At 38.3% G+C, this 72,089-nt stretch overlaps 4 protein-coding genes and 3 pseudogenes across 4 annotated transcripts; 1 reads left to right on the top strand and 6 right to left on the bottom strand.

Moving 5' to 3' along the window:
• The first annotated feature begins 3,241 nt into the window (after positions 1-3,241).
• On the top strand, positions 3,242-4,197 carry LOC112579346 (annotated as a pseudogene).
• A 6,126-nt stretch (positions 4,198-10,323) lies between these two features.
• On the bottom strand, positions 10,324-11,498 carry LOC112579463 (annotated as a pseudogene).
• Positions 11,499-20,232: 8,734 nt separating this feature from the next.
• On the bottom strand, positions 20,233-21,170 carry LOC102409273 (annotated as a pseudogene).
• A 10,084-nt stretch (positions 21,171-31,254) lies between these two features.
• Positions 31,255-33,538, bottom strand: LOC112577738 (olfactory receptor 52J3). Its single transcript, XM_025266503.3, has 2 exons — positions 33,409-33,538; positions 31,255-32,831 (listed from the first exon to the last, which is right to left on the bottom strand). Exon 2 carries the CDS (start codon positions 32,794-32,796, stop codon positions 31,861-31,863), a length of 936 nt encoding a protein of 311 aa, XP_025122288.2. The 5' UTR covers positions 32,797-32,831; positions 33,409-33,538; the 3' UTR covers positions 31,255-31,860.
• Positions 33,539-50,221: 16,683 nt separating this feature from the next.
• On the bottom strand, positions 50,222-51,491 carry LOC123329636 (olfactory receptor 52J3-like). The gene has a single exon (XM_044929015.2). It carries the CDS (start codon positions 50,975-50,977, stop codon positions 50,222-50,224), a length of 756 nt encoding a protein of 251 aa, XP_044784950.2. The 5' UTR covers positions 50,978-51,491.
• Positions 51,492-60,551: 9,060 nt separating this feature from the next.
• On the bottom strand, positions 60,552-62,127 carry LOC102406705 (olfactory receptor 51G2-like). Its single transcript, XM_006078641.4, has one exon. It carries the CDS (start codon positions 61,491-61,493, stop codon positions 60,552-60,554), a length of 942 nt encoding a protein of 313 aa, XP_006078703.1. The 5' UTR covers positions 61,494-62,127.
• Positions 62,128-69,581: 7,454 nt separating this feature from the next.
• LOC102407023 (olfactory receptor 51L1-like) lies at positions 69,582-70,697 on the bottom strand. The gene has a single exon (XM_006078642.4). It carries the CDS (start codon positions 70,695-70,697, stop codon positions 69,753-69,755), a length of 945 nt encoding a protein of 314 aa, XP_006078704.4. The 3' UTR covers positions 69,582-69,752.
• Positions 70,698-72,089: the final 1,392 nt, after the last annotated feature.

Raw genomic sequence — 72,089 nt, 5'->3', positions numbered from 1 at the left:
GAGACACGAGTACCCCAATGTTCATCGCAGCACTGTTTATAATAGCCAGGACATGGAAGCAACCTAGATGTCCATCAGCAGATGAATGGATAAGAAAGCTGTGGTACATATACACAATGGAGTATTATTCAGCCATTAAAAAGAATACATTTGAATCAGTTCTAATGAGGTGGATGAAACTGGAGCCTATTATACAGAGTGAAGTAAGCCAGAAAGAAAAACACCAATACAGTATACTAACGCATATATATGGAATTTAGAAAGATGGTAACAATAACCCTGTGTACGAGACAGCAAAAGAGACACTGATGTATAGAACAGTCTTATGGACTCTGTGGGAGAGAGAGAGGGTGGGAAGATTTGGGAGAATGGCATTGAAACATGTAAAATATCATGTATGAAACGAATTGCCAGTCCAGGTTCGATGCACGATACTGGATGCTTGGGGCTGGTGCACTGGGACGACCCAGAGGGATGGAATGGGGAGGGAGGAGGGAAGAGGGTTCAGGATGGGGAACACATGTATACCTGTGGCGGATTCATTTTGATATTTGGCAAATCTAATACAGTTATGTAAAGTTTAAAAATAAAATAAAAAAAAAAATTAACTTTAAATCCAAGGGAGTCAAGGAGAAAATATCAGGGTGTTCTCATGGTAACATCAAATGGATAGAATACCTATGGGCAGGAATGAAAGTTTAAGATGGTTTAAACATAAGATTCAGAGAAGGCAATGGCACCCCACTCCAGTACTCTTGCCTGGAAAATCCCATGGACGGAGGAGCCTGGTAGGCTGCAGTCCATGAGGTCGCTAAGAGTCGGACAAGACTGAGCGACTTCCCTTTCACTTTTCACTTTCATGCATTGGAGAAGGAAATGGCAACCCACTCCAGTGTTCTTGCCTGGAGAATCCCAAAGATTAAAGGAGGGAGGAGAAGGGGGTGGCAGAGAATGAGATGGTTGGATGGCATCACCGACTCAACGGACATGAGTTTAAGTAAACTCTGGGAGTTGGTGATGGACAGGGAGGCCTGGTGTGCTGCAGTCCATGGGGTTGCAGAGAGTCGGACATGACTGAGAAACTGAACTGACTGACTGAAGCAAAACTATTTAATGTCCACAGGAACATTAAAGTTTATACAGATGACAAGTCAGATCTTACTCCTTTCTGTATATTCCTTGTTTCTACTCTAATTTGTGTGTGTGTGTGTGTGTGTGTGTGTATTCCTTGTCTATATGTGTCTTCCACTTGGTTTAATCATACCACTTTCTGGCTACTTCTGTGATATTTACCTTCTGTACCACCATAGGGTATGATTATATATGTCCAGGGAGATATAATTTTCACTTAAATTATTATCAATCAAATAATATAGTATTATTTGATTATTATATAATACTATATTATATAATATAATTATAATACTGTATTATTTGAAATAATATAGTATTATAGGAATAATATAGTATTATTCCTTCCTTCTTAGAAAAGCCAGAGAAGTAGCTTATTTTTACCCTTTAGCCATCAAATCTACCCTTTAGTACTCAAAGTAAACTTTCATTAGCTTTTAAACTGTTGCATATTTGTATACTGGAAAAGAAAGGAAAATGTTTTTGATTTTTTGCTTATATTCATCCATGGATTCACAGAACAACTCGCCTCCATAAATGAATTCTACTTTCACTCCTCCTGCCATTCATTGCCATACCCTTTGAAAGTACTTACAAGTCTGTCATAATGACATAACCCCAGGGAAATAGCCTTTATTTCTGTCACAACTGCCACAGAGTGCCTCCTTCTGCTAACTTTGCTTCTCTTCAGGTTTACCATTCATACTCAACTGCTTCTTCCATATCATGTTTATTACACTGTTTTTTCCCCTCTTTATATCAGCACCTAGATAATATCCTGACTTACTTACTGAAAATATGGTTGTAATTAGTATTGCTGCCATGGAATCTTCAAATAATCAGAAGAGCAACTTTTCACTACAAAATACTTAAACACATGAATGCATAGATTCTTTGGAACTCTCCTATCAAATGTTATAAGCAAGCTGCATGAAGATGTAAAGAAAGATATAGGGAACCTTGAAAATGATCGAATTGTCATGTGCCTAATTTAACAATATTCCTAATTTTTTGTCTCTCTCATTTTTGATTGGCATTTTGACATATAGTTTAAAATTGTAACTGACTCAGCTGTAAATGAGAAATACTAACATATTTTATTCAGGTAGATGTTGTGAGTTTTAAAAATGCATATTTGTATAATATGTGTGGAATATTATGTGTTTGTGTGCAGTAAAACATAGATAAGGCATAGCTTTTATTTGTATTTTTCTTCCATTTTCTTTCACTAGTTTTCTTTCTAGCTTAATCTCCCAGATATTCCTTTGAAAACATTTTAAACTTCTCATAAATCTTTTAAACACATTGAATTTTAGACAACTTACATGTAAAATGTGCTCTTCTTCAAAGGTGTTTTTTAAAAATATTAAGTGTAATTTTTGCAAAGAGTCTTACAAATAGTAGGAGCACCTCAATAATTGGTAGTTGATGTTGCTGTTTTCACTATTATCCCTACCTTATTTTATAATATTCATGACTAAATACTAATGAATGAATTAATTTAATTTTTAAAGTAATTTCTAATATTTTGTTATAAATTTTTATGAATCCACATGCTTTTTGAAATGTTATTATCCATCCTGTGTATTAAGCCTTGTGTTGCCATTCAATCAAGTGGAATTCATGTCCATAACTGTATTTAGTGGAGAAGGCAATAGCACCCCACTCCATTACTCTTGCCTGGAAAATCCCATGGATGGAGGAGCCTGGTAGGCTGCAGTCCATGGGGATGCTAAGTTGGACATGACTGAGCAACTTCACTTTCACCTTTCACTTTCATGCATTGGAGAAGGAAATGGCAACCCACTCCAGTGTTCTTGTCTGGAGAATCCCAGGGACAGGGGAGCCTGATGGACTGCCGTCTATGGAGTCGCACAGAGTCAGACACGACTGAAGTGACTTAGCATAGCATAACTGTATTTAGAGATTGCAGAATTTTTAAATGGTCAAAATGAGGGTTGTCTGTTGGTGATGACTGTAATAATGAAAGAAGGTAGCTAATGAAGTATTCTTATACTACCTTTAGGTCGTCAAAGCTACAGAAAACTATCTGGTGGCCTTTAGACTGTGTGAGTATACAGTTCTGAAGACATATGTATTGTCCAGCAGGATGTCCCTTCCCAATGATACCCAGTTTCACCCTTCCTTCTTCTTGTTGCTGGGAATCCCAGGACTGGAAACACTCCACATCTGGGTTGGCTTCCCCTTTTGTGCTGTGTACCTGACAGCACTGATAGGGAACTTCATTATCCTATTTGTGATCCAGGCTGAGAGCAGTCTACACCAGCCTATGTTCTACTTCCTGGCCATGTTGGCTACCATTGACTTGGGTCTCTCCACAGCTACCATCCCTAAGATGCTTGGGATCTTCTGGTTTTGTCTCAAGGAGATCCTCTTTGAAGCATGTCTCTCCCAGATGTTTTCATTCACAGCTTCACACTTATGGAGTCAGCAGTCCTCTTGGCAGTGGCTTATGACCGCTATGTAGCCATCTGCAACCCCCTCCAATATAGCAGAATCCTCACCAACAGGGTTGTTTCTGAGATTGGCCTTGCTGTTTTAGGGAGGGCATTTATTTTTGTGATTCCGTTTGTATTTCTCATTTTGCGATTACCATTCTGTGGGAGTTATGTCATCCCTCATACATATTGTGAACACATGGGTCTTGCTCGCCTATCTTGTGCCAGTATCAAGATCAATATTATTTATGGCTTATGTGCAATTTGTAATCTAGCGTTTGACATCATAGCCGTTGCCCTTTCTTATGTTCAGATACTCCGTGCTGTTTTTCGTCTTCCTTCCCATGAAGCCAGACTCAAGTCCCTTAGCACCTGTGGTTCTCATGTTTTTGTGATTCTTGCTTTCTATACACCAGCTCTCTTTTCCTTCATGACACATCGCTTTGGAAAAAATGTTCCCCGCTATATCCATATACTCCTGGCCAATCTTTATGTCATAGTACTGCCAGTGCTCAACCCTGTCATATATGGAGTCAGAACTAAGCAGATCTATGACCATGTAAAGAAAAGATTAAAACTGAAACAAAGAAAAAAGAATGACATCTAACTCTTATGAGGCTAAATATGCAATTTCATGAAATGTAGAAAAATACTTTTTTCATAAAAATTATGCTAAATATGCATCTATATTGGGTCTCTTTTGTAAATATTTAACTTCCATGAAATTAAAAGATGCTTGTTTCTTGGAAGAAAAGCTATGACCAACCTAGACAACATACTAAAAAGCAGAGAAGTTACTTTGCCTATAAAGGTCCATCTAGTCAAAGCTATGGTTTTTCCAGGAATCATGTATGGATGAGAGAGCTGGACTATAAAGAAAGCTGAGCACAGAAGAATTGATGCTTTTGAACTGTGGTGTTGGAGAGGACTCTTGAAAGTCCCTTGTACAGGGAGGAGATCAAACCAGTCAATGCTAAAGGAAATCAGTCCTGAATATTCACTGGAAGGACTGATGCTGAAGCTGAAGCTCCAATACTTTGGCCACCTGATGTGAAGAACTGACTCTTTGGAAAAGACTCTGATGCTGGGAAGATTGAGGGCAGGAGGAGAAGGAGATGACAGAGGATAAGATGGTTGGATGGCATCACTGACTCAATGAACATGCGTTTGAGTAAGCTCCGGGAGTTGGTGATGGACAGGGAAGCCTGGCATGCTACAGTCCATGGAGTCACAAAGAATTGGACACCACTGAGTGACTGAACTAAACTGAACTGAATTGCATTTAATTTCCATCAGCTCTTCAGACTACTTATCAGCATTCAGTGCTGCATATTCTTTGTCCCTTGTAGTTGCATCAAGTAGATTATATCATTTTTCTTTATTTTTCTCAATATCTGGTTGATATGTTTATGTCAGAAGTTTTTAATGTATCCATTTTTGGTGGGTCATTTGGTGTTTTACTGAGCTTCTTTCTTCTCTCAATATAATTATAATCACTTTGCATGTCTATTTTCATAACTACTGGGAATAAAATGGTGACTGTGTCACTTTCTATGACTGTGGAACTTGCAGAGTTTAAAATTAGTCATAAAAACTCATTTAGTCATCCTTTTTCTTTCAGCCTTTTAATATCCTGATAATTGTTTCATTTTTCACATATGAAACAATTTATATTTAAACCAGTCTGGCAATTTTAGTATCTTAAGTATGCTACTATTTCAAGCACATTTGACACAATTACAGCTATTTGTTTTGTTAAATTATTATCTTATGTTTGCCATTATTACTTCAACCTGAACTATAAATCTTTCACAACAAAACTTTTGCTCTCTGAATTATGTTTATTACTATCGTAAGTCTCATTTGCATTTATTTTATAAATAACTTTAAAATTACTTTAGCCATTGCCCTACAAATGCCCAAACAACTTATCAAATCTTAATATAAATGAACAATCTTATCACTTTCTGTTTAGTAAATGATTTTAGAAAAAATTAGTCCATGTATGTGCTTTCTGACATATACTATTGTTGGTTTAAGTTACTTCTTATAAAATTTAAAACTCATATACATATAAGTATGTAGGACAGTAAATTTCCATTTAAATGTTCCCAATATCTACTGTTTCTACTGGTATGTGTTCCTTCTTACATAAACTTAGGTCTTATTTCCTTTATGCAGTTCTGTTGGTGGTGAGTTTTTGTTTTTCTTTGCTAAAAATAATTTTACCCCACTTTATTTTTAAGGCTATCTGGAGGATATCAAATTCTAAATTAACTCAGGCTATCCAGCTTTATGAAAGTATGCTTGACAAATAAAAATTGTCTGTATTTAGCTTATACAATGCGATTTTAATATGTATGCATGTGATGATATTATATATGTACACATTGTGAATGATTACCAAAGTCAAGTTAATTAGCACATTCATCAATTTGTATTGATGTTGTTCAGTCGCTCAGTCATGTCCATCTCTTTGTGACCTCATGGACTGCAGCACTACAGGTGTCCCTGTCCTTCACTGTCTCCTGGAGTTTGCTCAAACTCATGTCCATTAAGTCTTTAATGCCATCCAACCACTTCATCCTCTGTTGCCTCTTCTCCTCCTGCCCTCAATATTTCCCAGCATCAGGGTCTTTTCCTGTGATTCAGCTCTTTGCATCAGGTAGCCAAAGCATTGGAGCTTCAGCTTCAACATTAGTTCTTCCAATGAATATTCAGGGATGATTCCTTTAGGAATGACTGGTTTGATCTTCTTGAAGTCCAAGGGAGTCTTCACTAGCACCACAGTTTGAAACATCAATTCTTCAGTGCCTAGCCTTTTTCTTTATGTTCCACTTCTCACATCTGTACATGATTGTTGAAAAAACCATAGCTTTGATTATATGAACCTTTGTCAGCAAAGTGATGTCTCTGCTTTTTAATATGCTATCTATCCAGATTAATCATAGCTTTTCTTCTAAGGAGCAAGTGTCTTTTCATTTCATGGTTGCAGTCACCATCCTAAGTGATTTTGGAGCCCAGGAAAATCAAGTCTCTTACTATTTCCATTGTTTCCCCTTCTATTTGCCAAGAAATAATGGGAGTAGGTGCCATGATCTTCATTTTTCTGAATGTTGAGTTTTAAGCCAACTTTAAGCGTCTTTCACCTTCATCAAGAGGCTCTGTTTTTCCTCTTTCACTTTCTGCCATTAGGGTGGTGTTGATATCTGAGGTTGTTGATACTTCTCCCAGCAATCTTGATTCCAGCTTGAGCTTCATCCAGACTGGCATTTCACATGATGTACTCTGCATATAGGTTAAATAAGCAGGATGACAATAGACAGGCTTGATGAACTCCTTCACCAATTTTAAACTAGTTCATTGTTCCATGTCTAGTTCTAACTGTTATTTCTTGACCTGCACACAGGTTTCTCTGGAGGCAGGTAAGGTGGTCTGGTATTCCCATCTCTTTAAGAATTTTCCACAGTTTGTTGTGATCTACATAATCAAAGACTTTAGTGTAGTCAATGAAGCAGAAATAGATGTTTTTTCTGGAATTCTTTTGCTTTTTCTGTGATCCAGTGGATGTTGGCAATTTGATCTCTGATTCCTCTGCCTTTTCTAAATCTAGCTTCAACATCTCCAAGTTCTCAGTTCCGGTACTGTTGAAGCCCGGCTTGAAGAATTTTCAGCATTACTTTGCTAGCATGTGAAATGAGATAAATTGTATAAGAAATATTTTAATGAGATGGATATGTATTTAATTTTAAACATACAGAATTTCTAGTATTTATAGAAGTGAATTTTTCATTTACTTGACTGCTTTCCTTTACTTATACTTCCTATGTCTAATTACTCTACTAACCCAATTAGTCAACTACTCATTAAAACCAATAAGAAAAAAGTTGTTTGTACTTTGAGTGCAAATGAAATGGAGAACTAAATTAGGCTAGGAAGAGGTGGGTAAGGCAGAGAGAGAGAACTATAGTAAGACATATTGAAAAAGGCTGAAGAAATTTTTCACACTCTTCATGGCGTTCTCAAGGCAAGAAGTGGTTTGCCATTGCCTCAGCATTCAAAAAAGTAAAATTATGGCATCTGGTCCCAGTACTGCATGGCAAATAGATAGGGAAACACTAGAAACAGTGACAGACTTTATTTTGGGGGGCTCTAAAATCACTGCAGATGGTGACTGGAGTTATGAAAGTAAGACACTTGCTCCTTGGAAGAAAAACTATGACCAACCTAGACAGCATATTAAAAAGCAGAGACATTATTCTGCCAACAAAGGTCCATCTAGTAAAAGCTATTGTTTTTCCAGTAGTCATGTATGGATGTGAGAGTTGGACCATAAAGAAGACTGGGCGCCGAAGAATTGAACTGTGTTCAATTCTTTTGAACTGTGTTGTTGGCAGAGACTCTTGACAGTCCCTTGTACAGGGAGGAGATCAAACCAATCAATACTAAAAGAAATAAGTCCTGAATATTCTTTGGAAGGACTGATGTTGAAGCTGAAATTCCAATACATTGGCCACCTGATGTGAAGAACTGACTCATTGAAAGAGATCCTGATGCTGGGAAAGATTGAAGGCAAGAGAGAAGGAGACAACAGAGGATGAGATGGTTGGATGGCATCACCGACTCAATGGACATGAGTTTGAGCAAGCCCCGGGAGCTGGTGATGGACAGGGAAGCCTGGTGTGCTGCAGTCCATGGGGTCACAAAGAGTTGGACAAGACTCAGTGACTGAACTGAACTGACTGACAGAAATTTGGAGGATAGAGGAAAAGAGTAAAGATGAGCATCAGAAGAAGGAAGAGGAGAAAGAAAAGAAGAAAGAGAATAAATAGTGAGCTAGACTGAAGTAAAGCAAAATCTGTTTTTTTTCAAATTCTGACATTGGGGACAATGAAATTGTTTATAGCTTCCACAATTAATTCAAAACACCTCTTAAAATTTCATCCTTGTACCTAGAAAAAATTTTGCTTTTCCAATCAGAAATTTTAGTTTCATAAAAAGAACCAGGAAGTGAAAATGATGTATAAAGGTTTTTTTCAAACTTCTCAACCCAGAATTTATGTCCCAATCATCATGATGCTGAAAGACTTCAGAAATATGTGACTCTGTGTTTAAATCAAGTACCTGACCTCAGAAAGATGAGTGATCAAACCTACTTACCATATGATTATTAGGGCAACTAGTTTAAAAAGAAATTGCAAGGTCAGTTGACCCAAGGATGAGCAGTATTTTTGCTCAGTCACTTTAGTCATGTCCAACTCTTTGTGACTTATGGACTGTAGCCCACCAGGCTCCTCTGTCCATGGGATTCTCCAGGCAAGATTACTGGAGTGGGTCTCTATGCCCTCCTTCAGGGGATCTTTCCAACCCAGGAATTGAACCTATATCTCTGATGTCTCCTGCATGATAGGCAGTTTCTTTATGAACTTAGCCACCTGGGAATCCCATTAGCACACTAAGACCCCCTAAAACTTGTTCTTTCATTAGCTCATGGTATCATAATATGGAGAAGCAAGCCTACAGAGCTGTCTCCTGACTACCTTCATAAGGCATGCAAACTGGTCTGTTATCAACTGCACATGCCTCCTGAATGCATGGTTTCTCCAGCTCTGCCGAGCCCCTTAAACTGCTGCTGTAAGCGACATATGCAGTAAGCAAGGGCACCAGTATAAAGACAAACACTAACTGAATAATGTCGGAGCAGCATGTCACATACTCCCATCAAGTACAGGATATGAAGTGAAGAACAGCACCAGGAGAAATCATGTCCTACAGCATGGCTGGTAGGCACTGCGAGTGGGTTGTGCAATAGTGTCCTATGCACTAGCAGGAAGCCAAGAGATGCACTCCATACCATGCTTCTACCAAGAAATGGGAAGAATGGGGTCTGACAGGAAAATATTCTATCCCTAAATAAAAGCAGAGCATAGTTCATGGACTCTGAATGCACATTTATGGCATAAACGAATTTTAATTCTCTGTTTTCATAAAACAAAAATCTCAAGTCTTCATGATTGAGTTTCACATTAACTGGCAGTATCATTATTGAGCTTCAAATCCCAGCTAATAATCATAACCTTGTAGTTAAGTTAGTGTTTGGGAAACAGCATGCTCTTGCAGAATGTCAAAACTTTTGGGGTATAAATAGTTGTGAGTATAACTAGCTTTCATCTTTGATTCCTTAACCCTTTGTTCTTAGAGTCTTTGTATTCAGGGCTGGGTTAAGAATTTTAGAAGATCCAAATACTAAAGTGATTAGGATGACAACCCCATATGTAATTTAAAAGAAAATTTATTTTTTCAAGAGGTCATAAAACTCACTTGAATACTGAAATTAAAATAACTTTTTCTAGGGAAAAAAAAAAGAGGTCAAGAGAAAAAGGAAGAGGAGAGGAAAAGGAATACCTGGTACCCATAGTGAAAATAGAAAAATATCTTCTGTTATTTGACCTAGTCACAAAAGACATGACATATATCTTGGAAATCATGAACATATCTCTCTTGTCCATCTTCCAATAATCATATAGAATGTTCACTCACTCACACTATTTAGAATTCAAAGGTTATTCTCTCACTCCCTAAATAGATGAGATCCACATTTGAAAGACATCCTTTCCAGTAAGTAATCATGGCTGCACCTATTTGCCATTTTCAAGGCCTCTCTTCATTTCTCAGATGTATACATGTTAACATTTAATCTTTTGGACCAAAACTGGAGGTATTCATTTGCTATTTATTTTGGGATGAATATTCTGAGCACTCTTTCATGAATCTGCTTGGTCCTAACTCCATAGATGACAGGGTTAAGCATTGGTGGAATAACCACATAGAGATTGGCCAGAAGAATATGGATGTAGCAGGGAACATTTCAGCTGAACCAATGTGTCATAAAAGAGAAGAGGGTTGGGGTATAAAAGGTTAGACTTACGCATACATGGGAACCACGGGTGCTGAGAGACTTGAGTCTGACCTCACAGGAGGAGAGATGGAAAACAGCATGAAGAATTTGAACATAGGAGACAGCAATGGCCATTATGTCAAATCCCATAGAGATTTGGGAGAGCAATGATCCCCAGAACATATATGATGTTGACCCTGATCCTTGCACAGTCCAGATGAACAAGACCCATGTGCTCACAGTACATGTGGGGGATGACTTGGTGTCCACAAAAGGGCAGTTGCAAGATGAAGAATACAAATGGAAATACACAGAGGACTGATCTCCCTATCACCCCCAAACCAATAAGAGATACTCTCTTGTTAGTAAGGATTGTGCTGTATTGAATAAGTGAACAAGTGAAGGTGCTCAGTTGTGTCCGACTCTTTGCAACCCCATGGACCAGAGTCTACCAGTCTCCTCCATCCATGGAATTTTCCAGGCAAGAGTACTGGAGTGGGTTACCATTTCCTTCTCCAGGGGATCTTCCCAACCCAGGGATTGAACTCAGATCTCCCTCATTATAGGCAGACGCTTTACTGATTGAGCCACCAGGGAAGCCCAGTCAGAAATGGTGTAATGAAGAAGGTTACAAATAGCTACATAACGGCCATAAGTCATGGCAAGAAGGACTCCATGTCAGTAAAGATGTGAATGAAAAACATTTGAGTGAAGTAGACATAAAAAATTATCTCCCTGCCCCTGAACCAGAATATGCCCAGCATCTTACGGATGGTGGCTGTGGACAGCCCCAAGTCAATGGTAGCCAGAATAGCCAGGAAGCAGAACATAGGCTGGTGAATGCTGTGCTCAGTCTGAATGACAAACAGGATGGTGAAGTTGCCTATGAGTGTGATCATATACACAGCACAAAAAGGAAAGCCAATCCAGATGTGAATGTTTGTCAGTCCTGGGATTCCCAGCAACAGGAAGGAGGAGGGGTGAAACTTGGTGCCATTGGAAAGAGGCATCTTGCTTGTGATTTCATATAATGCATTCATTGCAAATGTGTGCTGATCCATGTTGTGAGGTCCCAGTCTGTTACCATGATGTTTACCAGTACTGGAAAGAAGCAATTATCTGTTTATCCCATTATAAAAAAAAAACTCCTCAGTAAACCTTTTGTTGTTGTTGTTGTTTTACCAGATTGATTGAAATCTTCTACTTTAAGAAAACTTATAACTGGAGTTTAAAGAAAACTGAATTTTATTACTCTAAATCTTTGTTTCATAGAAACAAGAGAGGGAGGAAGGAAGACGAGACTGAAAAGTAGGATATTGAGTGATCTTGAGAATAATTCTACTAGAATTTCTTCTTTGTGACACATCATTGATTATGCCCCATGGCTTTAAAATGTGTGCTTTCTGCCAAGAACATGGAGAGCTAAGAAAGGAGGCTGGAGGACTAAAAATGCAATCATTGTTGGGCAGAAAAAGTTACAGGAGTGGCAACCAAACATTGTTTCTTATCAAATAACTCCTTATTTAATCTCAAATATCTTCTTTATAACTGAACAGATATTTATGCAGAAGTTATATGATGTTGTAAACAGTGAGATTTTCCCATTTTCTCTCTCAATATGTGTGTATATATATAAATAGAAGCAACTTATGTGTTTAAAACTATCCTGTACCCACACAACCATTCTGTTTTTCACTTTCAGTATAGTATTCAATAAATTACATAAGATATTCAACATGTTGTTACAAAAAACACTTTGTCTTAGATGATTTTGTCCAACTGTAGGCTAATGTAACTGTGTGCTGAGTTGGTTTAAGGTAGGCTAGGCCCAACTATGATGTTTGGTAGGTTAGATGTATTAAATGCATTTTTGACTTATGATGGGTTTATCGAGAGCTATGGCTAGCTGAAGATTTGTATATATACTATATATATATATATATGAAATACATAACTGTATATATATATATATATATATATATATATATAATTATATAACTCTCTCTCTCTATGTAGATTGGTATGTGTGTATACACAGCTACCTATATTTGACCCTTGAACAATGCATATGTTAGGGGCACTGACTCCCATGCAGTCAAAATTCACATATCACTCTGTAGTCAACCATATGTATCTTTGGTTCTGCACCTGTGAATTCAATTAACCACAGGTGGTATAGTGACCCTGTTGAAACCCATGTTGTTCAAGTGTCAACTATATGCACTCACAGACAAACACATATATGCTGTGGTAAAAGTTTACTTACTTTTGCAAATGGCAAAATAAATACAAGTAGTTTTTACACAAATTATTGTTAAGGAATATTTTTTCTGGTGTTTAAGGAGAATCTGTATTAGTTTAAATTCTGGGGAATAATAAACGACAGCAAAAGTGAATTTCTCATCTCTCATAGATATGGTCTAGAGTGGTTTACAATAATTTTTTTAAAGGTAAGAGAAAAGTAATTCAGAAAGATTCAGAAGTAGATTTAGGTAAATAGAAAAAAAGAAGTAAATGTCTTATAAATTTAGAGAGACAGGAAGAGATATAGTACTGAGCCTGGCATATCGGTTAAGTGAATTTTAAATACATATTTTAAGGAATTTTTTTGAATGGTGAGCTTAAAGTGCAATTTAGAAATTATTTTAATTGAGATTTTTGTATTCTGTTGTTTAAATAAGTAATAAAATATAAGTACTCTATAAGACTTCTTTGATAAAATGAAAGATATACCTTAAATATTTAGTTTCCTGAAAGAGTCTTAAGTTTTGAGTGATGGAGATAATTATGAAGTAGACCCAAGGTTTACTGCCTGTCTCAGGAATTTTAACTCATGTGGGGAATTCTTTATGATTTCAGGAAATCATTAGTTTTCTGATATACAATGCATGCCCCTCCAAGGAACTAGAACATGAAAACTCTGGACCCCAGTAGTGTCAAAAGCCAAGAGTGTACAGGGAAATGCTTAGCAAAACCTTATGACTTTTGGAGACATAATTTTTGTTTGTTGTTTTTCTCCTCTAGTATCCATACATGCTGGGAACTGTTTATATAGCACAATACTCTTTGACTATGGGGTTGATCCTTCATTTGCCTGGCACATAGCTGTGATCAGAAAGAAATGCACAGACTATTTCTCTATTTCTACTGTTGCTATATATATATATATGTGTGTGTGTGTGTATGTGTGTGTGTATATATATATATATATATATATATATATATACACACACGAGTGAGTGAGTGAGTGAAAGTCACTCAGTCGTGTCTGACTCTTTGCAATCCCATGGACTACACAGTCCACAGAATTCTCCAGGCCAGAATACTGGAGTGGGTAGCCTTTTCCTTCTCCAGGGGATTTTCCCAACCCAGGGATCAAACCCAGGTATCCTGCATTGAAGGCAGGTTCTTTATCTGCTGAGCCACAAGGGCTCAGTTATAACCACTTTAGCACTGAGATATGAGAAGACACATCTAGGATTTTTTTCTCTTTTTGTACTTCATTCTGATATGAATCAATGAAAAATCTACCTAGGTTGAGACATCTGACCTTATAATGATTAAAAAGATGAAAATGCAAACAGGGGTTAGTTATAAAGTGATATTTTTTCTATTATATGTAAATATTGAACATCATCTCATGAACTCAAATCTCAGCCCCACTGCTCTCCCCCTTTTGTGGCACTTCTGTCTTTTCTCCTTTCTTCCCCTTTGTCTGTCATTCTGTCTGTGGGTTGGGGAAAGGTGTGATAGACTGACCAAACTGTGCACATTAAGTGCTTCTGAGTCTATCTTCATCTCTACATTTTCATGTATGCTCAAATAGAGAATGAAATTTTTATCCTTAATATGATTCTCCCCAAAGGAAAGCCTCTAAATGAAACTGCCTTGAGCGACATTCATTAAAGACTGAAGGGTCTAGAAGTCCCTGTTTTAAGCCAGGTCCTACGCTAAGTAGAAAAATCCATTAGATATTTCTGCCCTTTTCTGGGGATTAGGATACCAGTTATTCAAAATCAGTGATATGCACCTGAGCCTAAGTGAACCAACTATATTCCTTTCCTGGAATCATGAGAACTCTTAACCTCCTCAAAGAAAGCATAATAATGTGATTGAACCCAAGCACCATGGATTCTACCCAAGATCAGTCTGTCTTTCGTATAGTTGAGAAACAAGTGCAATGGAGATGTTGCAGGAGTAAACATTTTAATTTCTTAATTGTAGAACTAATGTCTGCAATTTATCTATGAATATAGAGACTCCCCCTGTGGCTCAAGACAGTAAAGAAGCCACCTGCAATGCAGGAGACCTGGTTTGATCCCTAGGTCGAAAAGATCCCCTGGAGAAGGAAATGGCAACCCACTCCAGTATTCTTGCTTAGGCAATCCCATGGACAGAGGAGTCTGGTGAACTGAAGTCCATGGGGTTCCAAAGAGTCAGACATTACTGAGTGACTAACACACAGCATCTGTGAATGTGCTATTGTTTTCTATGATAGGTTCCAAGAACCTGTGGTTCATTATGAGATGTGCACCAGTCAAAACTCCATTAATTCCCAGACCTTCATGTGCCCCTACTCTGAATAGTGAACCACAGTGGCATTTTGCTTCTCCAGATATTAGTATCAGTTCAGGACCAGTGTCCAGTCCACTCCTCCCCTGGCCTCACCAAGACTCTAGCTGGTCCCCTTTCCAATCCACAGTCTTGATGATAAATGATCCCATGTCCCTTTCAAGAAGACCAGTATGTATTTAGTGATTTAACAGAATTTTTCCTCAAAGAAATACAGCTTCCAGTTCAATGGGCTTTATGTTTTAGAATTGTCTCAAGATTGAATTCAGAAAGTAGTTTTGCAGCAAAAGTGTATGATATCTTTCCTGGCTTACAGAAATTAGTCAAAAGGGATATTTTCCTGGTTTCCTGGGTTCTCTTCATGAATATTATTTATCGCAGCCATAGTGAAAAGAAGGTTTCCTAGGCCCTTTGAGAATAGAGATGGGGGCTGGTTGAGTAGAAATTACATGATAAATCCACTTGAAATTTCTGTGCTCCCTGAAATCATTGGAAACTCTTTTTGCAGCTTCTCCAAGGAAATACTGGCATTTCAGTTACATTTGCTGCAGGCCATCATTGAGTCCAGGTTTTAGTCAACCAACCAAATAAAGTCTTAGAGCCACTCCTGGAAACATTGAATCTAGAATCTCATTTTAACATGCCCATTTTAAAATTCAGTCTCTTGAAATGTCATTTTCCTTCTACTCAAATCGAATAGTCTTAGAATTCATTCTAAATTCTAAGGCATATGTTCCCCAGTTTCTATCTGTACAAAGTGACAAAATCTTTCAATTCTTTTGGTTAGTAGATTTTATTCCCTAAAGTCTGCTGCCATTTGATTCCAGTTATAGGTCTAGAATTATGTTAGACACCAGCCATACATGACTACTGAACATCTGAAATCTGGCAAATGCAACAGAAGAACTTAATTTTAATATTTATTCATTTTAATTTAAAGTCTGAAGCAGTATAAAAAAATTTCAGTTCAACACTATATTTTGTTTTGTTTTTCTAAGGCTGCATTTTATTTTAGTCATTGAAAATTTAGTGAATGCATACTAACGCATATATATGGAATTTAGAAAGATGGTAACAATAACCCTGTGTACGAGACAGCAAAAGAGACACTGATGTATAGAACAGTCTTATGGACTCTGTGAGAGAGGGAGAGGGTGGGAAGATTTGGGAAAATGGCATTGAAACATGTACAATATCATGTATGAAACGAGTTGCCAGTCCAGGTTCGATGCACGATACTGGATGCCTGGGGCTGGTGCACTGGGACGACCCAGAGGGATGGAATGGGGAGGGAGGAGGGAGGAGGGCCCAGAATGGGGAACACATGTATACCTGTGGCGGATTCATTTTGATATCTGGCAAAACTAATACAATTATGTAAAGTTTAAAAATAAAATAAAATTAAAAAAAAATAAAAATAAAAGCCTAAAGTTAAAAAAAAAAAAGAAAATTTAGTGAATGAAACAATCTGTGTTTTAAATGTAAAGTACTGAATTAAGATTTGCTTGGACTATTTAAAGGATGTAAAGTATTTAATTGATATTTTATGTTGAATTTATATTTAAATAATGTTTGCATATTATGTTTTATTAAATAGTCTACCAAATTAATTTCATTTGCTTTAGCTTTTGTAAAGTGATGATTACAAAACTTGAAGTAATAGATGACCCACAGTTTATTTGTATTAGAGAGCATAATTCTAGAGATAGTAAGGAATGATGGGAATAGCTTATGGGATAGATAAGCAATATACTTTAATTCATCTATGTCAGGGGAGAGTATCACATTTTCTTTGGACAAGGGGAGACAATAAACTTCAAACAAGAGAAGAAGAGCTGCTTCAAATCGTGAGAGGTTTGGCAGAACTCAGGATTTACTTCACTGGAGTATACTCATATAATGTCATTTCAATTCTTAGAACTCTACTTCTTCCCAATAAATGGACTAGTGAGAGATGTATATTTCTTTGCTGCTAAGTCACTTCAGTCGTGTCCGACTCTGTGTGACCCCATAGACGGTAGCCCACCAGGCTCCACCGTCCCTGGGATTCTCCAGACAAGAACACTGGAGTGGGTTGCCATTTGATAGTCAAAAATGATTTCCATTTTCTTACCTGGACCTTGGGCTGGATATTTAAAACCCTGAGCTCATTATTTCCTTTATTCAGGTTCTCCAGCTTATTTTTTCACAAAAGGCCAAATCTATATTGTCTTTATTTTTATCAAAATCTTTGGCAGAAATACTTGGACATTGAGAGCCTTGCCTTTTTTAAGCACTTGGTTAAGGAAGTCTAGAGGGATAATATACACAACAATTTTGTCGCTGCATCCCCTATACCACTAGTGTCCTCATTACCAACAGGGATCTTAATGACTTTAATTGAATAAGGAACTAATCCTAAATTTGCATTCTTAAGAACTTTTTACCCAGAAGCTACTCTTGGTATACACACACACACACAAACATACACACACATACATGCATGCATATATACTTATGTCAGTTAGGATTCAGAACTACTATGAATATAAGAAGTAAAGAATTTATCACAGGAATTGATACAAGTGTAGAAGGAACTAGAAAAGTTTTGAAAACAAATTTGTTAAACATATTAGGTATACATGAATGAGTTGCTTTCTGCAGAAAGCTAGGTACAGTCAGCTTCTGGGATGGAATCATAAAGGAAGAAGATATAGAAATTTATGGAAGATGGCTTATAACCTGTGGCTACTGCACCTGTGTACTTGCAGTAAAGTATCTAGTGGTGAACTTGAAATAACTTTGTCAGCAGGGTTGGTAGAATGGAGCGCTGGACGTGGAGCTGGGGGAAGTGAGGAGAAATTAGAACCCTCTAGGACATGACTGAGTGACTTCACTTTCACTTTTCACTTTCATTGGAGAAGGAAATGGCAACCCACTCCAGTGTTCTTGCCTGGAGAATCCCAGGGACAGGGGAGCCTGGTGGGCTGCCGTCTCTGGGGTCGCACAGAGTCAGACACGACTGAAGCGACTTAGCAGCAGCAGCATCAGCAGTATCACTGTTTACCTGTCATTGCCCGTAAAGTGTAGAACTGTAGAACAAAAAATGACTACTGTTTCACATTTGTGCCCACAGCTTCTGCATTTCTTATGTAACCAACTCTAAACTGAAAACTAGTAGGGGAGAGGATTCTGAGAAATAGAATGTTAGCTTAGCTAAGTAGACACAGTACAAAATTACCATGGAACATCTTATCATCTGTGCTTATCTACGTGTGGAGAATACTTAATTATTAGTTGATATTTTAAGAAATGAATATATTGTGTAAGTGAATCCAAGAATAAGTTAACTCAAAATTCCATGAGGATATTGTTAACTATGGCAAAGTGACAACACTTTTTGTAAAAATTATAATAAAGAACAAAAGGAGGGCAAGATAATTATAGAAGGATAATCAGCTCTGAAATTTATTCAAATATATTACAAATCTATAGTGATTAAAACATTGTGATATTGAGTAAAGAACAGGTAGACAAGCCTATTAATGAAAATCATATTCTTGTATAAATTGAAATTCAATATGAAGAAAGATTAAGTACAATTCAATTGTGTAATTTTATTAACTCAATTGTGTTATAAAACAAGTTAGGAATAGAGAAAGAGAGTGTTTAATTTTCTTGCCTGTGTTTTACACCAAAACAAATTGCAGTTAGACTAGAAGAAAATGTAAAAATTAATACATACACATAAACACACATGGACAAATCCAAATAATAAAATAGATTTTGGGATGATGGTATATAATAAAGCTATGCAGAGCCCTAAATTTGAAAGTGATTGAAGGTTATGCATAGGTAATATAATTGGTAATGACTACATTTGGAGAGGACAGTGGCAACCCACTCCAGTACTCTTGCCTGGAAAATCCCATGGACAGAGGAACCTGATAGGCTGCAGTCCATGGGGTCGCTAAGAGTCAGACGGGACTGAGCGACTTCACTTTCACTTTTCACTTTCAGGCATTGGAGAAGGAAATGGCAACCCGCTCCAGTGTTCTTGCCTGGAGAATCCCAGTGACGGTGGAGCCTGGTGGCCTTCCGTCTATGGGGTCGCACAGAGTTGGACACGACTGAAGCAACTTAGCAGCAGCAGTAATGACATTCAATGTAAAAATAAAGTAGTAAAATGAAAAGGGTTTATAGGAAAGTGTTTTTTTTTTTTTAATATAGGAAAGTGTTAATATCAAGTGCACTCAACTCATGCAATGAGACTTTTAAGAAGCTAGGCAGAAAAATTGGTGAGGTGGGAAGGAAATTACAATAAATAAGAAATACAATCCAAGAAAGCAATACTTTTTAGTCTTTAGCCTACTCTCTAACAATTCCAAATATAGAAACTTTAGAAATTTTTCAAATATGCAGAAAAATAATTCATAAAGATGTCACATTGATTCTAAATTAAAAATAACTAAAGTACTACTCATGTCATCAAAAGATGAGGAAAAATAAAATGCAAATGAAAGATTCTACTAAGTTTTAAAGGAAATAACTATGTCTTATTTGTATTAGCATAGATATATCCCTAAGTTTAATAATAAGTGAAAAAACTGTCTGTGAGGTCATACACAGTGCTACCATTTACATGAATTAAAAATCACAATTCCATTCCCCAGAAATTATTGAATTTAAAGTGATAAATTTGGACTCTAAGAAAGACAAAAAAGCCTCTGGTAGTCACATTGTCTCTGAGTAGGTTATTTCAACTTAAATACCTCATATGTTTGATTAAAATTAGCATTTAAGATAAATAATATCAATAATATATTTAAAACCGTGTTATGGTAACAAAGTTTCTTGTTATATGTTTCCTTGTCTTTCTTTTGTTAGGCTGAGAGGGAAAATTGGGGGGTGAAACAGTATTAAGAAACATTATGCTAGGAGAGGTCCTTGCACATATTATCTACATTCAAAGTGAAATCATGCAAACAGTCCTTACTTCCACAATAGGAATCAGTACTTGAACTTGAAATATTTTAAAGATTATTCAAAATATAGAATCATTAATGAGCCAGAATCAAATCCCCAACATGGAATTTGATAGCACTAAATTTAGACACACCATCTTTCTGGAAAGATCACACACAGGTTTTCTTTCTGGATCAAAATGCTTTTTAATGAACATAGTAATAGCCCTTATATTTTAATAAAGGCATGGAGCACTCGTTCTCATATCTGTTTGGTCCTCACACCATAAATATTGGGGTCGAGTGAGGGTGGGATAACCAAATAGAGGTTGGCAACAAGAATGTGAATATAGCAGGGTATGTTTTGCCCAAATTGGTGGGTGATGAAGAAGACTGAGGGAAGATAGAAAACACAGAGGACAGCAACATGGGAGCCACATGTGCTTAGGGCATTTAGCCTTGCGTCTTGGGATGGCAGATGGAAAACAGCACGGAGAATGCAAATATAGGAGATGCCAACAAGGATGAGGTGCAGGAGACCACAAAGAGAGACCACAAAGAGCCCATAATTACCATTGACATAAATGTTTCCACAGGACAGTTTTGCAATTCCCATGTGTAGGAATGAAGCATTATTACATGAGCCTGGCAAAAGGGTAGGCGGTAGATGAGATAGATCATAGGAAGTAAGTGTAAGCAGAACTGGACAAATTAAAGTGTACAAACTCATGCCCAGCAACACACAGGCTGTCAAGATGGTCATGTAGTGGAGTGGAGCACAGATTACCACACAATGGTCAAATGCCATGGCCACCAGGACCTCAGCCTTCATGCCAGTGAAAGCATGGATCAAAACATCTGGGACACACAATCTCCAAAATTAATCTCATGAAGAAGATAATTTCAGAAGACACCCAGCATACAGGGTACTGAAGTATGCCGAAAGGGCCAAATCACTTGTTGAAAGGATGGCCAGAAAGCAGAACATGGGCTCCCAGAGAGTCTGGTCCATATTGATGACCAGCAGAATTGTGACATTGCCCAGTAAAGCCACAAGGTAAACAGAGCAGAAAGGCAGGAAGATCCAGCCATGGACCTCTTCCAGACCTGCGATTCTGATGAGGAAAATGTGATTGGGTGAAGAATGTTCCTATTCTGACAAAACATCCTTCTAAATCACAGAGTAGGAAAAGTCATTACTAGAAGGAGGAAGAAGAAAAAGAAATTTCAGTAAGAATTGGTTATTAAAAAAAGATTAACTTAGCACTTCAATAATATGAAATGAAAAATTTTGCTTTAGAAGGATTAGAAAAGGCAGAGGAACCAGAGAACAAATTGCCAACATCTGCTGGATCATGGAAAAAGCAAGAGAGTTCCAGAAAAACATCTATTTCTGCTTTATTGACTATGCCAAAGCCTTTGACTCTGTGGATTTGACTCTGTGGAGATGGGAATACCAGACCACCTGATCTGCCTCTTGAAAAATTTGTATGCAGGTCAGGAAGCAACAGTTAGAACTGGACATGGAACAACAGACTGGTTCCAAATAGGAAAAGGAGTACGTCAAGGCTGTATACTGTCACCCTGTTTATTTAACTTATATGCAGAGTACATCATGTGAAACGCTGGACTGGAAGAAACACAAGCTGGAATCAAGATTGCCAGGAGAAATATCAATAACCTCAGATATGCAGATGACACCACCCTTATGGCAGAACGTGAAGAGGAACTCAAAAGCCTCTTGATGCAAGTGAAAGTGGAGAGTGAAAAAGTTGGCTTAAAGCTCAACATTCAGAAAATGAAGATCATGGCATCCGGTCCCACCACTTCATGGGAAATAGATGGGGAAACAGTGTCAGACTTTATTTTTCTGGGCTCCAAAATCACTACAGATGGTGACTGCAGCCATGAAATTAAAAGACGCTTACTGCTTGGAAGGAAAGTTATGACCAACCTAGATAGCATATTCAAAAGCAGAGACATTACTTTGCCAACAAAGGTTCGTCTAGTCAAGGCTATGGTTTTTCCAGAGGTCATGTATGGATGTGAGAGTTGGACTGTGAAGAAGGCTGAGCGCCCAAGAATTGATGCTTTTGAACTGTGGTGTTGGAGAAGACTCTTGAGAGTCCCTTGGACTGCACGGAGATCCAACCAGTCCATTCTGAAGGAGATCAGCCCTGGGATTTCTTTGGAAGGAATGATGCTAAAGCTGAAACTCCAATACTTTGACCATCTCATGTGAAGAGTTGACTCATTGGAAAAGACTCTGATGCTGGGAGGGATTGGGGGCAGGAGGAGAAGGGGATGACAGAGGATGAGATGGCTGGATGGCATCACTGACTCGATGGACACGAGTCTGAGTGAACTCTGGGAGTTGGTGATGGACAGGGAGGCCTGGCGTGCTGCGATTCATGGGGTCACAAAGAGCCGGACACGACTGAGCGACTGATCTGATCTGATCTGATTATTGTTTTCTTCAAATTCTAAATCAAGCCATATTATTTTAAATGGCCCAGTGTAAAGAACGTAATACTTATACAGATTTAGTCCTATTTTTTTAACATGTTAGGTTTATCATCCCTGGAGGAAGAAATGGCAACCTATTCGAATATACTTGCCAGGAAATTTTACATGGCCAGAGAAGCCTGGCAGACTATAGTCACAAAGAATCAGACATGACTGAGCACACCTGAAGGTTTATTATCAAGCCCATGACAAACCTATAAAACATAGAACATAACATAATGTATGGAATAATTTAGCAGTCCTCATACCTTTTATGAAGTCCCTATCTGAAGAGGGACACATGAAAAATCAAGGAGACACATACGAGAATGCAGATACAACCCAAAATGAAATAGGCAAGTGAGAAAGTAAAATCACAGGCATGAATGCACACACTTCCATAATTAGAAAATGAAGAAATTCTCTAATGATTCATTCATCATTTATTGACATAGAGAAAATTCCAAAATCAAACCTAGTGTCCTATCAAAAAGACAGAAACAAAATATCAGAGATACATATTATCACAAGAAAAAAGCACAAACATTCAGAGATGCCTGCCCAAGAGCAGACACCTGTGGACACATACCTCTGTACTTGAAAGAGCCCAGAGCCCAGAAAGAAAGATAATAATACAATTCAGTAGATTTCCATTGATGTCTCTATTTTCCCAAAGTCACTCCATTTCATAATGGCTCATTTTAGATTGTTGTGTTTGAGGTTGTTTCTAGTGGTATGTGACAACTTCTTTATTCACTCTTCACTCTAAATCAGTTCCTCTGAGAAAACCTGATAATTTGATCACTCTTTCAGAACTAGCGACTGAGTTCACTCCCTCTGCCTGATTAAGACAAGAAAAATGTGGGTAGAAGACAAATTAGAAGGCTTCAGGTCCTTATGGATCTGGAGAAGGCATATTAAAACTGTCTGGAATAACAAGGTATTATAGGAATGATGATTGTTTTCTGTAAGTATCTAATGGAAATAGAGTACTGTTGCAATGCCTTCAAAATGATGGAGAAGCTATCAGGAAAAGCCCCATAAACTTAAATAATGAAACAAAAGAACTTTCTCTGGGACCTCAACTTGAGGCAGAGTGATTCAAGATCAGGATAAAGTAGCACAGACTTCTGTTTTCAACCGTAGTATAACTCCATATTTTCATGGCAAATATATCATGTTGAGAAAATAAAATAAGTGTTGTAAACATTATGAATTTAGAGAGGGAGACAGTGTATTGTGACAGAGACAGAGGGAGAAAGAAGGAAAAGCTGCATTTTGCAATGCTCCTGTATATGTGTTTATTGAACAGTGAAATTCCCAAGTAATTGCCATTGGCCACTGTCAGGGTGCTGGTCAAGAGCAAGCCCTCTAGACATTGTGATGCCTACTTTGGGTTCATCTCTGGAAATAAACTCTCAGTAATGAGCCACTGCTTACCTCAAACTTTCATTGGGCTTCATATGTGTGTTTCATTCAATCCCTATAACCTCTTGCAGAAGCAGAAATTCTACTCTATCAACCAGGTATATTACTGTTCTTGTAAGCAGATTTTTAAAGTCTTGGATCTTCTAATATTATTAAAGATACCCAATCTCCATTTAGAATTTACAAGATCCTCATCCCCACCCCTGCCCCATCAAGCATATCATATCAAGATTGTAGTTCTCAGCCACCTTGGATCATACTTCCTTCATTTGACTTCAGTACACACCCATGAAGAGAAAATTCATCTGTGATGCTTCATTCTTCCACAGAAATAGAGACACAATAGATATCAAGGAATAAAACTCTATGTCCATTTTTTATATAGTACAAAGAGATAAGTTTTATGTTAAGGTTATAGCTGCTTATACCTTTGGGGAAGATGAGATAATTCAGCTTACTCTTATAATCATGCCCTGGGATTAAATTCTCTGAGATTGCTGACAAAACCATCAGACTATGATTTAGAAAATGAGAAGTCTGAGAGAATGTAAAATGGATAAGAATTTATATCAAGAAAATTATAAATATGGGGCAAAAACATGATATTATTATTTGAATGTGGCATAGAGATCAATGTTCATGTCCCTCATTTTGCAGTCAAATTCTATGGATTTCTGTTTTCTAGATAAAGTACTTTATCTATATTCTAAATTCAAGCATAATAACCCAGCATAGAAGACCCCATTTTCAGCCCTAGCTCTCTCTGTCCTCCTTCACTGACCAGGTGTTTTGGGTTCATTGAAGGCTTAGCTTCAGGGATTCCAATCTGTGGGTCTTTGCTCCCACTCTCCTCTGTCCATGATTGCTTCCTTTTCACAATGATCCATATGTATATCACAAAGGCCATAGAGAAGTGGTAAAAACAGTCAATCCTGAAACTAACCTGATTCACTTCAAATACTGGACTTCCCATGTACCAGCTATATCACCATGAGTGATTTATTAGTTATATCTTAGTTTTCTCAACTGTATAATTAGGGATGATAATAATACCAATTGCCTACAGGTATTTTGAAGAGTAAATTAAGTAGTAGATATCAGATATCAGGCATTTAGTATAATACCTAGCTTGTTTTTTTATTAATTAATTTATTTTTGGCTGCACTGGATCTTCCTTGCTGCACTGGCTTTCCTTAATTGCAGTGAGCAGAGGCTGCTTTCTAATTGAAGCACATGAGCTCAGTACTTGTGGAGTCGAGGCTTTGTTGCCCCGCAGCATGTAGAATCCTCCTGCACCAGCTATTGAATCCAAGTCCCCTGTGGTGGCAGGCAGATTTCCAACCAATGAACCAACTAAGAAGTCTGATACCTGGCATATTTTAAATGATTAATTAAAATAAGAGCTAGCTCACAACGCCACCTTCATAAACTTGAACCTATATAAACTATACTGAGAAATCACTCATGCCACAGAATCTGTAACATTTGATCTGACAGTTTGCATTTATTTTAAACATTTTTTCATTAGTTTTGAATTGAATGTACACATAGTTATTATTCTCACTGGGATACATTTATTTTGAGTGCAAAAATTATATCTCTTTACATTTAAGGAGATGTTTTTGATAATATTTAAGAAAAAACAACATCAGGCTTAAGATATAAACCAGATGATATAAAGGCTGCAAATATAAAGCATGGAATTAAATATTTCTTTTGATTCTTGTCTTTCCAGTTATATCATGCAAACCTTAAAGTTGACTGTTACGAAATTTAAAATTTCACACATAATATGAAGTGTAAATATATTCACTCAGTTGTGTCCAACTCTTTGCAGCCTCATGAACTGTAGCCCATCAAGCTCCTCTCTCCAAGGAATTCTCCAGGCAAGAATACTGGAGTGGGTTGTCATTTCCTTCTACAGGGCATCTTCTTGACCCAGGGATCGAAACCAGGTCTCCTTCATTGCAAGCAGATTCTTTACCATCTGAGCCACCAAGGAAGTCTATATATGTATATATGTATATGTGTATGTGTGTATATATCTCTATAAATATATGTTCTAAAATAGTTTGTGCATATTCAAACATAGCATTTTCTTTGAGATCATGGGCATGTAACTGATAAGTTCAGTCCCAATTACTTTTTGAACATAAGCTGAGAAATATTAGGGAAGTTCATATCCCTTTTTCTGCTAGTTGGGAATGAAGAAGCATCTATTTTGAGGAGTTGCTGGTTAGATGTTTTAGAATTATGACAAGAGCAACCTTAGACACAAGTGAGTCACAGAATGTCAGCTCTGAAATGCTTTAAAAAACGTAATGTCTAGTTATCAAAAAATATCTGAACAACTTCTTTTTGGTGACAAGGAACTCAGACCAATATTTTTATTGTACTTTGTTTTAAGGTGAGAGAAAATCTCCCTTAATATTTAAGTAAGTTAAATAAGATTAGTGGGGGGTTTTGTTTGTTTGATTTTTTTCCTTATAATTCAAAATTATGTAAAGATATATACTTAAGTATTTTTTTCAGTACCAATAAGTTTTTATTCATATTATACATGTTTCAATGCCATTCTCCCAAATTATCCCACCCTCGCGCTCTCCCACAGAGTCCAAAAGACTGTTCTATACATCTGTGTCTCTTTTGCTGTCTCGTATACAGGGTTATCGGTACCATCTGTCTAAATTCCATAAATATGCGTTAGTATACTGTATTGGTATTTTTCTTTCTGGCTTACTTCACTCTGTATAATAGGCTCCAGTTTCATCCACCTCATTAGAACTGATTCAAATGGATTCTTTTTAATGGCTGAGTAGTACTCCATTGGGTATATGTACCACTGCTTTCTTATCCATTCATCTGCTGATGGACATCGAGGTTGCTTCCATGTCCTGGCTATTATAAACAATGCTGCGATGAACATTGGGGTACACATATTTCTTTCAGTTCTGGTTTCCTTGGTGTGTATGCCCAGCAGTGGGATTGCTGGGTCATATGGCAGTTCTATTTCCAGTTTTTTAAGGAATCTCCACACTGTTCTCCATAGTGGCTGTACTAGTTTGCAGTCCCACCAACAGTGTAAGAGGGTTCCCTTTTCCCCACACCCTCTCCAGCATTGATTGCTTGTAGACTTTTGGATCACAGCCATTCTGACTGGTGTGAAATGGTACCTCATAGTGGTTTTGATTTGCATTTCTCTGATAATGAGTGATGTTGAGCATCTTTTCAGGTGTTCTGTATGTCTTCTTTGGAGAAATGTCTGTTTAGGTCTTTGGCCCATTTTTTGATTGGGTTGTTTATTTTTCTGGAATTGAGCTGCAGGAGTTGCTTGTATATTTTTGAAATTAATTATTTGTCAGTTGCTTCACTTGCTATTATTTTCTCCCATTCTGAAGGCTGTCTTTTCACCTTGCTTATAATTTCCTTTGTTATTCAGAAGCTTTTAATTTTAATTAGGTCCCATTTGTTTATTTTTGCTTTTATTTCCAATATTCTGGGAGGTGGGTCATAGAGGATCCTGCTGTGGTTTATGTCGGAGAGTGTTTTGCCTATGTTCTCCTCTAGGAGTTTTATAGTTTCTGGTCTTAAGTTTAGATCTTAATCCATTTTGAGTTTATTTTGTGTATGGTGTTAGAAAGTGTTCTAGTTTCCTTCTTTTACGGTTGACCAGTTTTCCCTGCACCACTTGTTCAAGAGATTGTCTTTTCTCCATTGTATATTCTTGCCTACTTTGTCAAAGGTAAGGTAGATTATCATAGGTGCATAGATTTATCTCTGGGCTTTCTATTTTATTCCACTGATCATACTTAAGTATTTTTTCCCCCAAGACTTTCTATTTGAAGTCTTTATCACAGTGCTATAGTTAGGACTGATATTACTTAATGTGGTTTTTAGGTAAGAGATATTTTCCAAGTGTATTTTATTTTCTTAGTGTCTTTAGTCTTTGAAACAACCCTACAACGTAGATCAGATCAGAAGAGTCGCTCAGTCATGTCCGACTCTTTGCGACCCCATGAATTGCAGCACACCAGGCCTCCCTGTCCATCACCAACTCCCAGAGTTCACTGAGACTCACTTCCATCAAGTCAGTGATGCCATCCAGCCATCTCATCCTCTGTCGTCCCCTTCTCCTCTTGCCTCCAATCCCTCCCAGCATCAGAGTCTTTTCCAGTGAGTCAACTCTTCACATGAGGTGGCCAAAGTACTGGAGTTTCAGCTTTAGCATCATTCCTTCCAAAGAAATCCCAGGGCTGATCTCCTTCAGAATGAACTGGCTGGATCTCCTTGCAGTCCAAGAGAGTCTCAAGAGTCTTCTCCAACACCACAGTTCAAAAGCATCAATTCTTCAGTGCTCAGCTTTCTTTATAGTCCAACTCTCACATCCATACATGACTACAGGAAAAACCATAGCCTTGACTAGATGAACCTTTGTTGGCAAAGTAATGTCTCCGCTTTTGAATATGCTATCTAAGTCATAACTTTCCTTCCAAGGAGTAAGCGTCTTTTAATTTCATGGCTGCAATCACCATCTACAGTGATTTTGGAGCCCAGAAAAATAAAGTCTGACACTGTTTCCACTGATACTATGTTTATTTCCATTATACATATGGAAAACTTGAGCTATAGATAATTTTAGCAACAACAAAGAATTTGAACCCAAATGTGTTATTCCAAAATCTATATTATTATTCAATGTATTATACTGCCTTCTTTCTCTGTATTTAGATCTTGAGCTTATTTCATGTCTCAACAAGCATGTTAAAGTTTACTGAAGTGTATTATAAGGTCTTCACTTATACCTTTGCATATAACTACATACATGGACTTCCCTGGTGGCTCAGATAGTAAAGCTTCTGTCTATAATGCGAGAGATCAGGGTTCAATCCCTGGGTTGGGAAGATCCCCTGGAGAAGGAAATGGACATCCACTCCAGTACCAACACCGGAAAATACATACACTTCCTAGTGCTTCTTCAGAATGCCTACTAATAACACACCTCATACCTACCTTTCATTTCAGTGTATGGGTCTCTCTAACCATAAGAATAGTCTTGGTTTCTAATTTTCAGATATAGCTGCCAGGCTGAGGAGTTGATATCCACAAAATCAATTTGTTTGCATGGTTCTGCTTTAAGCTGATATCTGACTCGTGATGTGTGGGTATCTCTTTTTCATGTTCTCACTTATTGGGTGCAGAAGACAGTTCCAGGCTTTTTACTCTGATACTACCTGAAGTCAAGCCACCTTGTTCTGTACTGCCACGACTTCTTACTTAGAATAGGAACTCTGGAACTTGTGGCAAAGTATTATGGAAAAATGAATGAGAATTACTTATACAGTGATAACTAAAATTTCTCACTTGAAGAAATTGATGGAATGTCCATGTTAAGAGAAGTGTTATTTTTTCAACCAGCCAAGCCTTCTGATTCTCACTCTGGCTTTACTAATGAGATCAAGTGCTAGACTGAAGACAGTGCTGCTTTAAGGTCAGGAAAAGAGTTCCAAGGGAGTCCAATGCACTATGCTAACCTGCTGGAATGACAATTCTTAAAGTCAAACCACGGGAAAAAATAAAATAAGCCTAAAATTTTTGTTTTGTTTAGAGTAGGGTGAATGTGAGAGTTGGACTGTGAACAAAGCTGAGCACCGAAGAATTGATGCTTTTGAACTGTGGTGTTGGAGAAGATTCTTGAGAATCCCTTGGACTGCAAGGAGATCCAACCAGTCCATTCTAAAGGAGATTGGTCCTGGGTGTTCTTTGGAAGGAATGATGCTAAAGCTGAAACTCCAGTACTTTGGCCACCTCACGCAAAGAGTTGACTCATTGGAAAAGACTCTGATGCTGGGAGGGATTGGGGGCAGGAGGAGAAGGGGACGACAGAGGATGAGATGGCTGGATGGCATCACTGATTCGATGGACGTGAGTTTGAGTGAACTCTGGGAGTTGGTGATGGACAGGGAGGCCTGGCATGCTGCAATTCATGGGTGGAAAAGAGTGGGACATGACTGAGTGACTGAACTGAACTGAACTACAAACCAGTGTACTTAGAAAATGAACGCTTAATTAACTAATCTTAGCAAAGTTAAATCAGAAAGCATAAAAATGTGAAAAAAAGAAAGTATTGAAAATGTGAAATTTTTAAAAAGTGACCAAAAGCAAAGATCAAGAAAGCAGAATTATGTTATAATTGATTACAATCCTTCTACCCAATAATTTTATATTAAATTATGCAACCTGGATAAATGATCTAAAAATGTACCAAGAAGAAAATGAAAGCATAGGTACTATATTTCTACTTAAAAATGAATACCATTATCTATTCATAGAGGAATATATAAATAAAATCAATGCTATTTAAAAAATACATAGTAAGGTTTCTAACTAAATTAATATGATCTAACTAAAATAGTGTAATTGGTTATAAAGCAAAAAACTCACATACTGTAATGTCAAAAAACACACCATAAAATTTGCCTCTGGAAAAATAGGAGAGATCTATTGGAACAGTGTTAAAGATGATTTAAACTTTAATTTAACAAGCATTACCTTTGAGATTACTGCAGTGTTAAAAATTCATTAATTCATGAGTTGTAGGAAGAAATATATTTATTATATTTTTACTTTAATTTTTTTAAAGTCTGAAAAAGAAAATAATTTGTTAGAAATAGAAAATAATGTGACAAATTGGATGCTACAAAACCCCATTGTTTAGTCTAAGGAAATCTTATTGTAGAATCAGCTGAAAGTCCTTGGTCATGACAAGTTGACTAATCATCGATTGATTGGATAACTTGAACGTTAATCAGGAAGGCACTAGGAATAGATCATGGGTTTAAGATGAGAAGTCTTGGACTTGAGGATGGAGTATTTTATGATGAAGTGTAGACTGAGAGAACAGCCAATGAAGTGATAAAGACCAGCATGTATCACATAGATAGAAATGCTATATGTAATTTAACTACAATACCACCCTTATATTATGGGTCTGAGTATAGAGAGAAGTTCACTTAAGTGACATGGATGGTATTAGTGAGAAAGAGTGTTGAAATTTTATGTTTGTTTTGGCTACCAATTCTCTGAATCTTACATATTTGGCTGACCTGTCCACTTCAGCTACAAATTTAGTAATGATTTTATTTTGAATTGGACACAGCATAGGTGATCGGCAGTCCTGGCCACGTGCAGTATGAGTCAGTCATCCCCTGGTGATCACCTCTCTCCTTCCTTAGCTCATAGGTTGCCAAAGCCCATGAACTTGAACTTGGCTTTTTTTAAGGGCACAAGAGAAAGCAAGCTCCATAAGAACAGACGTTCATTTTATTTTGGTTCATTTATCATCCTTAGTGATAAGAATCATGGAATCAGTGGACATGAACTTGGGAAAACTCTGGGAGATAGTGAGGGACAGGGAAGCCTGGCATGCTGCAGTCTATAGGGTCACAAAGAGTCGGACACAACTTGGCGACTGAACAACAATGATAAGAATGATTCAATACATACAATAAACATAAAATGAATGTAAATTAGGAGAATAAAAAATATGAATGAGTGAGTGAATGGACACAGGCTACTGGGTCAAAGTCCCAGTACCACATTTCTCTAATTAAAGAGCTAAAAACACACCATATATACATTCTTTGCCTAGAAGAGAAGTAGTTTCATGCTATCAAGAACAAAGTACAATGACATACAAATAGAGACCACAACAGCTTCCTTTCAAGTTAGCCTATTAACCTTTGAACTGAAGCTCCAATAAAGTTTCCACAAGTCCTAGAATCCATTAGTCAGCAGTTAGGAATAAATCAACTTGTGTTGCAATCTGGCAGCAATAGATCAGGACCAGGAGATATTTGTTAAAGCAAGAATATGCATATCTTCCTTGAGAGATCAAAATCCTTAATAAAACAATGTGGTAAGTATCTTATTTTTTAATAAAGGCACGGAGCACAGGCTCCCATATCTGTTTGGTCTTTATACCGTAAATGATGGGGTTGAGTGAGGGTGGGATAATCAAATAGAGGTTGGCAACAAGAATATGAATATAGTGAGGTATTTTGTGTCCAAATCGGTGGGTAAGGAAAGAGAAGACTGAGGGGATATAGAAAACACAGATGACCCCAATATGGGACCCACATGTGCTTAGGGCTTTTAGTCGTGCATCTTGGGATGGGAGACAGAAGACCGCCCAGAGAATATAAACATAGGAGATGCCAATAAGGACTAGGTTTAGGACAAAGAATGAAACAACAAAAAGTCCATAGATGCCATTAATTCGGATATTTCCACAGGACAGTTTTGCAATTCCCATGTGTTCACAGTAGGAATGAGGTATTATATAAGCCTGGCAAAATGGTAGGCGATAGATGAGATAGATCATGGGAAGTGTAAGCAGAACTGGACGAATTACAATGCACATGCTGATGCCCATGAGCACCCGGGATGTCAAAATGGTCATGTAGTGGAGTGGAGCACAGATAGCCACATAACGGTCAAAGGCCATCGCCAGTAAGACTTCAGCTTCCATGCCAGTAAAAGCATGGATCAGGAACATCTGGGCCACACAAGCTCCAAAATTAATCTCATGAGCATCAAACCAGAAGATACCCAGCATACGGGGTACTGAGGTTGTTGAAAGGGCCAAATCAATTGTTGAAAGGATGGCCAGGAAGTAGAACATGGGCTCCCGGAAAGTCTTCTCTGTCTTAATGACCAGCAGAATTGTGACATTTCCCAGTAAAGCCACAAGGTAAACAGAGCAGAAAGGCAGGGAGATCCAGCCATGGACATCTTCAAGACCTGGGATTCCAATGAGGAAAAATGTGGTTGGGTGAAAAATGCTCCTATTGTGATAAAACATCCTTCCAAGTCACAGAGTAGAAGAAGTCGTCACTCCTAGAAGGAAGAAGAAAAAAAGAAATTTCAGTAAGAACTGGTTATGAAAATGATTAGCTTAGAGTTTCAATATATTGTGAAATGAAAAATTTTGCTTTGAAAGATCTATTAATTCTTTTTCATATTCTAAATCAAGCCATACTCGTTTGAATGGTCCAGTCTCAAAATATGTAATCCTTATAAACATTTAACCCTATTTTTTTTATCATCTAAAGTTTATCATCAAACCCTGGGCAGAATAGAAAACATAAATCATAGCATGAAGTATGGAATAATTTAATATTCTCTATATCTTTTTTGAAATCCCTACTGAAAAGGGACACATGAAAAACCAAGGATACACATATGAGAATGCAGACATAACCCCAAAAGGGAGAGGCAGATGAGAAAGTAGTCATAGGCATGAATGCACACAACACTTCCATAATTAGAAAAGGCAAAATTTCTCTAAAGATTTATTTATCATTTTGACATACAGAAAATTCCAAGATCAAACAGTTTTCTGTAAAATGACAGAAGCAAAATATCAGAGATATATATTATCATAAGAAAAAAAATTACAGACATTCTGAGATACCTGCCCAAGAGCAGACTCAAGTGGACAGACACCTCTGTACTTGAAAGATCCCTGAAAGAAAGATAATAATAAAAAGATAATAAACTTCTGTAGATTTTCACTGATGTCTCTATTTTCTCAGTCATTTCATTTAATAGTGGTTCATTTTTGATTGTTATGAATATATTGGTTTCTAGTGGTATGTGATAAATTCTGCATTCACTGTTCACTCTACATCAGCTCCTCTGAGAAAACCTGATAATTTTATCACTGCTTCAGAACTGGTATGTACTCTATTCACTCCTTCTGCCTGGCTAAAACATTGGAAGTGTGGGTAGAGTACAGCCTAAAAGGCTTCAGGTCGTTATGGATCTGCAGAAGGTATTTTTGAGCATCACAAAAAGTCTGAAACAACAAAATCTAATAGAAGAGAGAATTGCTTTTCATCATTGTCTAAAGGAAATAGAAGCACTTCTGCAATGCCTTAAAAGTGATTAAGAAGCAATCAGGAGAAACCCCATAAACTCAAATAATAAAGCTAAGACACTTTCTCTGGGTTCCCAACTTGAGGCAGAGTGCTTCAAGTTCAGGATAAAGTAGCATTGCTGCGGCTACTGCTAAGTCGCTTCAATCGTATCCGACTCTGTGCGACCTCATAGACGGCAGCCCACCAGGCTCCCCCATCCCTGGGATTCTCCAGGCAAGAACACTGGAGTGGGTTGCCATTTCCTTCTCCAATGCATGAAAGTGAAAAGTGAAAGTGAAGTCGTTCAGTCGCGTCAGACTCTTTAGCCACCCCATGGACTGCAGCCGACCAGGCTCCTCCCTCCATGGGATTCTCCAGGCAAGAGTACTGGAGTGGTTTTAACCTTAGTATAACTCCATATTTCCATGGGAAATATATCAGGTTGGATGAATAAAATAAATGTTGTATACATTCTGAAGTTGGTATGTGTGTTTGTGAGAGAAAGAAAAACAGAGAGACGGAGAGATAGAGAACAGCTGTATTTTGCAATGCTCCTTTATGTGTGTGTGTGTGTGTGTGTGTGTGTGTGTGTGTTTTAAACGGAAACTTCCAGGCAATTGCCAGTGGCCCCTGTCAGGGTGCAGGTGAAGAGCAAACCTTCTAGATATTGTGATGCCTACTTTGGGTTCATCTCTATAAATAAATGCTCAATAACATGCCACTGTTCACCTCAGACTTTCATCCTGCTTCATAAATGCATTTCATTCAATCCCTGTAACCTACTCCAGAAGCAGAAATTTTACTTTATCAACCAACTAAATAACCATTCTTGTAAGCAGATTTTAAATGCCTTTGATCTTTTAGATATTTTTAAAAATACCCAAATCTCTATTTAAAAGTTGCAAGATTTCCCACCTGAAACGGATTACTGCATCAAGCATATCATATCAAGGTAGTAGTTCTCAGCCACGTTGGATGGATCGTGCCTCTTTAATTTGAGTTCAATACACACCTAAATAAAAAGAAAATTCATGCATGATGCTTCATTTTTCCTTAGAAAGAGAGACACATGATAAATATCAAACCGTAAAACTCTATGTCTGTTTTTTCATACAGTTCAGAGAGGTTGCAGCTGCTTATAGGTTTGGAAAAAAATGAGTTAATTCAGCTTTCTCTTATAAATCGCGCTCTGAGATTAACTCCGCTGAGACTGCTGACAAAACCCTCAGACTATGATTTAGAAAAAGAGAAACCCAAGAGAAAGTAACATGGTTAGGGATTTATACAAAGTTATGAATGTGGGACAAAAACACAGATATTATCATTTGTATATGCCATAGAGAGAAGTATTCATGTTCCTCTAGGGAAGATTCTGTAGTCAAATTCTATGGGTTGCTGTTTTCTAGACAAAATGGCACCTAATTCATATTCTAAGTTCAAACATAATAAGCTAGCATTGGAGACTCCATTTTCAGCCTTAGCTCTCCCTGTCTCCCTTCACTGACCAGGTATCTCAGTTCATTGAAAGCTTAGCTTTAGGGGTCTTTGGACCCACTCTCCTCTGTCCATGATTGTTCCCCTTTTACAGTTGTTCATATATATGTCACAGAGGCCATAGAAACAAATGGTCAAAATAGCCAACCCTAGGATTGATCTGACTCAGTTCAAATACTGGACTCCCATGTATGGCTATATCACCATGAGTGATTTACTAATTATCTCTATGTCTCAGTTTCCTCAACTGGAAAATTAGGGATGATAATTGGACCAAGAGCATAAGGCATTTTGAAGATAAATTAAGTACTAGATATCAGGCACTCAGTATAATTCCTGGCATATTTTAAGTGGTTAATTAAAATAAAATTTAGCTCACAGCACCACCTTTGTAAACACTGGACCTATGTAAACTATACTGAGAAATCTCGTATGCCACCAGTCTGTAACATTTGGTGAAAGTTCTAATTTATTGTAACATTTATCCATTAGTGCTGAGTCAAATGTACACATAGTTCTTATTCTGATGGAATGTATTTGAGTGCAAAAATTAAATCTCTTTAGATTTAAGCAGATATCTTAGATAAAAGAGCATGATCAGTTTTAAGATATAAAGAATAGACTACAAAGAATTTTTTTAAGTTAAATGTGTCTTTTGACTCTTGTCTTTCAGTTATATCATACAAATCTTTAAGTTAAATCTCTGGAAATATAAAACTTCATACATGATATGAAGTGCAAACATATATGTGTATCTGCATGTGCATACTTAAGTATATATATATATATATGTCTACATATATATATATTCTAAATCACTTTCATATACATATATTCAAATATGGCAATATCTTGGAAATCATGGGCATGTAACCAATAAGTTTAGTAAGAGTTAATTTCAGAACAAAAGCTGAGAAAATTAGGTAAGGTCATACACTTTTTCTCCAAGGTCTGTATCCCATTGTTCCAGTTAGGGTTACTTTTACTTAATGTGCTATTAAGAGATAGTAAGTAAAGATTTACTGAGCATGGCCCTGCCTATCAGAACAAGACCCAGTTTCCCCTACAGTCAGTCTCTCCTATCAGGAAGCTTCCATAAGCCTCTTATCCTTATCCTTCAGAGGGCAGATAGAAGGAAAAACATAATCACAGAAAATGAATCAAACTGATCACATGGACCATAGCCTTATCTAAGTCAATGAAACTATGATCCAAGCTGCATAGGGCCACCCAAGACAGACGGGGCATAGTGGAGAGTTCTGACAAAATGTGATCCACTGGAGAAGGGAATGGCAAACCACTTCAGTATTCTTGCCTTCAGAACCCCATGAACAGTATGAAAAGGCAAAAAGATATGACACTGAAAGATGAACTTCCCAGGGTGGTGGTGCCCAAATGCAACTGGAGAAGAGTGTAGAAATAACTCCTGAAAAAATGAAGAGATGGAGCCAAAGCGAAAACAACACCCAGGTATAAATGTGACTGATGGTGGGAGTAAAGTCTAGTGCTATAAATAACAATATTGCATAGGAACCTGGAATGTTAGGTCCATGAATCATCGTAAATTGGAAGTGGTCAAGCAGGAGATGGCAAGAGTGAACATTGACATTTTAGGAATCAGTGAACTAAAAAGGACTGGAATGAGCAAACTTAATTCAGATGACCATTATATCTACTACTATGAACAAGAATCCCTTAGAAGAAATGGAGTAGCCCTCATAATCAACAAAAGAGTCTGAAATGCAGTACTTGGGTGCAATCTCAAAAAGGACAGAATGATCTCTGTTCATTTCCAAGACAAATCATTAAATATCACAGTAATCCTAGTCCGTGTCCCAACCACTAATGCTTAAGAAACTGAAGTTGAACGTTTCTATGAAGACCTACAAGACCTTCTTGAACTAACACCAAAAAATGATGTCTTTTTCATCATAGGTGACTGGAAAGTGAAGGTAGGAAGTCAACAGATACCTGGATTGACAGGCAAGTTTGGCCTTGTAGTACAAAAATGCAGGGTAAAGGCTAACAGCGATTTGCCAAGAGAACACATTGATCATATCAAAAAACCACTCAAACAACAAAAGAGAAAACTCTACATATAGACATCACCAGATGGTCAATACCAAAATCAGATTGATTATATTCTTTACAGCAGAAGATGGAGAAGCACTATAAAGTCAACAAAAACCAGACTGGGAGGTGACTGTGCCTCAGATCATGAATGCCTTATTCCCAAATTCAGACTTAAATTAAAGAAAATAGGGAAAACCACTAGACCATTCAGTTCAGTTCAGTCACTCAGTCGTGTCCAACTCTTTGCGACCCCATGAACTGCAGTACGCCAGGCCTCCCTGTCCATCACCAACTCCCGGAGTCCAACCAAACCCATGTCCATCGAGTAGATGATGCCATCCAACCATCTCATCCTCTGTCGTACCCTTCTCCTCCTGCCCTCAATCTTTCCCAGAATGAGGGTCTTCTCCAATGAGTCAGCTCTTTGCATCAGGTGGCTGAAGTATTGGAGTTTGAGCCTCAACACAGTCCTTCCAATGAACACCCAAAACTGATCTCCTTTAGGATTGACTGGTTGGATCTCCTTGCAGTCCAAAGGACTCACAAAAGTCTTCTCCAACACCACTGTTTAAAAACATCAATTCTTCAGTGCTCAGACCATTCAGGTATGCCTTAAATAAAATCCCTTATGATTATAGAGTGGAAGTGACAAATAGATCAAAGGATTAGATCTGATAGACAAGAGTTCCTAAAGAACTATGGACAAAGGTGTGTGACATTGTAGAGCAGGCAGTGATCAAGACATCCACAAGAAAAAGAAATGCAAAAAGGCAAAATGGTTGTCTGAGGAGGCCTTACAAATAGAAAAGAATGCAGAGATCCAAAGAATAGGAAGGTGAGATAAGAAAGGCTTCCTCAGTGATCAGTGCAAAGAAATAGAGGAGAACAATAGAATGGGAATAACTAGAGATCTCTTCAAGAACATTAGAGATACCAAGGGGACATTTCATGCAAAGATGGACTCAATCAAGGACAGAAATGGTATGGACCTAACAGAAGCAGAAGATATTAAGAAGAGATGGCAAGAATACCAAGAAGAACTATACAAAAAAGATCTTCATGACCCAGATAACCATGATGGTGTGATCCCTCACCTAGAGCCAGACATCCTGGAATGTGAAGTCAAGTGGGCCTTAGGAAGCATCACTACAAACAAAGCTAGTGGAGGTGATGGAATTCCAGCTGAGTTATTACAAATCATAAAAGATGATGCTGTGAAAGTGCTGCACTCAATATGCCAGCAAATTTGGAAAACTCAGCAGTGGTTACAGGACTGGAAAAGGTCAGTTTTCATTCCAATCCCAAAGAAAGACAATTCCATAGAATGTTCAAACTGCCACACAATTGCACTCATCTCACATGCTAGCAAAGTAATGCTCAAAATTCTCCAAGCCAGGCTTCAACATTATGTGAACCAAGAAATTCAGGCATTCAAGCTGGATTTAGAAAAGGCAGAGAAAGAAGAAATCAAATTGCAAACATCCATTGGAACATCAAAACAGCAAGAGAATTCCAGAAAAACCATCTACTTATGCTTTATTGACTATGCCAAAGCCTCTGACTGTGTGGATCACAGCAAACGGTGGAAAATTCTGAAAGAGATGGAAATACCAGACCACCTGACCTGCCTCCTGAGAAATCTTTATGCAGGTCAAGAAGCAACAGTTAGAACCAGACGTGGAACAGACTGGTTCCAAATCAGGAAAGGAGTTCATCAAGGCTGTAATTTGTCACCCTGCTTATTTAACTTATATGCAGGGTACATTATGTGAAATGCTGGGCTGGATGAAGCACAAACTGGAATCAGGATTGCCAGGAGAAACATCAATAACCTCAGATAAGCAGATGACACCATCCTTATGGCAGAAAGCAAAGAAGAACTAAAGACACTCTTGATGAAAGTGAAAGAGGAAAGTGAAAAAGTTGGCTTAAAACTGAGCATTCAGAAAAACTAAGATCATGGAATCCAGTTCCATCACTTCATGGCAGATAGATGGGGAAACAGTGGAAGCAGTGAGAGAGGTTTTTATTTTGGGGGGGGGGCTCCAAAATCACCGCAGATGGTGACAGCCACCATGAAATTAAAGGACACTTGCTCCTTGAAAGAAACCCCACTCCAGTACTCTTGCCTGGAAAATCCCATGGATGGAGGAGCCTGGTGGGCTGCAGTCCATGGGGTCGCTAGGAGTCGGACACCACTGAGTGACTTCACTTTGGCTTTTCACTTTCATGCATTGGAGGAGGAAATGGCAACCCACTCCAGTGTTCTTGCCTGGAGAATCCCATGGACAGAGGAGCCTGGTGGGCTGCTGTCTATGGGGTCGCACAGAGTCGGACATGACTGAAGCGACTTAGCAGCAGCAGCAGCAGCTCCTTGAAAGAAAAGTTATGACCAACCTAGACAGCTTATTAAAAAGCAGAGACATTACTTTGCCAACAAATGTCCATCTAGTCAAAGCTATGGTTTTTCCAGTCATGTATGGATGTGAGAATTGAACTATAAAGAAAATTGAGAGCCAAAGAATTGATGTTTCTGAACTGTGGTGTTGGAGAAGACTCTTGAGAGTCCCTTGGGCAGCAAGGAGATCCAACCAGTCCATTGTAAAGGAGATTAATCCTGACTATTCTTTGGAAGGACTGGTGCTGAAGCTGAAACTCCAATACTTTGGCCACTTTATGCGAAGAACTGACTCATTTGAAAAGACCCTGATACTGGGAAAGATTGAAGGCAGGAGGAGACAGTGATGACAGAGGATGAGGTGGTTGGATGGTATTACTGACTTAATGGACATGAGTTTGTATAGGCTCCAGGAGTTGGTGATGAACAGGGAAGTTCAACATGCTGCAGTTCATGGGGTCGCAAAGAGCTGGACTTGACAGCGACTGAACTGAACTGAACTGAACTGGATATCTCCACAGGATAGTTTTGCAGTTCCCATGTGCTCACAGTAGGTTTGAGGTATTGTTATTATTGAAACTGGCAAAAGCGTAAGCAATAGATGACATAGATCACGGGAAGTGTAAGCAGGTTTGGACACATTATAATGTACAAAGTGATGCCCACAAGCACCTGGGATGTCAAGATGGTCATGTGCTGGAGTGGAGTACAAATTGTCACTGCAGTTAAAGGCCATCGCCACCAGGACTTGAGCCTCTATGCCAATGAAAGCATGGATCAAGAACATCTAAGCCACACAAGCTCCAAACTTGATCTCATGAGCATTAAACCAGAAGATACCCAGCATATGGGGTCCTGAGGTTGTCAAAAGGGCCAAATAAATTGTTGAAAGGATGATCAGAAAGTATAACATGGGCTTCTGGATTGTCTGGTCCATCTTGATGACCAGCAGAATTGTGACATTGCTCAGTAAAGCCAAAAGGTATACAGAGAAGAAAGATAGGGAGATCCAGCCATGGACTTCTTCTAGACCTGGGATTTCAATGAGGAAAAATGTGGTTGGGTGAAAAATGCTCCTATTGTGATAAAACATCCTTCCAAATCACAGATTAGGAGAAGTTGCCACTCCTAGAAGCAGGAAAAAAAAAAAAAAGAAGATTTAATAAGAACTGGTTATAAAAATGATCAGCTAAGTGCTTCAATACACAGTGAAAATGGAAAGTTTTCCTATATAGAAGGACTTATCTGTTTGTTTCTTTTTTAAATTCTAAAGGAAGTCAATCTCATTTTAATGGACCAGTCTTAAAGAATGCACATAATCTTTATACAGATTTAATCCTATTTTTTAACACAGAAGTTTTAGCATCAAATCCATGGCAGAACTATAAAACATAGCATGAAGTATGGAATACTGTAGTATTTCCCATACCCTTTATGAAGTCCTTGTCTGAAGAGGGACACATGAATAATCAAGGATACACATGTAAAAATGCAGGCATAACCCAAAAGGAGATAGGCAGGTGAGAAAATGAAGTCAAAGGCATGAATGGACACAACACTTCCATAATTAGAAAATTTGAAAATTCTCTAAAGATTCATTCATCATTACTAACACAGAGAAGATTCCAACATCATACCTACTATCCAGTCCAAAAGACAGAAACAAATTAAAAAACATATATTAGCACAAAGACAGAGGCATTCTTGCCTGCCCAAGACCAGATATAGTCTGGTCACATGCCTCTGTACTTGAAGGAGGCCAAAAAGAATGATAATATTAAACTTGCATAGATTTTCATTGATATCTCTGTTTTCCCAAGGCCATTCCATTTCTTAGTGGCTCATTCTAGATTGTTATGATTGGGGTTGTTTATAGTGGTATGTGTCAATTCTTCATTAACTTCTCATTCTACATCAGTTCCACAGAAGGAACTTCCTAATCACTGCTTCAGAAATAACACGCACTAGATTAACTCCTTCTGATTAAGACACTGAAAATGTGGGTTGAGAACACCCTAGAAGGCTTCAGGTTGTTAAGAATCTGCTGAAGGCATTTTTGTGCATCACAATACTGTCTGGAATAACAAAATTTAATAGGAAAAAAAGTTGCTTTCTGTCATTGTCTATAGGAAATGGAGAAGGGTATTGTTGCAATGCCTTGAAAATGATGAAGAAGCAATCAGGAGAAGCCCCATAAAATAAGATAATAAAACAGATTGAATTTTTTCAGAGTCCTCAACTCTAGGCAGTGTTGTTCAAGATTGGGATAAAATAGCACCTACCTCTGTTTTTATCTTTAGTATAACTCCATACTTCCCTATCTCCCAATATTTCCGATATCAGGTTGAAAAAATAAACTGAATGTTATATGCATTCCCAAGTTGGGGTGTGTGTGTGTGTGTGTGTGTGTGTGTAAGAGAGAAAAAAAAGAGAAAAGAGAGCTGTATTTTGCACTGCTACTTAAACCACAATGAGGTACCATTTCAAGCCAGTCAGAATGGCTGCTATCCAAAAGTCTACAATCAATAAATGCTGGAGAGGGTGTGGAGAAAAAGGAACCCTCTTACACTGTTGGGAATGCAAACTAGTACAGCCACTATGGAGAACAGTGTGGAGATTCCTTAAAAATCTGGAAATAGAACTGCCTTATGACCCAGCAATCACTGCTGGACAAACACACCGAGTAAACCAGAATTGAAAGAGACACATGTACCTCAATGTTCATAGCAGCACTGTTTATAATAGCCAGAACATGGAAGCAACCTCGATGTCCATCAGCAGATGAATGGATAAGAAAGCAGTGGTACATATGCACAATGGAGTATTCAGTTCAGTTCAGTCGCTCAGTCGTGTCTGACTATTTGCGGCCCCATGAATTGCAGCATGCCAGGCCTCCTTGTCCATCACCAACTCCTGGAGTTCACCCAGACTCATGTCCATCAAGTCAGTGATGCCATCCAGCCATCTCATCCTCTGTCATCCCCTTCTCCTCCTGCCCCTAATCCCTCCCAGCATCAGAGTCTTTTCCAATGCGTCAACTCTTTTCATGAGGTGGCCAAAGTACTAGAGTTTCAGCTTTAGCATCATTCCTTCCAAAGAAATCCCAGGGCTGATCTCCATCAGAATGACCTGGTTAGATCTCTTTGCAGTCCAAGGGACTCTCAAGAGTCTTCTCCAAACCACAGTTCAAAAGCATCAATTCTTCGGTGCTCAGCTTTCTTCACAGTCCAACTCTTACATCCATACATGACCACTGGAAAAACCATAGCCTTGACTAGACGAACCTTTGTTGGCAAAGTAATGTCTCTGCTTTTGAATATGTATTTAGGCTGGTCATAACTTTTCTTCCAAGGAGTAAGCGTCTTTTAATTTCATGGCTGCAATCACCATCTGCAGTGATTTTGGAGCCCCAAAAAATAAAGTCTGACACTGTTTTCACTGTTTTCCCATCTATTTCCCATGAAAGTGATGGGACCAGATGCCATGGTCTTAGTTTTCTGAATGTTGAGTTTTAAGCCAACTTTTTCACTCTCTTCTTTCACCTTCATCAAGAGGCTTTTGAGTTCCTCTTAACTTTCTGCCATAAGGGTGGTGTCATCTGCATATCTGAGGTTATTGATATTTCTCCTGACAATCTTGATTCCAGCTTGTGTTTCTTCCAGCCCAGTGTTTCTCATGATGTACTCTGCATATAAGTTATATAAGCAGGATGACAATATACAGCCTTGACGTACTCCTTTTCCTATTTGGAACCAGTTTGTTTTTCCATGTCCAGTTCTAACTGTTGCTTCCTTACCTGCATACAAATTTCTCAAGAGGCAGGTCAGGTGGTCTGGTATTCCCATCTCTTTCAGAATTTTCCACAGTTTATTGCGATCCACTCAGCCATTAAAAAGAATACATTTGAATCAGTTCTAATGAGGTGGATGAAACTGGAGCCGATTATACAGAGTGAAGTAAACCAGAAAGAAAAACACCAATACAGTATACTAATGCATATATATGGAATTTAGAAACATGGCAACGATAACCCTGTCTGTGAGATAGCAAAAGAAACACAGATGTATAGAACAGTATTTTGGATTCTGTGGGAGAGGGAGAGGGAGAGGGTGGGATGATTTGGGAGAATGGCATTGAAACGTGTGTAATATCATATAAGAAATGAATTGCCAGTCCAGGTTTGATGCATGATTCAGGATGCTTGGGGCTGGTGCACTGGGATGACCCAGAGCGATGGTATAAGGAGGGAGGTGGGAGGGGGGGTTCAGGATGGGGAACACGTGTACACCCATGGCAGATTCATGTTGCTGTATGGTAAAACCAATATATATTGTAAAGTAAATAGCCTCCAATTAAAATAAATAAATTTAAATTAAAAAAAAAAAGAAAACTGAAACTTCCAGGTATTTGCCAGTGGTCACTGTAAGGGTGCTGGCCAAGAGCAAGGCTTCTAGACCTTGTGATGCCTACTTGGGTTCGTCTCTGGAAATAAATGCTCAATATTAAGTCAGTGCTTACCTCAGACTTTTATCAAGCTTCCTTAATGCATTTCACTCAATCCCTTTAACCCTTTCCAGAAGCAGAAATTTTAGTTTATCAACCAAATACATAACCATTCTTATAAATAGATTTTAAAAGCTTTTGATCTAGATATTTTTGAAGATACATAATCTCCATTTAAATGTTGCAAGATTTCCCACCTGAAATGGATTACTGCATCAAGCATATCATATCAAGGTATTAGCTCTCAGCCACCATGAATAGATCATGCCTCTTTCATTTGAATTCAGTACACACCTAATTCAAAAGAAAAGCCATCCATGATTCTTCATTCTCCACAAGAAGTGAGACGCATAATAAATATCAAGCAGTAAAAATCTATGCCTATTTTTTCATACAGTTCAAAGAAAGAAGGTTTATATTAAGATTGTAGCTGCTTGTAGGTTTGGGGAAAAATGAGTTAATTCCACTTTCTCTTGGGAGAAGGCAATGGCAACCCACTCCAGTACTCTTGCCTGGAGAATCCCATGGATGGAAGAGCCTGGTAGGCTGTGGTCCATGGGGTCGCGATGAGTCTGACACGACTGAGCAACTTCGCTTTCACTTTTCACTTTCATGCATTGGAGAAGGAAATGGAAACCCACTCCAGTGTTCTTGCCTGGAGAATCCCAGGGATGGGGGAGCCTGGTGGGCTGCCATCTATGGGGTTGCACAGAGTCCGACACGACTGAAGCAACTTAGCAGCAGCAGCAACCACTTTCTCTTATAAATCGTGTCCTGGGATTAAATCCTCTGAAAGTGAAAGTGAAGTCGCTCAGTCTTGTCCGACTCTTTGTGACTCCATTGACTGTAGCCTACCAGGCTCCTCTGTCCATGGGATTTTCCAGGCGAGAGTACTGGAGTGGGTTGCCATTTCCTTCTCCAGGAGAGCTTCCCAACCCAGGAATTGAACCCGGGTATCCCGCATTGTAGGCAGATGCTTTACCATCTGAGCCACCAGGGAACAAAACCCTCACTCACACTATAATTTAGAAAAAGAGAAACCCAAGAGAAAGTAACATGGATAGGAATTTATAGAGAGAAAGTTATGAATGTGGGACAAAAACACAGGTATTATCATTTGTATATGCCGTAAAGAGAAATATTCATGTCCAGTAAGGAAGATTTTGCGTTCATTTCTGTGGGTTTCTGTTTTCTAGATAAAATCCGTATTCTAAGTTAGAACATAATAACCTAGCATTGGAGACTCTGTTTTCAGCCTTTGCTCTCCCTGTCTTCCTTCACAGACCAGGTATCTCAGTTCATTGAGTGCTTAGCTTTAGGAATTCTAATCTGTCAGTCTTTGGACCCACTATCCTCTGTCCATGATTGTTCCCCTTTTATAGTTATTCATATATATATGATGGAGGTCATACAGATGAGTGGTAAAAGTAACTAACCCTGGAAATTATCTGACTCAATTCAAATACTAGATTCCCCACGAATGACTATAAAACTATGAATGATTTACTAATTATCTCTATATCTCTGTTTCCTCAACTGGAAAATTAGGAATAACTGTAGTACCAACAGCATAGGGTATTTTGAAGATAAATTAAGTAGTGGATATCAGGCACTCAGTATAATACCTGGCATGTTTTAAGCAGTTAATTAAAGTAGAATTTACCTCACAACACCACTTTTGTAAACCTTGGACCTATGTAAATTATACTGAGAAATCTCTCAAGCCATCTAGTCTGTAACATTTGGTCTGAAAGTCAAAATTATTATAACATTTTTTCATTAGTTTTTAGTCTAATATTTGCATAGTTCTTATTCTCACTGAAATAAATTTATTTTGAGGGTGAAAATTATATCTCATTACATTTAAGCTGACATCTTAGATACTACTTAAGCAAAAGTCTAACAAGGCTTAAGATACAAAGCATAGACGACAGAGTGCAAAGTTAAATGTTTCTTTTGACTCCTCCTTCCAGTTGTATCACACAAACCTTAAAGTTAAATCCCTGTTAATATAAAATTTAATACATCATATGAAGTGGAAATAGATATGTATATATACACATATAAATGCATTTGTATGTATATATATATATAGTACATATATATATATATATACACACACACAGGTATATTTTCTAAAATAATTGAAGATATATACATTTGAGCATGGAATTTTCTTGGAGATCCTCTGCATATAACTGATAAGTTCAGTGAGAGCGAATTTTAGAACATAAACTGAAAAAGGTTAGGCAAGGTCATACCCCTTTTTCTGCTGTTTGGAAATGAGAAAGCATCTATTCCTGAGGACTTGCTGTTTAGATATCTTAGGACCAAGCCAAGAGCAAGTCTTAGAACCAAGATGAGTCACAAAATGTCAGCCCTGAAATATTGTAAGAAACTTATTCCCTGGTATCAAAAAATATCAGACCAACGTCTTAGTGACAGGGTACTCAAACCAACATTTGCACTTTGTCCTAGAGTGAGACAAAATTCCTGTTAATGTTTGAGTAAAGTTAAGTAAGGTTAGTTTTTGTTTGTTTTATTTTTTATTTATAACCTAAAATGTCTTAAAGATACACAACCACATTTTCACTTTTTTTTTTTTTTTTTTGCATGAGACCTTCTTATCAGAGACCTTTATCCCATTGTCCCGGCTAGGTTTGCTTTTACTTAATGTGTTATTAAGTAAGTGAAAGTGAAAGCCACTCAGTCATGTCCAACTCTTTGAGACCCCATGGACTTAGTCCATGCAATTCTTCAAACGAGAATACTGGAGAGGGTAGCCTTTCCCTTCTCTAGGGGATCTTCCCAACCCAGAGATCGAACCCAGGTCTCCCACATTGCAGGCGGATTCTCTATCAACTGAGCTCAAGGGAAGCCCAAGAATTCTGGAGTGGGTAGCCTATCCCTTCGCCAGTGGATCTTCCCAACTCAGGAATCGAACCAGGGTCTCCTGCATCACAGTCAGACTCTTTACCAACTGGACTATGAGGGAAGCCTAAGAGGTATCTTCAAAGTGCATCTTATTTTGTTCATCTTTTTAGTCTTTGAAATAGCCCTATGATATAGATACTATGCTCATTTGCTTATACAGATGGAAAACTTGAACCATGGAATATTTTAGAAACAACAAAGGTAGAATTTGAACCCAAATGTCTGATTCCAAATCTGTGCTATTATTCAATATATTGTAGTGGTGGTGTTGTTCAGTCACTAACTCCTGTCCGATTCTTGGTGACCCCATGGACTGTAGCCCACCAGGCTCCTCTGTCCATGGGGTTTCCCAGGCAATAATACTGGAATGGGTTGTCTCCTCCAGGGGATCTTTCTGACCCAGGGATCAAATTCGCCTATCTAGCTTGGTAGGTAGATTCTTTACCACTGAGCCACCAGGGAAGTCCCTTGATACATTCTACTGCCTACATTTCAGTTTTGAGATATTGAGCCTATCTCATGTTTCAACAAGCCTGTTAAAGTTTCCAGAATCATACTGTACAGTCTTCACTTACACATGAGCTTATAACTTCATACACGCTTAAAAATACATGTATTGTGGTAGGCACTGATTGTTCTGAATGCCTTCCAAGGCACCTCAAGCCTACCTTCCATTTCAGGGAGTGGGTCTCTCTAACCATAAAAATTGGTTTCTAATTTTCAGAAATAGCTGGGAGGTTGAGGAGTTGGTATCCTCAGAATCAATTAATCTTCATGGTTTTGCTTGAAGCTGCAATCTGACTCATGATGTGTGATAGTATCTCTTTTTCATATTCTCATTTATTTGGTGCAGCAGACAGTCACAGGCTTATTGTGATACTGCATGAATTCAAGCCACTTTGTTCTGTATTGCCACCACTTCTTCCTATTTGGAACAGGAACAACAGAACCTATGGCAAAGTGTTATGGGAAAATGAATGGAGATTACTTCTATAGAGAGAATTAAAAATCTCCCATTTGAAGAAATTGATGAATATCCATGTTAAGTGCAGTATTATTTTATCAACCAGCCAAGCCTTCTGATTCTCACTCTGGCTTTACTCCTGATATCAAATGCTAGACTGGAGACAGCACTGCCAGGAGGTCAGAAAAGGATTTCCAAGGAGTTAGATGCACTTTGTTAAGTCACTGGAATTGCAATTCCTAAAAGTCACACAAGAGAAAAAAGCAAATAAGCCTGAATTTTTTTGTTGTTCAGAGTAGTAAAGTAGTAAAGCTAGAATTTAGTGTGATTAGAAAGCAAACACTTCAGCAGTTAATGTTAGGAAACAAAGTTAAATTAGCGAAGCGTGAAAGTTAGAGAAAAGGAATATTTGAAAATGTAAAGCTTAAAAAAGTGATCAAAAACAAAGGTCAGGAAAGCAGAATTATGTTCTAATTATTAACAGTCCTGCTGACCAACAATTCTATATTAAATTGTAAACCCTGGATGAATGATCTAAAAATTGTTCATAGAAATAAAAGAATATGCAACATATTTCTAGTTGGAAATTAATATGAATACCTATTAATCAATGGATAGGTAAATAAAATCAATTTTATAAAACAAAATATTTTAATCTAAATGAATTAATAACTAAAATAGTGTGATTGGTTGTAGAGCTAAAAATTTATGTACTGTGATGTCAGAAAAACACATGATAAATTTTGCCTCTGGAAAAATAGCAGAGAAGCTGTATTGAAACAGTGTTAAAGATGATTTCAAGTTTAATTCTGTATACATATTTATTAAGCTTTATCTCTGAGATGAGTGCAATGTTAAAAGTCATTAATGTATGAATTGTAGAAACAAAGATATTTATTATATTTTTACTTTAGTTTTATTTGTTAAGAGTCTGAAAAAGAAAATGATTCTTTGAAATAGTAATGTAACAAGTTTGATGATGCAAAAGCTTATTGTTTGGTCTTGGAAAATCTTATTGAATCAATAAAAAGTCCTTGGTCATATAAAAAATTGACTATTCTTAGATGTATCTGATAATTTGTAAGTTAAAGTCAGTGAAGGCATTAGGGATAGATCATGGGTTTAGAAAGAGAGGTCTTGGATTTGAGGATAGAATATTTCAGGGTCAAGTGTAGATTGAGAGAACAAGGCAATAAAGTGATAGGAAGAAGTCCAGCATGCATCGTGTAGACAGCAATGCTATACGTAATAAACCTCAAGACCACATTTACATTATGAGCTAGACTTCAAAGAAAAAAATCACCTAAATGGCACTGATGACATTAGTGAGAAATTGTATTTAAATTTTATATTTGTTTTGGCTTCTCATTACACTGAGTGTTACATGTTTGGCAAACCTTTCCATTTCACGATACAGAGTTGGTAATAATTTTTATTGAAACTATGAGCCTGGCTTTTTTTAAGGGTACAGCAGGATGCAAGCTCCATAAGAATAGATGTTCCTGTTCATTAGGGTCATTGATTTATCCTCAGTGATAAGAATCATTGAAGGCATACAATAAACACAAATGAGTACAAATTGAGTAAAACATGAATGAATGAATGAGTGAATGAGTGGACACAGGAAACAGGGTCAAAGTTTTAGCACCCCATTTCTCTAATTACAGAGCAATAAACACACAATATAGTAAATCATCTCCAGAAAAGAAGTGATTTCATGTTATCAAGGACAACGTATGATAACATACAAACAGGGGTCACAAAACTCCCTTTCAGGACAGCCCATTAACCTTTGAACTAAAGTTCCAGTGAGTTTCCACAAGTTCTAAAATTCATTAGTCAGCAGTCAGGAACAAACCAACTTGTGTTGCAATCTGGCAGCAATAGGTCAGAACCAGGAGATACTTGTTAAGACAAGAACACACAAATTTTCCTAACGAGATCAAAATCCTTAGTAAAACAATATGGTAGGTGTTTTATTTTTTAATAACATATGGAAGACTCACCCCCGTATTTGTTTGGTCCTCATACCATAAATGATGGGGTTGAGCGATGGTGGGATAACCAAATAGAGGTTGGCAACAAGAATGTGAATATAGTGGGGTATGTAGTGTCCAAATTGGTGGCTGAGGAAAGAGAAGAGTGAGGGGATATAGAAAACACAGAGGACAGCAATACGGGAGGCACATGTGCTTAGGGCTTTTAGCCGTGCATCTTGGGATGGCAGACGGAAAACAGCCCGGAGTATATAAACATAGGAGATACCAATAGGGACTGAGTTTAGGAGAAAAACAGAGACCACAAAGAGCCCATAAATACCATTGACACGGATGTTTCCACAAGACAGTTTTGCAATTCCCATGTGCTCACAGTATGAATGAGGTATTATTGCATGAGCCTGGCAAAAGGGTAGGTGGTAGATGAGATAGATCATGGAAAGTGTAAGCAAGACTGTAAAAATTACAATGTACAAAGTGATGCTCATTAGTACCCGGGACAACAGGATGGTTGTGTAGTGGAGTGGAGCACAGATCGCCACATAATAGTCAAAGGCCATTGCTACCAGGACCCCAGCCTCTATGCCAGTGAAAGCATGAATCAGGAACATCTGGGCCACACAAGCTCCAAAGTTGATCTCATGAGCATTAAACCAGAAGATATCCAGGATACGAGGTACTGAGGTTGTTGAAAGGGCCAAATCAATTGTTGAAAAAATGGCCAGGAAGTAGAACATGGGCTCCCTGAGGGTCTGGTCCATCTTGATGACTCACAGAATTGTGACATTGCCCAGTAAAGCCACAAGGTGAACAGAGCAGAAAGGCAGGGAGATCCAGCCATGGACCTCTTCCAGACCTGGGATTCCAATGAGGAAAAATGTGATTGGATGAAAAGTGCTCCCATTGTGATATGTCATTATGTCCCTTCTCGAAGACAGTGAATCTGGTTCTCTTGCTCCTGTCGACAGAAAAAGTGAAAGAGAGGGGGAGAGAGAGAGATCAGAGGGAGAATGATCTGTTTCATCAATTCCTAGCTCAGTGTGTCAGCACAGAGTTTATGTCATGTTTACTAGGTAAGTAGGCCTGTTACTGAATCACATGTATGGAGTCGTTCCCCCTAGCATTTAATATACCAGGTCAGAGTCATATTCAGTTTTTATTCTGCCTGCTGATTGAGCTCTAATTCCAAATGTGAAGGCTTACAGCAAGCTCAGTGCAGAGTGCCAATAATTAGACCATGCCATTCACTTTGAAAGAGAATTGGATGTGATTCTATTTGGGGAAATCCACTCTGGTAAGTGACTCTAGAAAAATCAAGACTACACAAGAGAACAAGTTAATGCATTACAGAAGCATTCAAAAATGCCTTCAAGGGGTCCATAATGAAAATAAATTATAGGTGTATAGGAGCTTGTACAATTCAAGCCTGAATTCTTCTGATTCCCCATTATTCACATAGAGACGTACATGGAAAAATTCTGACCAGAGCCCAGTAGCCTCTCACAGACACCAAATCAGATCATAAAAGACACAGCTACATGTTCTCAGACAAATTACTGACCCCTTGAGATGCCTGGCCAGGAGCAGAGGCAACCATTGTTCATGAGTTACAGACTGCACAGAGTATCAGTTGGAGAAAGGGAGTGTTTTCTAGTGTCATTTATAGTCTTCTCTGTCCATAGCTTATCAGGTGCTCTCAGAACAGCTGTTAATTTTATTTGAGTTAATTTTACCATTGCTGTTGAGCCAACACTTGCTTGGTTACTCCTCCTACCAGTTCAATACACTGGAAGTAGATAGAAAAATCTGAAAGCCTAAAAAGATCATTTTGGTACTAGAGGAGGTATTTTTGGTAGCTCTCTGGGATATCTGAGTCTCAATAGAGAATCTACCTCAGCAGTGAACTAAAGGTGTGGAGAAAGATACTAGAGAAATGTTTTCAAAATACAGCAGAATGTTGAACATCTTGTCATGTGTTTGTTGGCTATCTGTACGTCTGCCTTAGAGAAATGTCTATTTAGGACTTCTGCCCAATTTTTATTTCGTTTTTTTGTTTTGATATTGAGCTACAAGAATTGTTTACATATTTTGGAGATTAATCCTATGTCAGTTGCTTCATTTACAAATATTTTCTACCATTCTTCATGCTGTCTTTTTGCTTTGTTTATGGTTTCCTTTGCTGTGCAAAAGCTTTTCAGTTTAATTAGGTACCATTTGTTTATTTTTGTTTTTATTGTCATAACTCTAGAAGATAGGTCAAAAAAGATCTTGCTGTGATTTTATCACAAAGAGTGTTCTGACTGTTTTCCTCTAAGAGTTTTTTAGTGCCCAGCCTTACGTTTAAGTATTGAATCCATTTTGACTTTATTTTTGTATATGGTGTTCAGTTCAGTTCAGTCGCTCAGTCGTATCTGACTCTTTGTGACCCCATGAATCGCAGCACACCAGGCCTCCCTGTCCATCACCAACTCCCAGAGTTTACCCAAACTCATGTCCATCAAGTCGGTGATGCCATCCAGCCATCTCATCCTCTGTTGTCCCCTTCTCCTCCTGCCACCAATCCCTCCCAGCATCAGGGTCTTTTCCAATGAGTCAACTCTTCACATGAGGTGGCCAAAATATTGGAGTTAGGGAGTCTCTAATTTCATTCTTTTTACATGTAGCTGCCCAATTTTTTCAACACCACTTATTGAAGAGACTATCTTTTCTCCACTGTGTATTCTTGCCTCCTTTGTTATAGGTTAGGTAACCATAGTTGTGTGGGTTTATCTCTGGGCTTTCTGGCCTGCTCCATCGATCTATATTTCTGTTTTTGTGCCAGTACCATACTATCTGGACTGAGAAATGCAAATCAAAACTACACTAAAATATCACCTCACACTGGTCCTTTTCATTGTTTCACTTTATTACATTTTTAATTCGTTCTCTATGATATAGAAAACATACCATGGTGAAAAAAAACAAACTTTCCTTTTTTGTGAATTCAGTCTAACAGAGAGAGAACTAGTGCTGCCGAGTGCACTGACTCTTGTTTGTGATCTATAAATACATAAGCAAACTGGTCAATTAAAATGCCACTGCCCCATCAAAAATTTACAAAAAATAATGCTTAACAGGATGTGGAAAAAAGAGAACCTTCTTAAACTGTTAAAGTGGGAAGGAAATCCAAAAAAGAGGGGATGTGTGTAAACATATGGCTCATTCACTTTGCTGTACAATAGGAACTGACACAGCAGTGTAAAACAACTACACTTTTAAAAAATAAAGCTACAGAATGAATCAAACCACTCAAAATACTCAAAATGAGGTAAAGAAAGTTGCCCCAGGGTTGTGTTACAGCAGTTGTAATTGAAAAGAAGACATAGAGATCCTTTCTTTTTGTCCTTGTCATTGTTTAACTTTATTACATTTTTAATTTATTCTCTTTTGATATAGAAAACATACCATGGTGAAAAAAACAAACTTTCCTTTTTTGTGAATTCAGTCTAACAGAGAGAGAACTATTGCTGCCGAGTGCACTGACTCTTGTTTGTGATCTATAAATACATAAGCAAACTGGGCAATTAAAATGCCACTGTCCAGTAGAAAAATGATGGCCATGGCCAAGGCCAAGGCTATAGAGTCCCTGTTGCTTATTTTGTAGCAACTCTAGGAGTCCACCTTCAACAGTGGATCACCACTAGCTTCAATCCTTCCTACTGCCACAGAAATGTATCTTATATGTAGTGTGATTGACAAGATGATATTTCATGCCTTGGGTCTTTCTGAGCATTTTAAAGAATAAGCTTGAAAGTGAAAGTGAAGTCACTCAGTCATGTCCGACTCTTTGTGGCCCCATGGACTGTACACCACCAGGCTCCTCCATCCATAGAATTTTCTAAGCAAGAGTACTGGAGTGGGTTGCCATTTCCTTCTCCAAAGAATAAGCGTATCACCATTTAAAAACATATTATTTTTTCCTACCTAGTGCAGCCTGGCAACATGATCCATTCTCAGCCTGTTCTGCCCATGTGTCTCTCCATTTACTAGAGAGATCTATTCACCAGAAATCAGCAGCTGATTCACCTTTTTCATGTGTGCAGGGGTCTTATGCACAGCATCAAGTGGCACAGTACTTACCCCTCATTCTGAAAAGGCCATGGAGGGCACATTTATATTAGAGGTTGAGTATTCAAGAGATATTTCTAAGAAAAGACTGCAACTTTGCACAGAGCTCTGGGACTGAGTCCTCAGGGACGGCTCACAAACTTCAAGATTCTACTCTAAAGGCCAAAAACTCCAAACGATATAGAAGCAGACTGAAGTGTATGTAAATAAAAGTTAAAAAGTGGAGATGAAACAGTTAGTTCATCTATACTTGACATATGTGAAAAGATATATATTATTGTATCTTTATGTGAATATATGGCCCAATTCTACATGTTACCGACATTCTACACAGAGAATAAACTAATTTAAAATGTTTTAAAAAATATGAAAAGTTTTTTTTTTTCTTTTGCTTTAGATTTTACTCTTTCTCTTCACTGATAGTTTGTTTTTTTCCAACCTCATAACTGACTGATAGTTTGTTTTTTTCCAACCTCATAACTGAGAGAGTCAATTCCTAGGCAGGTTGGTAAGTCTGGGATACCCAAGGAAGAGATAGAGGTCTGGAGTTCTCAAGAAGGAGAAAAGGGTAAACTTCTTTTATTTATTTTTTCCTCTCTCTCTGTAAGCCCAGAGCTAATGATTATACAACAAAACAACTCATCTTGCTCAAGGATATGTTTTTCCCTTAAGTTCAGTTAAGTTCAATTTAGTCACTCAGTCGTGTCCAACTCTTTGTGACCCCATGAATCACAGCATGCCAGGCCTTCCTGTCCATCACCAACTCCCGGAGTTCATTCAGACTCACGTCCATCGAGTCGGTGATGCCATTCAGCCATCTTATCCTCTGTCATCCCCTTCTCCTCCTGCCCCCAATCCCTCCCAGCATCAGAGTCTTTTCCAATGAGTCAACTCTTCGCATGAGGTGGCCAAAGTACTGGAGTTTCAGATTTAGCACCATTCCTTCCAAAGAAACCCCAGGGCTGATCTCCTTCAGAATGGACTGGTTGGATCTCCTTGCAGTCCAAGGAACTCTCAAGAGTCTTCTCCAACACTACAGTTCAAAAGCATCATGTAATCATTGGTACAGAATTTAAGGGAAAAACATATCCTTGAGCAGGATGAGTTGTTTTGTTATGTAATCATTAACTCTGGGCTTAGAGAAAAAAAATATTTTTGTCTGTTTCTCCTCCTTGAAAGCTCCAGACTCCTCCTCTTCTTCTTCCTCCTCCTTGCCACCTGAACATAGTCTTATTTAAAAAAAAATAAAAATCTTAGTTCACAATACATAAAAATTAACTTTAAGTGAGTCAAATGTATTAGTGAAAGAGATAAAACTGCAAAATTCTTATAATAAAAAATAGAGTAAAATTTTAATGATCTCAGATTTGGCAGAGTATTATTAGGACACCAGAAGCATGAGCTACAAAAGTAAAAAAAAAAAAAATAGACTTCATCAAAATTAACTAATTTTATGCTTCAAAGGATATCACCAAGAAATGAAATTATAACACCAAAATTGGGAGGAAATATCTATAATCATCTATATGATAAGAGCCTTATGTCTAAAATATCTAAAATAATAGAAAGACACACACACACAAAAAAAACAGTTAAAAATAACTGAGAGATCTGAATAGACATTTCTTAAAGAGAATACACAAATAGCCAATACGAATATGAACAAATGCTTGTCATTAGTGAAATGATAGTCAGAGCCACAATGAAATATCATTTCATACTCACTAAAACAGTTAGAATTAAAAAATGAAACAAGTGTTGTTGAGAAGGTGGAGAAACTAGAATCCTCATACGCTACTGTGAGAATGTAAAATTTGAAGCTATTTTGGAAAAGTCTGGCAAAATTCTTTAAGCAGTTAAGCTTAGAGTTTCTGTATAATCCAAGGATTCCATTCTAAAATAAATATCTAAACGAAGGGAAAATGTGTCCACACAAAAATATATACAAGAATATACATACCTCATTATATGTAATCAGTTCAGGTCAGTTGTTCAGTCGTGTCCAACTCCCTGTGACCCCATGGACACAATCACCAATCCCCGAAGCCCACTCAAACTCTTGTCCATCGAGTCAGTGATGCCATCCAACCATCTCATCCTCTGTCATCCCCTTGAATCTTTCCCAGCATCCGGTTCTTTTCAAATGAATCAGCTCTTTGCATCAGGTGGCCAAAGTATTGGAGTTTCAGTTTAACATCAGTCCTTCCAATGAAGATTCAGGACTGATTTCCTTAGGATGCACTGGTTGGATTTCCTTGCAGTCCATGGGACTCTCAAGAGTCTTCAACACAGTTCAAAAGCATCAATTTTTCAGCACTCAGCATTCTTTATAGTCCAACTCTCACATCCATACATGACTACTGGAAAAACCATAGTCTTCACTAGATGGACCTTTGTTGGCAAATTACATTCATCAGTTCAGTTCAGTTCAGTTGCTCAGTCCTGTCCGACTCTTTGCAACCCCATGAATTGCAGCACACCAGGCCTCCCTGTCCATCACCAACTCCTGGAGTTCACCCAAACTCATGTCCATCGAGTCAGTGATGCCATCCAGCCATCTCATCCTCTGTCGTCCCCTTCTCCTCCTGCCCCCAATCCCTCCCAGCATCAGAGTCTTTTCCAATGAGTCAGCTCTTCACATGAAGTGGCCAAAGTATTGGAGTTTCAGCTTTAACATCAGTCCTTCCAAAGAACACCCAGAGCTGATCTCCTTTAGAATGGACTGGTTGGATCTCCTTGCAGTCCAAGGGACTCTCAAGAGTCTTTTCCAAATGCACAGTTCAAAGGCATCAATTCTTCTGTGCTCAGCTTTCTTCACAGTCCAACTGTCACATCCATACATGACCACAGAAAAAACCATAGCCTTGACTAGACAGACCTTTGTTGGCAAATTAATGTCTCTGCTTTTTAATATGCTATCTAGGCTGGTCATAACTTTCCTTCCAAGGAGTATGCATCTTTTAATTTCATGGCTGCAGTCACCATCTGCACTGATTTTGGAGCCCCAAAAAATAAAGTCTGACACTGTTTCCCCATCTATTTCCCATGAAGTCATGGGACCAGATGCCATGATCTTAGTTTTCTGAATGTTGAGCTTTAAGCCAACTTTTTCACTCTCCTCTTTCACTTTAATCAAGAGGCTTTTGAGTTCCTCTTCACTTTCTGCCATAAGGGTGGTGTCAACTGCATATCTGAGGTTATTGATATTTCTCCCGGCAATCTTGATTCCAGCTTGTGCTTCCTCCAGCCCAGCATTTCTCATGATGTACTCTGCATATAAGTTAAATAAGCAGGGTGACAATATACAGCCTTGATGTACTCCTTTTCCTATTTGGAACCAATCTGTTGTTCCATGTCCAGTTCTAACTGTTGCTTCCTGAACTGCATATAGGTTTCTCAAGAGGCAGGTCAGGTGGTCTGGTATTCCTATCTCTTCCAGAATTTTCCCACAGCTTATTGTGATCCACACAGTCAAAGGCTTTGGCATAGTCAATAAAGCAGAAATAGATGTTTTTCTGGAACTCTCTTCCTTTTTAAATGATCCAATGGATGTTGGCAATTTGATCTCTGGTTCCTCTGCCTTTTCTTAAACCAACTTGAACATCTGGAAGTCCACAGTTCACGTATTGCTGCCTGGTTTGGAGAATTTTGAGCATTACTTTACTAGTGTGTGAGATGAGTGCAATTGTGCCATAGTTTGAGCATTCTTTGGTATTGTCTTTCTTTGGGAGTGGAATGAAAACTGACCTTTTCCATTCCTGTGGCCACTGCTGAGTTTTCCACATTTGCTGGCATATTGAGTGCAGCACTTTCACAGCATCATCTTACAGGATTTGAAATAGCTCAACTGGAATTCTATCACTTCCACTAGCTTTGTTTGTAGTTATGCTTTCTAAGGCCACCTGACTTCACATTCCATAATGTCTGACTCTAGGTGAGTAATCACACCATTGTGATGATCTTGGTCGTGAAGATCCTTTTTGTACAGTTCTTCTGTGTATTCTTGCCACCTCTTCTTAATATCTTCAACAGAATGGGAAAGACTAAAGATGGGCTCGGTAAAGAACAGAATTACATTCATAGGAAAATCCAAAATAGGAACATTTGTTAGACCAGAAAGTAGATTAGTGGTTCCTTGGGACATATTCTTTTTCAGATTAATTTTCATTGTAGGTTATTTTAAAGTATTAAAAATAGTTCCTGTGCTATACATTGGAGCTTCCCAGGTACCACTAGTGGTAAAGGCCCTGCCTGCCAATGCAGAAGATTTATGAGAGGCATGGTTTCAATCCCTGAATTGGGAAGATCCCCTGGAGAAGGGCACGGCAATCCATTCCAGTATTCTTGCCTGGATAATCCTGTGGATAGAGGAGCCTAGCAGGTTACAGTCCATCGAGTCACATAGAGTTGAACACGATTGAAGCAAGTGGTCCTTATTGGTTATGTTTTATATATAGTAGCATTTATCTGTTAATCCCAGATTCCTAATTTATCCCTCCACCTTGCTTTCCCCTTTGGTAACCCTAAGTTTTTTTCTATATCTATGAGTCTATTTCTGTTTTGTAAATAAGTTCCTTTGTATCATTTTTTTTTCTAAATCCCATATACAAGTGATATCATATGATGCTTGTCTCTTTCTGTTTGATTTACTTCACTTAGTATGATAATCACGGTCTCTAGGTCCATCCATGTTGCTACACATGGCATGATTTCATTCTTTTTTATGACTTAGTATATATTCCATTGTATGTATATATATATATACATATGTGTGTGTGTGTGTGTGTATATATATATCATACATCTTCTTTATCCATTCTTCTGTCTATGGACATTTAAGTTGCTTTCATGTCATGGCTATTGTAAATAGTGCTGCTATGAACACTGAGATGCATGAATCTTCTTGAAAGAGTTTTCAACTGGATCATCTGGTAACTCTATTTTTAGTTTTTTAAAAAACCTCCATACTAAAGACATACATTTTTTAAAGTAAAGAAGTGGAGAAAGATATGCAATGCTATCGTTAATCCAAAGAAAATGGGATAAGCTATATTAATTTCAGAAAATGAGAACAAGTATCAGGGATATTACATTTTGATAAAATAATTTCAAAGATAATAAATCTTAATATCTATGCACTGGACAACAAAGAACTAAATTCTGAGGTAAAACTGATAGAATGACAAGGAGAAATAGAGAAATCCACTCTGATATTTGGAGACTTTAAGATTTTTTTGTCAATAACTAATAGGTAAAAAACAAGTCATTTTGAAACCCAAATCCTTTTCATAAATTAAGGACTTCACAGGTTATAACTAATAACTTCACTAGAATGTTGTCTTGATGACCCTTTTAGTCTCATAAACATTTATTGCTAATTATTAAAATCATAGTTCTGTTAAGAATAGTCTAACCTGGATTTAGTGAGCATATTCTCTAGTATGTCAATATGAATATAAATCAAAATCATGTTTTTATTCTGTATAGTGAAAAAATACAGGTTACTATTATTGTATTATCATACTACTATAATACTATTGGACTTCCCAGGTGATGCAGCAGTAAAAAATCCACCTGGCAATGAAAGAGATGCAGGAGATGTGGTTTTGATCCCTGGGTCAAGAAAATACCCTTGAGTAGGAATAGGCAAGTTGAAAGTGAAGGTGGCAGTTGCTCAGTTGTTTCTGACTCTTTGCAGCCCTGTGGGCCATACAGTTCATGGAATTCTCCAGGCCAGAATATTGGAGTGGGTAGATTTTCCCTTCTCCAGGGGATCTTCCCAACCCAGGGATTGAACCCAGGTCTCCCGCATTGCAGGCAGATTCTTTACCAGCTGAGCCACAAGGGAAGTCCAAGAATACTGGAGTGTGTAGCCTATCCCTTGGAGTGGGTAGCCTATCCCTTCTCCAGCAGATCTTCATGACCCAGGAATTGAACCGAGATCTCCTGCATTGCAGGCTGATTCTTTACCAACTGAGCTATCAGGGAAACTCAGTAAATGGCAATCCACTCTGGTATTCTTTCCTGGATAATATCATTGACAGAAGAGCCTGGAGGGCTACAGTCCATGGGATGGCAGAGTCAGACCCATTTGAGCATGCACTCACATAATACTACTATTATCTTAAAAACAAAATATCAATTTTAATATTTAAAATCAAATATCTACATTAATATGAAATCATTAACATAAAGAGGGGAAAAGAAAGGTGTGTTTTAGAGTTTCTTTCAAACTTTCTGTTGGTTGAATTTCTTGAGGATTCTGTCACGAATCTGCTTGGTCTTGACACTATAGACAATGGGGTTCATGAGGGGTGGCACCAGCAAATAGACATTGGCCATGAACACATGGACAAATGGGGAAGCATTCTGCCCATAGCGATGGATCATAGATAGTCCAATCATTGGTGTATAGAAAGTGAGTACAGCACAGATATGAGAGATGCAGGTATTAAGAGCTTTCACTCTCTCTGTCCTGGAGGCTATACTCAAAACTGTGCCAAGGATGAGAATATAGGAAAGGAGGAGGAGGACTGAATCAAGTCCCATGGAGCAGATGACCACCATGAGGCCGTAGATGCTGCTGACCCGACGGCTGGATACAGTTGTCTTGATGAGGTCTTGGTGCAGGCAGAAGGGGTAGGAGAGAATATTGACAGGACGATATTGAAGCCTTTTTAAGAGGAAGGAAGCTGGAAAGACCAGAGCCAAGGCCCTTCCAGTGATTGCCAAAGCAATCCCAATGATTACATCATTGGTTAAAATGGCTGCATAACGCAGGGGTGCTCGGATTGCTACCAAGCGGTCAAAGGCCATAGCCAAAAGCACAGCTGACTCAATAATTGAGAAAACATGAATGAAGTACATCTGGACCAGACAACCATTGAAAGAGATCTCCCGGGCATGGAACCAGAAAACGCTGAACATGGTAGGCAAAGTTGTAGTGGATAGGCCCAGATCAGTAAACGCCAGCATTGATAGAAAGTAGTACATTGGTTGGTGGAGAGAAGGCTCAGTTCTGATGATAAATAGAATGGTAATGTTCCCTGCAACTGAGGTGGCATAAACCAAAAAAATAGGGAGGGAAATTAAGCCATATCTGCTTTCAAGGCCTGAGAAGCCTGTCAGGAGGAAGCAGGGGTATAGGACAGAGTCATTGAAGACAGACATTGTGATGATGGAGGCACCTTCAGTCTAGGTGGGGAGACAAAAACACAGGACAATTAGGGTGACATGCACAAAGAAACAACACTCTGATGTATTTCGCTCTGTTTACTATTTTCAATCACTCCTATGCTCATTATGTATAATTACCACCTATATTTCTTATTTTACAACTTATTTGATTTTCTTCATTGTGCATTTATTGAGAATATATTCTATTAAAGGAAATCTGGGTAAGCTAAAATACAGAGAAATATATTGGTCTGGCGAAATTGTTCATTCAGATTTTTCCCTAACATCTTGCAGAATAACCCAAACGAACATTTTGACCAACCTAATATGAGAAATGCCTTCAGATACTTACAATCTAGTGGATAGAGAGAGCTAAAATTAAAATAAAGTGTTAGTTTAATGCAAGGTACTTTAAAATACAGAAAGAGGAAACTAACAATGCAGAGAGGTCAGAGAAGATTTGCTAAAGGTAATTCTTGCATTAGGTTTCAAATGACAAACATGAGTTAGATGGAAACAAAGGACTGTGTTGGGTGGTCTATGCTGATCGACACACAGGTAAATGCAGAGAGGTATTAATATAATTGAAGGTAAGAGAGGTAAGGGACTATAATTGAATAAAGCTATAGGTTAGGGACAGAAGTCCCCTGTGGCTCAGAAGTAAAGAATCTGCCTGCAATGCAGGAACCTCAGGACATGCAGATTCAATCCCTGGTCTGGGAAGATCCTCTGGAGGAGGGCATGCAAACCCACTCCAGTATTGTTACCTGTAGAATCCATGGATAGAGGAGTCTGGCAGACTACAGTCCATAGAGTCACAAAGAGCTGGACAGGACTGAAGCGACTTAACACACATGCATAGGGTATGTAGGCTTTTCAGATGATTATTGGAATTAAGACTGCATATATGGACCAAAATTTCAGAAGGAATTTATGCATAAATATAAAGATCTTGGACATAATCTTAGAAGACATAAGAAAGAGATTTTAACAAAAAGTGAAAAATTCAACCATATTTGTACTGTATTAATGTCATATGACCCCCGATCTACCCTGTTGCACTAATTCAATTACACTTTATAGTTTCCTCTGACACACTTTAAAAAAAAAAGTAAGTAAATAATTTCTTATCTCTCTATAGGGATCAAAGGAAATTTTCTCTCTGATACCATTTTCCTTCCTTTGTAGGAACAGATTCAACTAGAATAATTGCTTTATATACTCTTGTCCTGTGGTTTATATACTATGCTAATCATAGCATATTAGGTAATACTGGTCTTTTACATCTCCCTTTATTTCCTAGCTTTTTATATCACAAATTTCTCCTGATCTCTTTTATCATCACTGAACGATAATTGTCATCCCTTTGAGTCTTACACACACTTATTTTCTTTGTCCTTGATACCCTTCCTCAAATCTTTGAATACCTTCAGAAATTCCATCCTGCCTACATATTCCAGGTCTTCCATCTAAGATCACTTTCTCCTACTTTATAGAAAAGTCTCTGACTTAGGATATTCCCAGTCCATTTTCCATAGAGGAGTCTGTCTGATACAGACGTAAGCAGTCAGCTCCCAGTGGCTGTTTCTCCAGAGTAACAGAAAGTCTGGAGATAATTGTCATTCACTGGTTCTGTCACTTTGGAAGATTAAGAAAATTTCTGAGCATAAAATTGGAAACTGTATAACTTTATATAATATTTAAAAGATTTAAGAAAATATATCTGAAATTTTGGCACAGTTTCCAAGACCTAGGAGACACCTGGCCCTTAAGTGAAGCAAAATGGTAATGGAAATGCTGAAGTAGCCACAATCTTAAGCATATCAGCCTGTGCACCAGTAACCAAAATCAGGTGTAACCTGGAGTGCCCAAGTTATCACTTATAAGATGTTACTCCTCAGGGCTTTTCTTCAGAATCATTTTGCTTAATTCTCTTTTTGGCTTGTATTTTAAGAGCTAATGGAAAAACCTAAATGATCTTTTTGGCCAACCCAATAATATTGCTAAGTTTGCATGATTTTAGAGAAGGCAATGGCACCCACTCTAGTACTCTTGCCTGGAAAATCCCATGAATGGAGGAGCCTGGTAGGCTGCAGTCCATGGGGTCGCAAAGAGTCGGACATGACTGAGCAACTTCACTTTCACATTTCACTTTCATGCATTGGAGAAGGAGATGGCATCCCACTCCAGTGTTCTTGCCTGGAGAATCCCAGGGACAGGAGAGCCTGGTAGGTTGCCATCTATGGGGTCGCACAGAGTCGGACACGACTGAAACGACTTAGCAGCAGCAACAGTGCATGATTTACTTGAGAGTGAGATAGAGGGGATACCCAAATCATCATTGTTGTCATCTTTAACATTATAGTTTTTAGTTAATATCAGATAGCAGTGTTTTCAGAAACCAGAGATTTTAGAACATGGGCCCCATCATATGTTCTATCTATGCCTGGACATGAGTTAATAATACCATCCCAGAGCTCTTCTGAGAAGCCTCTGAGGACAATTGCTTGGGACAATTGTCCCTTTCAGGGACATGACAATCTGTACCTCTGACCTATCCCAAAACAGTGATTTCACACAAGCTATGGTCATCCTATCACTTGACTTCTCTTTCTACTTTCTAAATTCTTCAAATATATTAGATATTAATTCATTACCCATTTTTTCACCTTTGAAGACTTCTCTCAGGTGTAGACAGGTTGGCTGGCTCTGCAGTCTGCCAAGCACGGGAATTTCTTACAGGTAGAGAAAGCCACTGAATATGGGCATAAGAGAATAATAAAAACACAGTGGATCTTGATGCAGATAGTTCTTCAGGGAATCATAGGTGTCCTGAGCAGGGCATTTGCAACTCCAGAGCCAAGATAGCATATTTTTGTGTTCAAGGTTCTTGGCTCTGCCCAGCGAGGTGCTTGATTAGCACTACACTTTGGTGCTTTTAAATACTCTAAAAGGCATGTCCCCCTTTGACTAGTCCATTCCCTCAGGACTAATTTTTTTTTTTTCTTAATGTGAACTCCAGGGAAGGTAAATGATGTCACTGCCATTGAAAGACTGTCTTCTGCTCTGGAAAAGGAGATGATCATGCCAAATTCCCAATCTGGGAGTCCAGGCTCAGCAGCAACTGAGAACAACTGGTGGTAGGAAACCTGAGCTGTTACTGATGGAGTGCTAGGGACTCAGAGTGAACGAGTCTGAGAGTTAAAAAAAACCCACAGGAACCCTGTAATAGGGGTTCCCTGCTGGGGTCCAGCCCCGGCTGATCCAGGGTATTTGAAGCAGGGACGGCGTCGGCGACTTATTTATTTATTTATTCATCAAAGATATAAAGAATAATAGAATGAGGATAGCTCAGTAGGAAAATTCAGTGGAGAAACGAGGCTGAGTAGCTTGGTTTACGCAGGAGACCAATAAAACTTCAAGACAAGACGCTTGCACCACTTACGTAGGCCGCAGGCGTCCTTCCATTCTCCCGAAGGAGAGGAGACACTGAGGCCTCCCCGGTCGGATCTTAGAAGCCCAGGCATAATTAGTAAGCATGGTGGGTTCCGTGCTCCAGATGGAGACTCAGCCAGAGTGAGAGAGAGAGAGTGACATGGGGAGACCAGTATTTCGAGAAACTGATCCCAATTCTTTATTTTCCAGGGTCTGTTTTTATACACTGAGGTGTTATACAAAAGTCACATGGGGACAGCAGTCCTGACTTTTATTAAAGTCAGGTGCTTCATACAAATGTATACAGAGGTCTTAGGGGTGTTACATCATCTTCTGGCCAGGTGGCCTGCTGACAATTTATGACCCTGTCCTTGTGACAGTGGTCAGTCAACCAGAACACTTATTTCTCCAAGGGTGATTATTCTTAAAACAGACTCCACCTTCCGAAGGTACCAGATAAAGTTACATTCCTATAGGGTGAGGGTGTAGTGGGTTTTAATTAAGGAAAGAATTTGCTTAGCCTAAGGTCTAACGTGATTTATATCAAAGGTTAATACTTATTTCTTTTATATATTCATTAATGTGTGTAAGGGCAGGGGATGTGGAGACTTAGCAGTAAACATTGGCTCAACAAATGAAAAACTCTTCACCAATACAATTTCTAATCAGCCCACTATACTTATACTAATGGTTTTCTAACTTTTCTAAGGAACCTGTTTTTAGAAGGTTTAAAGCATCTCGTGCCTCTCACGGTTGGGAGGCTGTGAGCAATCACATGTGGCCGGACAAGCCTCTCAGGCATGCTAGAGAACCTTCAGAGGAGTTTGTAGGTTGAAACACTCCTATCACGCCCAGGAATTATTATTAACTGGAGCTCTAAGTTAACTTCTTCTCTGAAAGAGGTGGTGGGGGACAGCCCCCTGTAAGGTCAGAGGTGTAGGTGAGAGCACAAAGTAGTAAAGTAGGCAGGCTCTGGTTATGGAGGTAGATGCTCAAGGATTTCCAGGGGGACTCCTGAGGCTCGATCCCGCCTTTGCGTATGTCGAGCCTCCTTCCTCATGACCTTTGCCATGGGCGGAGTGCCTCACGCCGGCCCCCAACAGTTCCCTAAAATATTGTGATATTTACCTTCAGGAGTTTTTCTAAGTTTCCATAGTAAATGTGAGAAAAATTCCCTTGTGCTCCCTGTAGGGAGCAGGGGAAAGGGACCATTTTGAAATATGCCAGAGCACTTGTTCTTTTCAAGAAGGCTAGTCGTAGGGAGAAACTAGTTAATCAGAGGCTAAACTGCCGGGGCATTATCAGCTCCTAACTGTCCTGGGGGAAGGAATACCCAACTCCAGCCCTCACTGGCCTTTCTATTCCATGTAAGGGAGAGAATTAAAAAAATAAAAGAGAATCACTTGTGAAGTTCTCAGTCCAGGGGCTCTGTGAACTCTTTAGACTCACTAAAAGACTGAGACCTAATCACAGGACTACAGGATGCTTTCCCTCCCCCATGCCTTACCACACATTAACAAGGGTCTATTTAAAGCTGTTCCTTTTACCTGGTACATAATGTCCAGCTATCAAGAAAAAATACAGAGTCCTTTCTCTTCTGGAGTAATGTATGTGAGAGAGGTTTTTTGTTTTTTTGTGTTTTGTGTGTTTTTTTTTTTTTTTTTAGCTTTTTATTTTGCACTGGAGTATAGCCAGTTAACAGTGCTTTAATAGTTTCATATGGACAGCAAAGGGACTCAATCAAACATATACATGTATCCATTCTCCCCCAAACTTCCCTCCCATCCAGACCACCACATAATATTGAGCAGAGCTCCATGTGCTATACAGTAGGTTCTTGTTGATTATCCATTTTAAATATAAGAGTGTGTACATGTCCATCCCAAACTCTGTATCACCTTCCTCCATCATTCCCTCCCTCCTGCTCCTGCCTTGGCAACCATAAGTTTGTTCTCTAAATCTGTGAGTTTGCTTCTGTTTCAGTTTAATGAACTTAATAAACATATTAAGTTCATTTGTATCATGTCTTTTTAGATTACCCATATAAGGGATTTCCTTCTCTATCTGACTTACTTCACTCAGAATGACACTCTCTAGGTCCATCCCACATTACAGGTGGTCTCCCACATTGCAAGTGGCTTCTTTACCAGCTGAGCCACCAGGAAAGCCCAAGAATACTGAAGTGGGTAGTCTATCCTTTCTCCAGTGAATCTTCCTGACCCAGGAGTTGAACCAGGGTCTCCTGCATTATTGGCAGATTCTTTACCAGCTGAGCTACCAGGGAAGCTAAGCTCCATCCATGTTGCTGCAAATGGCATTATTTCATTTATTTCAATGGCTGAGTAATATATTCCATTGTATATGGAATATACATATATGGAATATATATTCCATCTTCTGGGCTTCCCTCATGGCTCAGATGGTAAAGAATCCACCTGCAATGCAGGAGATCTGGGTTCAATCCCTGAGTTGGGAAGATCCCCTGGAGGAAGGCATGGCAACCCACTCCAGTATTCTTGCCTGAAGAATCCCCATGGACAGAGAAGCCTGATGGGCTACAATCTATGGGGTCACAAAGAGCCAGACATGACTGAGCAACTAAGCACATACATACCAAGTCTTCTTAATCCAGTCCTCTGTTGATAGACATTTTGGTTGTCTCTATGTCTTAGCTATTGTAAGCAGTGCTTCAGTGAACACTGGGGTGCATGTATCCTTTTGGATCATGATTTTCTCTGGATATATGCCCAGGAGTGGGATTTCAGGGTCAAATGGTAGCTCTATTATTAGTTTTTCAAGGAACTTCCATACTGTTCTCTGTAGTGGCTGCACCAAGTTTTAAACTTCTCCTGGAAGTTGGAGAATGTTATTAACCCATGCTCTTTTTTTTCTTCATTCTGCCTCTTCTTCTTGGAATACTTTGTCCAGTGGTGTGCTGGTAAACACTTAATGACTTAACCAGTCATTAAGAGTAAAATACAAAGTACTTTGTTTTCTAGAGTAATGTATGTGAGATCGTTTGTTTTTGTTTTTGTTTTCCTTTTTTATCTTTTTAGTTTTCACTGGAGTATAGCCAATCAACAGTGCTGTAATAATTTCAGGCGAACTGCAAAGGGACTGTCATTCTCTAGGAGAGTTTTGAAAAGCCCTGATGTGTAGTGTCTGTCAGTTTCTGTTGTGGAAATACTCCCATCATGACCAACTTCAAACTACCAATGTGACATTACAGGACGTGGAGTTGAAATGAGATATGCACGGTTAGCTTTCATAAGGCAAAACCAGCCAGCTTAAACATACCGATTTCTTTCACACTTTGTTCAAGAGGTAGGACTGAATTTGACCCATGAGGCACTGCTAAGTGTCAACTACCACAATACCTGATTCCTTAACCCTCAAGTAAAATTGGCCACTCTTTAATAACAATGTTTCAATGACTTCTGTTAATTTTTCTAAGCTTTCTACATGTATACTTCTATTAAATATTAATTTCTTAACATTTAGATCATCCATTCCACTTCTTATATATCCACACTACTGAAAGCAGTAATTGCTATGACATGTGTTCCATGTTTCTCAGTATATATTTATTGGGAGCATGAAAAGACAGTAGTGTTTATACTAACAAATATTTTATGAACATTCAAGCTGACTGGGGAATACCAGCCCCATAGTGACATGTTATTATACTAGAAATGACCCCATGATAAAAAAAAAATTGCAATACAGCTAAAAAGAAACTGAATATATAGGAATAATAAAATATCACTGATGAAACCATATGTATGTCATCTTAATGAAAAAAAAGTAGCAAATTATTGACAATAAGGGAACTGAGAATGACACTAATATTAGCAATTCACACAGACATGAAGATGAGGAAAGAATACTATTACAAAATGAGAGTGATTATCATGCACCAATCCCAACCCACTCACAGATTTAGACATGGAATTCTGAGCTATAGTACTGAACAGGAAACCTACACATTTGCCCAGGTATGAGACATGTGTTATCAGTATTTCTTGGGCAACTCCATGTGTCTGCCCCAGCATTTGATGGCAAGTTGAAGGAGCAGATAGACCTACAGTGGGGTTGGGAGAAAGAACCCATCTTTCTCCCAGTGCCGGCAACACTGAGGCCTCCAGGAATGTGAATGTGTGGATGAAGAAGAGCTGGACATAGCAAGCACTTGCCTGGATCTCCCAAACATTATCTCCAAACATAACACAGCAAGCATGATGGGAAGTGTGGATAGGCACATACTTAGGTCAGTTAGTGCCAACCAATGATGAGGAGAGGACTTATTTCATAGCCAACAGTGACTGTAGCAGTTCAAATTCCTCCCAGGAAGACAAGTTCCAAACTTACCCCAACAGTCAGAAATATTTTTGTTACAATATTGTGACATTTTGGCATGAGAAGCAAAATAAAATGGAGAAAGAGAGATTGATTCCTGAATTTTAGATCATAAACATGAGAAACTTATGAACTTAGTTATATTACATAATGAAAGTTATTATAATCATTAATAAAAATTTAATAATATTAACAAATAGTAAACTTTTTCAAAATAATCTCTTTTACATACATTGTCTATCATATATCTCATAATTACCTTGGGGATAGAAAAGGTCATACTTACAATTTTGCTATGAAAAATACGAATTTCATAAGGGTTAATGATTATCTGAAATCATGTATATAGGAAGGCAAAGAATTAGGAATTTAACCAGATGACCAGCCTTCAATAATGTACTTCTCATCTACTTGAGAAGCTGCCTTGTGATTTTCAGTGGGAAAACCAAAGGTTAGAGGTACTTAAAACCTCCTCCTTAGCCCAAACTTGCAGAGGATTCCTAGACGAATCTGCTTTGTCCTGACACTGTAGACAACAGGGTTAAGCACTGGGGGAAGAAGCAGGTATATGTCAGCCATAAGGATGTGGATTATGGGAGACAAATGCTTCCCAAAGCGATGGACCATTGATACCCCAATAACTGGCACAAAGAAGATGAGCACCACACACATATGAGACACACATGTGTTGAGTGCCTTTAGCTGCTCCTCATGAGAGGCGATGCCCAGCACAGCCTTCAGAATCAGGACATAAGAAAGAAGTATAAAGACAGAATCCACGCCCAGTGTGGCAATAACTACACTCAGTCCATAAACACTGCTGATCCTGGCACCTGAACAGGATAACTTCAGAACATCCTGGTGCAAACAGAAGGCATGGGAGAGGGCATTGGCATGGCAGTAGTGATAGTGTCTCAGCAGCAAAGGTGTGGGTAGTACAACTCCCATGCTTCTTAGCAAGCAGGCCAAACCAACCTTGCCTATTACACTGTTGGTGAGGATGGTGGTGTAGTGCAGTGGACAGCAAATAGCAACAAAGCGGTCGAAGGCCATGGCCAGCAGCACTGAGGACTCCAGGAATGTGAATGTGTGGATGAAGAAGAGCTGGGCATAGCAAGCACTTGCCTGGATCTCCCGAACATCCAAACACCATACAGCAAGGGTGGTGGGCAACGTGGACAAGGACATACCTAGGTCAGTTAGTGCCAACATAGAAAGAAAGTAATACATGGGCTGGTGGAGTGAGGACTCTGTCCAAATAACAGAGAGGACGGTAGCATTACCAATAAATGCTAACAAATATGCGAGACAGAATGGGATGGATAGATAGAATGAACTATCTAGCCCAGGAAAACCCCTCAGAATAAATACAGGTTCCATAGTATCACTGTTATTCCAGACCACCATGGTGACTCTTGACAAACAGGAATATTTTGTTTTCCTGCTTTATTACTCAAAGTTACCCCTGATGAATATAAGCAGAACCATCAGTATATGATACACCTTTCCTCTGATCTCATAGAGGAGATTATCTCTTACAGTTCTTATGTAAGAAACATTTCCCAGTAGTCAAAGGCATCAAATTCTAGAACAACAGTGTGTACCCCACAAGTCTGGTCATCTCTGACAAGAGCTTTGATGGATTTTCATTGAAGACACTAAAAAATTAAACAGCAAAAGAGCAGAGAAAGAAATATTTACTATATATTATGCAATAAAAATAGAGAAAATTCAGAGTAAATATCTATGGATTTTCATAAGCTTCCTGTCAGTAATGTTCTTGAATTAATTTATTGTTTCTAGGCTATCTTTTAATCCCTGACAGCTGGTTTGGCCCTAAAGGCTCACCATTAATTTAACTTCATATTTATTTAATAATGTATAATATTTTAAATTGAAAATATGCAACATTTTAATAGTAAAATAAGCATGCATTATATGGAAAGAAGGAATGGAAAAGGGTACATATGTATATTCATTCTCTCTTTTACTCCCTCTTTCCATATATATATGTGTGTATATATATATATATATATATGTAAGAGGGAATATATATGTATATATACATAAAATAAAGTGAAAGTGAAGTTGCTCAGTCGTGTCCAACTCTTTGCAACCCCATGGACTGTAGCCCACCAGGCTCCCCCTTCCATGGGATTCTCCAGGCAAGAATACTGAAGTGGGTTGCCATTTCCTTCTCCAGGGGATCTTCCCCACCCAGGGATCGAACCCAGGTCTCCCGCATTGCAGGCAGATGCTTTAACCTCTGAGCCACCAGGGAAGCCCCCAGTACATAAAATAAGGTCACTGTTATTTTTGAAGCTCTTTCTATATGCCTTCCCACAAAACAATATTAAAATATATTTACTTCAGACATCTAGTACATGTCATGTGTATTTAATTAGTAATAATTTGCAATATATCCTCTTCATTTCTATGTATCATTTTTTGCTTGTTTTTTTTTTCTCTAAATGCAGTTTCTACATAATCACATTTTACAAAATATTCTATCAAGTATTACTGGATAATGAAGATGTAGTATATATGCACAATGGCATATCACTCAGCCATAAAAAAGAACAAAATAATGCAACATGCATGGACTTAGAGACTATCATATTTGGTGAAGTAAATTAGACACAAAGACAAATATACTACCGTACCTCTTATATGTAGAATCTGAGGAAAAAAAAAGGGTACAAATGAAGTTATTTATAAAACAGAAGTAGAGGCAGGGATATAGAAAAAAAAAAAAAAACATGGTTACCACGAGATAAGTGAGGGGAAGGGATATATTGA

This window comes from Bubalus bubalis, chromosome 16 (genome assembly GCF_019923935.1).
Source record: "Bubalus bubalis isolate 160015118507 breed Murrah chromosome 16, NDDB_SH_1, whole genome shotgun sequence".
Taxonomy (NCBI): Eukaryota; Metazoa; Chordata; class Mammalia; order Artiodactyla; family Bovidae; genus Bubalus; species Bubalus bubalis.
This window is presented reverse-complemented; position numbering and strand designations above follow the sequence as displayed.

What these genes read in the sequence shown, in the direction of transcription:
- LOC112577738 (XM_025266503.3), bottom strand. Translation starts at nt 32,796, where the DNA reads ATGTTTTATCACAATAGGAGCATTTTTCACCCAACCACATTTTTCCTC.
- LOC123329636 (XM_044929015.2), bottom strand. Translation starts at nt 50,977, where the DNA reads ATGGACCAGACCCTCAGGGAGCCCATGTTCTACTTCCTGGCCATTTTT.
- LOC102406705 (XM_006078641.4), bottom strand. Translation starts at nt 61,493, where the DNA reads ATGTCTGTCTTCAATGACTCTGTCCTATACCCCTGCTTCCTCCTGACA.
- LOC102407023 (XM_006078642.4), bottom strand. Translation starts at nt 70,697, where the DNA reads ATGGTGGTCTGGAATAACAGTGATACTATGGAACCTGTATTTATTCTG.